General features: G+C 40.4%; 2 protein-coding genes across 2 annotated transcripts; one reads left to right on the top strand and one right to left on the bottom strand.

Annotated features, from left to right (window-relative positions):
• Positions 1 to 3182: 3182 nt before the first annotated feature.
• LOC139642332 (GDNF family receptor alpha-1-like) lies at positions 3183 to 5319 on the bottom strand (the record flags this gene model as incomplete). The annotated part of the gene is made up of 3 exons (XM_071517129.1): positions 5280 to 5319; positions 4283 to 4588; positions 3183 to 3263 (listed from the first exon to the last, which is right to left on the bottom strand). Coding segments are annotated over exons 1-3 (427 nt in total), but the record flags the coding sequence as incomplete, so codon positions are not given.
• Positions 5320 to 8519: 3200 nt separating this feature from the next.
• On the top strand, positions 8520 to 23325 carry ccdc172 (coiled-coil domain containing 172). The gene is made up of 9 exons (XM_071517128.1): positions 8520 to 8598; positions 8909 to 8994; positions 10816 to 10932; positions 12085 to 12250; positions 14093 to 14194; positions 14968 to 15070; positions 20246 to 20337; positions 23101 to 23133; positions 23312 to 23325. The coding sequence occupies exons 1-9, from the start codon at positions 8520 to 8522 to the stop codon at positions 23323 to 23325; spliced, it is 792 nt and encodes a 263-aa protein (XP_071373229.1).
• Positions 23326 to 72089: the final 48764 nt, after the last annotated feature.

Here is a 72089-nt window from a genome sequence, read left to right on the forward strand (position 1 = left end):
GAGATCTGAAAATAATTAGCTAAAAACCCACCACCATCACTGTGTGTGTTGTGTGTGTGTGTGCGTGCACACACACGCGTGCGTCTGACTTTTACATGTCATCTGGCTCCTCACCCGTTTGTCCAATGTCATCCTACCCTACACTGTAAAGAATACCTTCTCTGTGTGTGACAGCACAGCTGGTTAGTCGGTGAGCTAGAATATTGTTTTTTTTTTCAGATTCAATTAGATTTCAAATTTAATCTATTTCTTATGTCAATGTTTTGTATGTCTTGTATGCAATGTTAAGTGTTTAATTACTGTTTTTGTTCATATTCTTTAGCACATCATAGGCACAGTACATACTAAATTAAGGTGAACAAAACAAGTAATTTGCTGTGATGAGCGATGCAGATGGGACTTGAGGAGGAGAGGGAAAATCATCTGGTAGATGTACACAGTAACCTTTGGAACTACATTCTTCTGCAAATTTGATTTTTCTGTTTTTTTTTCACACATGAGCTCTCATAACTTCCTCTCTTGATGGAACAGTACTCATTTTTCTTTTTTTTTTTTTAAACTTTGATGAAACATTTGCACAACAAAGTGTGCAAATCAGCAAAGAAAGTGCACCAATACAGTTGTACATGTACTTGTGTGCATGTGTGCCTGGGAGTTTATTGTCCATCAGGCCAGCATGATATGTAATAACACCCTGCATGCCACTCTAATGAAATCAGACATCGACAGGTGTCAGTGGGAACAGGTGTTCATGGGACAGTGGACTATATGTGTGTGTGTGTGTGTGTGTGTGCGTGTGTGTGTGTGTGCAATATACGCGTGGGTGTCCCTAGAAAATAGTGGCTTCAGCCAATGGTATGGGGCCGATTAAGGAATTACAGAGTCATTATGGCTGCCTATTGTTCCTATAGCCTGGGATCACTGAGCCTTACTGCCTTACTAAGACAAACATGAGACATATTCACAGAGCCTCCTGGAATAGGGATGCTGACCACAGACCAATGACTCAGACCGCTACCAGTGGTTTTCAAATTGGTGTCTGAGAACCTGGGCAGTCTATAGCAAAAATGAAATTGTTTAATCTACTAGTTTGTGCAATAAGATAAAATTAGATATTGTAACAGATGGAATAGATTGTATGCAATATTGTAATGGAGAACATTGGTATATCAACCTGTTGCATTATCTTTGAATATTTTGTTTATTTTAGTTCATCAACACACAAGTTTATAGTAAGATAAATGTTTTGAGAGGAAATGTGCAGGTGATGTAAGAAACCTAAGGAAACTTATACAAGGACCTCCTCTGGAAAAACAATGGAAATCATGTTTTTAAAATGAGAATTTGTGAGTCCTTGGTATAAAGAGGTTTGATCGCCCCCATTCCTAGATCGGTACATTCCTAGATCTCTTCCTGTTTAGAATGCTGCACGAGAACTGAAAAGTACAAGGTTGTTTGAGCAATCAAAAAACAAGCCCTAAGCTCCCATCGCTTCTGCCTCAGTCTTTCTCCCCTCACCTTGCCCCTTAATTCCCACAGAATGTGCAGAGAACGCTGAGTGATCTTATGCCTTCTGTTTCTGTCCTCCCAGTCCTTTTAGACTCACCCCACTATTCATTCGTTCACCCTCACCTCTGCAGCCTCTCTCTCTGTCACCCCTCCATCCCATCGCTTCCTGCTCCATGATTCTCCTTTAGTAATGAGCCGTTACTCTCCTTCCCCCTCTCCATCCCCTCGCAGTATCCTCTCACCCCGTCTTATCCCTGCCTGTCACCCATTCACCTTACCCGCTCCTTCCGAACATCTCACTCCTCATCCCTCCTCTCTCACCCTTGCACACACACACACACACACACACACACAGACACACACACTCAATGACAGATCCAGGCTGATCTGGCATTCCGTTGCTGAGAGAGAGAGATATATATGCGAAGCCGTCAATCAACATAAAGAGGTTTTCAGATGGCAACTAAGGAGCACCTTCCTTCACTGAGCTTCACACCGTAAATCTCTCACTGTCCTCACTCCTGGAGTCTATAGCTCAGGCTGGGGGAAGTGTCGAGAGTTGTTACATGCCTGTGGTGTGAACTATGATCCTGCGCTGCACATGCTTCAGCACTGATGGCTTGCGGGTGTCTAGTCCTCGCGCATTAAGGGCCAATGACATATACTGTGATGTCGAGGGTTACAGAATAGGCCTTAAAGAAACACACTGGCTCTCAGCTGCTGCTTCTTTCCCAAATTTTACCCTGGCCATGATGTCAGGACCCAATCCAACTTGTTATTTGTCCACATCCCCCGCAGAACATCTCACAGCCCACATTACGATCCCAGCCTATCATATGAGAAACACTGGTTTATGGCAATTCAGTCTATTGTGAGACAGAATTGCTGATGAGATAGAAAAGGCACCTCTCTATAGATGGGGTCGAAATATCAGTCTTTGTTCTTTTAAGATGTGGGGGCAGAGCATGTTTCTTTGATTGGACATGGCATTCATCACCTTCAATGTAATAATGAAAAACTCAGCAGTTACATGAATGTGCCACATTCATACGTCAGGCCCGCAAATACCACAACATTCTCACTGTGGGACCAAGAGAAGCTGTGCAGTTGTGAATAAGGGAATAACATCGCCATCTAGAGGCCGCTGTCACCATTGCCCTCACACACAGTGGAACAGAAAATGCCCCTGTCATCCTCTCCCACGTTCTCACCGTTACTCACAGGCCTGCTCACTCTCACTCATAGTCAATTTCAACAGGCCTTCGGCAAATGGATTCAAACTGAGCTGTCCACTACCGAAACTGCCCACAACCAGAGCTAAATGACACCAACAGCAACAAAGGCCTCTCTCCATTTGAATGAGTCATTTGTCCACTGCTTGACTAGACTCCACTCCACACACAGTGTGAGCTCAGAACTATAGCTCCCCATGCAAGGTCACTTCCAGCTGGCATGCAATATTGTCGGGGTGAGAACGAGGGGAGAGAGAGAGGAGTGTATGAGGGAGGATAAATACTTGACACACAGATAACCTTCATTGAGAGCATGCACAGCTTGGAGTTATATAAGAGCTTAACCATACCTCGACAGGGACAGGTGACCAACGAAACAATGAACAAAAACAAACTTTGTGTCGGAGTGAAAGCCTCCACAGAGCAGGCATTTGTCCTTACCTATGATGGGAGCCAGGCGGAAAATGTCCGACAGACGGCTGTTCACAGGCTCGTAGGGAGAGTCCTCCAAGAAGTCATTACCTATGAGGAATATTACCAGTTATTGAAACAAAATAGGTAGGTAGATAGATAGATAGATAGATAGATAGACAGATATTAGTAGGGGCCACAAACAAACTTATTGAATCATTGCTGACCCCCCCGTGTTTTGTTTATCATCCTATTCCCCTCACATTGGCCAGCATGTGACATGGGTTATTTGGGTCAGTCGATATCCATGGTGGCACAAAGCCACACGCTTGATTAGGCAGGTTGGTCAGCTGTGTTGCGCAACTGGAAGCCGACTCGCTGGAAATGGGCTGGATGCGGTTTAGGGACTAAAAGGCCCCCTGCTATGATCAACACTTTAAGATGCCACTGCCGGCGCTGAGGGGCTTCACGCCCCATTACCTTCAAGCGAAGTGATTTAGGAGGTCAAAAACTCTCCGCTCCACAGGACCATTGCTGAGAACAGTTTTGGGGTCAAATTTGAATGAAGATTGCATGTTGCTTGTTGATCGTGCATGATCGCATTGCACTGTTAATAGTTAGAGAGCTGCGTGCTACTTGTGCTACTTTCTGAGTTTTTGAGTAAGTGCGTGTGTGTGGTAGCAGGAATGGGGAGGGTCATAGAGATGGGAGGGTGGGGAGGGTCACAGAGCTGGGAGGGTGGGGAGGGGTTTGAGGACTGACAGTGCCCCCTCCATACAGCAATGGGAGGAGCCGGGGCAACTAATCATCACACTTTCACCTCAATACAGAATAGATCAAAAACACCTACAGTATAGGCAACTTCCATTTTGCATTAGCTATGGCTCTAGGGTGCTTCGCTACAGCAGCCCTTCCCAAAGTGGGGTCTGGAGACTCCCAGGGGTCTTTGGGGGGGGTTTAGGGGGTCTCCATCAAAAAAAGCAGTTTAATTGTGCATAATACAGTTATGCAATTCTAGATTAACAACAAAAATCTATGGGGGTTCTATGGGGGTCCTTCACAAGACAAAGTTCATGCACTCTGACACTAACACACTTTAAAAAAAAAAACGCACATAGGCCCAAACCAACCTTGTAATGTCTGATAGATCCCCCAGTAAATGCGCAGACAGTTCTTCTCCTTCTTCATGCCCCTTTTACACCGGCAGTTGTACAGGGGACTCTGTTTGAGCGCGTCCATGGCACTCCGGCACTCATCCTTGGCCTCCAGGCCAGCCACCATGCTGAAGTTGCTCTCCTTGCCCCCTGCCACGCACTGCCTCATGGTCCGGTACTTGGTGCTGCACGCCTGCTCCTTCAGGCACTGTTCACTGGCCTTCACACAGTCCAGCCGGTTGGACCCGGCAAGCAGGTTCTCCTCGGCGTAAGACAACACATCTGGGAATGACACGGTGATAGTACTATAATACCAAAATACAAATACTAATAATAACCCACTACTAGCCTACTACTACCACCACTACCACTACTACTACTACTAATAATAATAATAATGATAATAATAATGACAATAATGATAATTATGTTCTTCAGTCATTTATTTGTTCACAGTAAATATTCAAAGCTTAAGCAGTTTGCAAGCTGCCTTTGGGGATTAAAATATTAGGGATCAGAGAGGTCTTATCCAGTGACAACAACATGAAAAACATGCCTTGGTCGCCACAAAAGGATCGATGCTTTCCATATAACCAGTTTTTAAAAGCAAGATTTTTACACTTTTCACTTTTACTGGTTTGTGCTCCATGCAGCTGCCGAAAAGTTCACGGTGGTTTCAGCAGCCTATGAAAACATGCAGCGAAGCTGTTTGACTTAAATGTAAAAATATTCCTTTTATTTGCCTCCGCATTAACTATTGTTTGATTGCAGCGAGAGGTCCTGATTGACTTTTCCTCTTTGGAGCAGTTTGAGTATCCCGTCTCTCAGTGAGCGACCACTGCCGCTGTTTCACGGACCCCTTATGAATAGAGCTTACAGTTTAGCCACCAAATTATTACATTATGAGCACCTATAGAGTTATCAAATGATCATGCAAGCAGCTGTGGATGGCATTATACCATGTGAAACTTACCTAAAAGAGGCAGAACGACATAGAGAGCTGCGAGGATCATTGTCTTTCTATCCATGTGAAATATAAACCCTTGTTGGAACGAAATTTGCGATTCAAAAGCGACTTAACAGTAGTTTAATTCCCAGGGTACCTCCACTGTATTGAAATCCATTGAAAAGACCGGGGCACTGTGCGCTCCGCTGTACAGAAGAGATCCAGCCCGCCTCATGCGAGAAATATTCCACCTCCAAAAGTGTCCAACCCCAGTTCTGCCACAATCTGTCTGGCTATACAATCAAGTAGCCTTTATCGAAAGTGGGGTTTTCTTGCCCTTGTGGGGGGTCTTATCACAGCGAGGAGACAAAGACGAGGGTTCAGAGCAGCGGTGGGAGCGAAACGGGCGAGTGTCCTCCAACTCCAGCCAGTGGGATGCTTGCGTCTGTGCGTCTGAGCGCATGCAGCCAACTAGAGCTCCACTGCTGTCTGGCAGCCTGTCTAGCGCATTCAGCAAGGGGAGAGTCCCAGCTATTCCCTCGCACGAAAAAGTACAGTAATCCTATAATAAATTTAGATGCAGATGTACAGATGTCACAGCAAACTGTAAACCCCTTATTATAGAAATAGCCTATGTATTGACAGCAAAGGAGATTTTTAAAAAAAATACCATATAGCACGATAAGGTCACTATCGACTCACTATTGAGTACCGCAGACACACAAGTCCCTATAGGAATATTGCATGAATATTATAGTGATGATAATAATTTCGAAAGGTCACCATTGAGCCCAACCACAGACACACTACAAGCCTCTATATGTATAGCCTATTATATGAATATTATAGTGATTTGTTTCGTGATGGGCAGCTTTCCAGCTCGCATCCTCGCCCCAGGAAAAAGTAACTTGATCAGTTTTCAACTAGGCCTATATTAAAATCCATTACGATGTGCTTGGTAGTTGTGGATTGATAACCATGTGAGAGCAGAGGGCATATGGTTGCATTTAAGATGTTATGAAATCAATCCAGCCCCCTCACCCCTTGATGTGTGTGGGCTGGGTTTAAATTTCAGCGTAACTGGGAGAGGGCAACGAGCTTGAGCATGAGGCCAATAACGTGTGCATTTTTGCCATTACATGCATGATACTGAATGAAAAGCCTATAAGCTGACAGTTGGCATTTTGTAAGATTTTGATCCCCATTTAACACGAGTCGAGTCGACCCTCATATGATAATAAGTGAATATATTTCAGCCTACAAAGTCACACACCACGCGCAATCCTTTCAATTAAATTCCATGCTTGTGTGTGGCTCCTCCCAGTTTTGCTGATAACATGTTAATTCCATTTTCCAATTGCAAAAAGTGATATGCAACAGTCGCTGCCAACTATGAAGAGAGAAGATGATACATTTGAGTGTGTCTGTGTGTGTGTGTGTGTGTGTGTGTGGCAGTGGGGGGTGTGGGGAGGGGGTCGTCATTTAAGGGGCCACGGAATAACATTTTGATAGAATATAAATTATAGCATCTTTTTGGCATTTGGGAACCGGCTGCGCTGCGCTCTTGTAATTCCTGCCTTTAAAGTCCACAGTGCAGAGAGGAGTCAGCTGTGGACACGAGTGACTATCGCCATCTGTTGGTGATATGGAAGTAGAGGGCCAGCACCGTTGACTGTATATGAAACCATTTTAATACTTCCATGTAATTTCACAGTCTATTTCATGTTAAAATTCAAAATAAGCCGAGCATCACGTTTTCGAGACCTCTCTCTGATCAATTAATTGGCAAATGAATAAAAATTCAACAAACGTAAATATGATTGTAGGTCTAATAACAGGAAGATATACATCAAGCCATTGATCGCCTATGGTCTATTCAGTGGCTAATCCACTTGGCTAAATACATGGGACCAGATATGTCAATGAGCCGCTCTCTGCATTAAAACCATTGACTGTGGGCTGAATCAATCAAGAATGTTGGCCTCGACCACAGTAAATCAACCCTACATTAGAGAGAGAGAGAGAGAGAGAGAGAGAGAGAGAGAGAGAGAGAGAGAGAGAGAGAGAGAGAGAGCAGATTCATTCAGAGATGGGAGGAAATAGCTTTGAACCTCAATGGATAATCCCTTATTGAAAAGGAAGCCACGATTAGGTGAGATCAATCCAGTCAGTGTGGGACAGTCACTCTTCAAAATGGCTCTCATTTTAGTTAAATATATATTTTAGGCTACTGGCCAATGTCCACGACTGTCTTTATAGAGAACATGTCTGGAGAATAGAGGGAAAGGGGACATAAAAGAGGGATAGGCACAGGCTACTAAGCTAATTGTCTGCTTACAATTTGATGACTTTGCTTTTCTAAAATCTCCAAAGGGATCGTTGCCAGACAGGGGAAGGGTTGCCGCATCAGTCAGGTGATTTATGAAAAGCCTCAATCAATATGTAATATTAATTTTGCAAATGAATGTCAGAATGATGTAGTCCTCAGGTCGTATAAACGAGCAAACGTTTCACACTTTAATGTGCTCCATGGCATCGAATCAAAAGCATTCTTCCCCCAGCGGCGCTCGGGAAAATTGGTCAAAGTCAACAATTATGTGACAAATATACGCGACGGCGCTCTGTGCACTGGATTACGGTTATTGATTGCTGATTGTGCCTACAAGGTTCAACACTTGGGGTAGAAGCAATGATGAATGACAGTGTCCATAGAATGTCCACAGAGAGTTAGTAGGCTACATCATATATTTATCTTAATCAGTTGCGTCCAGTGCGGAATAGTTGGGCCTGAGCAATGAACCACAACAGGCCCAGTTATGTTTGAATAGCTAAATTAAGAGCCAATGTTGGCACTATGCTAAACAGAGCGATTAGCTGTTCTAACAGCAGTTTAAAACATTGTGGCAAGCGGCTATAGCTGTTTTCTGTTTTTTTTTTTCTTCTAAAAGTTCTTTGTAATAGAAAACGTTTTATTTTTCTACTACAAAGGATGCAAATTATTTTTTTGTAAGATAATAAGATGCCTACCGGTATCAGTGGTGATTTTCGGCTAGTGCATTAGCCATTTTTAGGCTAACTGATAATGGTGCGTTCAGAGTGCGTTAGCTGTCAGAGGTGTGCTTCGAATCATGACTCGGCCAATCAAAACTGAGGACCAGAACTGATCGTTCTAAACACCAACTGCCTTTCTTTAGTTTAGCTAGACTAAATATCCTGTAGCCTACTTACGTTGATTCTGAGTTTCTGAAAGCTCAACACCAATAAAATATGAGTTTGGACACTCTGTTTCAACAAATTCTCCTAACTGAACAGCACCTATCCGAGCAGACAAAGAAATTTAAAGAAGGTAAGTTTGCTAGCTAACAACCAAGGGTACCTTAGTTAAGCTAACGTTAGGTAGCACAGGGTAACAACATCAAGTAAGTTAGCTAGCAAGATTAGCAGTGCAGACAATGACGATAATGTAACGTTACCCTTCATCTTTATTCACTCAGTTATACCATATTTTAACTCCTACATTTTCTAGTTTATTCCAGCTAGTTAAACTGTCTCTCCTTGGAGCTATATTGGCATGATAAAAACACGGAGTTTCGCCCTGTTGTTATGTGTATGAGATGTCTCTATTGTAGGTTATTATTCAATGATCTTCATTTCAGTCAAAGTAGCCATCATCAGATGCCATGAGAAGATAAAGACCACCACTGAACAGTATGAAAAGGCGAATGAGGAACTTAATGAAAAGGTGCGGTCAACAACAAATGTCACTATAGCTTCTTCAAGGGTCACGTTACAATTGGATTTTCTCTTTTATTTGTTAGTAATATGTCAATTATGAATACAGTTTATGAATGGGAGAACAAATAACAGAGATGGCCTATGCAATTAGAAAATTGGAGTAGCCCAGTTGTATTCATAATTGTTAACAGGATATGTGACCTTTGATATGCTTATTAGGGCAAGCTGCTTTTGAATGACATTTCAATTTCAGTGTTTGTCTGACACAAAGTGATGCCCAAAAAATGTATTTGCAGTAGTTGAGTATTCCTCCTGAAAGCAATGTTGTCAGTGGTGGGTGGATAAATATATTATTTTACATCAAATGGCATTGCTTAAGCAAACATGGGAGCTTTATTTAATTGTTTTGTCTTATGTGATACTGTACAACATTTACTGTGTTATAAAAGTAAATAATGATATCGCTTTACCTTGAGGCAACAGTCAAGTATGAGCGGCATTGATACATGGGGTGAAGTACTGCATATTGGCATATTGACGAGGTGATCTGCTTTATGATTAAACCGCTTAATCTCTCCCATCCGCTTCATCAACAGTATAGAGGATCGATTGCAAGTGCCACTGTAAAATCATTGGTTAATTTCCACCGGATAACATTAGTGTTATTGTAGGAAACCTCTTAGCATGTGTGAGGTATAATGTCAAAGACAGGCTCATTAACCTTTAAAAAATATTGCTAAGCTCTTCTTGTGCTTGTCAAAATGAACATCAGATCAGGAAAGAAAATTACGAGGTCAAATTAGAAAGACTGCTGATCACAATACAATATCTGTATTACAGTAACTGCCTGAAAACACAAGGCAGGGATAGCTTTTCAGACTTTATACAACAACATTTTGAAATATTTTTGTCATGCTCCTATGCAATGCATTTTAGTTGATCTTTGTTCTACAAAGAGTTTTGGAAATCACTTCTACATTATAATCATCCAACAAGCCATTGCTTTAAAAATGTGAACATTAAACGTTAAAACACATAAAGGGTATGTAACCTATAATGAAAGCATTTGTGCATGTTTTAAAGTCTTATCTTCTACCTGAAATGTCCTATGAACTTAACTATTCACAGAGTGTTTTCAGCACGCATATTCTTTTTTAAACACTGTAATTATCTTAAGACGACTCTCGTAAACTCTAATACTACTCAGCTTTCTGAAACTTACGGTTCCTCCTCCGCCACTATATAAGAAACAATAAACTCACTTCTTCCTTAACAGCTTGAGTCACAGACAGACAATTGTACTAAATGTCATGCCTGAGGCAACTTTCAAAAGCCTCCCCCATGAATTTACCATCCCATATGATTTGGCAGTTTTCTTTCTTTTCTGGTGTATAATTACCTAGGATAAAAAGACAAGGACTGAACAAGAAAAGTTTCACTGGAATGAGTGTACACACGTTGCACAAGCAATTCAGGCAACCAGGTTTTTAAAAGCAGGCCGAGAAATGGGCAATTTCAAGTGACTTAATTCCCCATTTAGGTTTGCCAACTGTTTTGAAGACGACCTAGCAATGCACATTTATAAGCCAAACTTTGTCTTTTATATGATCCCAGTGCAAGTATGAGTGTCTTCTTCATGTCTGTCAGTATACAGTAATTTTGCCTGCTGCTTGTCCTACAGCTATCTCTTTTTCCCTCCTCTGGGATAAGTAACACATCCCTCACATGTAACATATCAGTAATATATCTCCCTTTCTGTACATCTACTGTATATGTTGGTGTGTCTGTCTTACTGTCCACCCATCCATTCCTGCATCTTTCCATGCAGGCCCAGCAGTTGTCTGATTTGAGGCTGCAGCATGATCTGATGAAGAAATGTGAAGACCAGATGTTGAAACAAATACAGGAGCTGTTCTGCCAGCAGAGCCACCTCAAGGAACATCTAGTAGGTCGAAGTCTCATATCATATTGGTTGGGCTTAATATGGATATGTCGTCAGGTTCTGTATTCTATATACTAATGACCCTTTTTATTCTCATACACAAATCTGTTCTGGTATAATTTGTGTTGTTGTATTACATTTTAATACTGTTTTGTGTTCTGCTTGCCCCCCGTCTCTCTTTTTAAATTCCCTCTCCCCTTTGCTCCCCTCTCTGCTTTTGTTTGTTTTGTTTTACTGCCTGTTGTTAATGGTAATGTTGTAAATGGTTGTAAATGGTTTGTTGTTTAATGTTGTCTGTCTGTTATGTCTTAATGTTTACCGTTTGTATGTCTGAGTTTTTATTTTACCCCCCCCTCCCCCCTCTATATCTATAGAGAGCAGGGGTCTTAAACCATGTTCCCTGGAGGGCCAGGAGTATGAAGGTTTTAGTTCCAATCAAACACTACAGCAGGTGACTTCACTGATTAGTTCCCCCTCTCTGGTTGAAAGTGTACTAATCAGTGAAATCACCTGGTGTAGTGTTTGGCCATGTGTGCAAGTCTAGAATGCACTGCAACAAACTAAATAAATATTGACACACAGAAGTGAGAAGTCCTACCAATTTATTTTTGATCAAAGGGATTACTTGCCAAAACGTGTTTGTATTTGTTTTAGCTGATCCCGGTAAAGCACTCTTGCTGTAACATAATTTATGAGTATGGACCCTACCATCCCATGACCATCCCATGACCACAGAGCATGCAATTCTGATCAATGAATATAAACACTCAGAATGACTCAATTTGTCACAATTCTTTCAAAGCTAAAGCAATATTCTGCTTTGGTGGGACGTTTTCACTTTTAGCTCAGACACATCTATAAGAGTTCAGGAGCAGTCAACCTCCAACATTAGTAGCCTCTCTTGTTTGCAACATTCGGGCGTTTTCCCCAGCCCTCATATTGATAATTGCAAACAGGCAAAATTACTTTGTGAGGATCTAAACTTATTGACTATTGAACCCTAGACACATACACACAACACTGGGTTTACTATGCCTTGTTTCTCTGCTGTATGTGATTGATTTTTAGGCTTGTTTATCAAAATGAAAGTGAGTGGCAGTCCTTGCCTTTGAGATTTTTTTGGAACATTTCCTATAGCCTGTTTATTCATTCCAGGATAAGCTAAAGAGGGAATCTAAAGAAGAAGAGGAAAAGTTCCTACAAGAGATCATGAGGTTCAACAGTGACTTCAGTCTTCGTGGGAACAGAGAGACAGCGTTTGAGAGCCAGACACACACTGAGATACTGGACCTGGAGAAAGAGGTGGAATCATTATACAAAGGTGATTAAAAAAAAAGTTTACACATCAAAGATCAAGAACAGGCAAATTGGTTGCTATGTGATAAAGCAAGTAGGTTACATAAAGCAGAAGTAGCTCTTATTGCTCATTTCAGATCTATCATTTGAATGATAGAACCAGAATGAGCAAGTACAGAATCAAATGTCGTCTTTTGTAGTATAAAGACCAACACAAAATACACTTTTCTCAAAGAAAATTGCATGCCTGGGTGTGTAGTATGGTAGGAACATCGTAGTAGATGAATTATAGTGCTGTCATGTTCATGTGAGAGCATAGCATTGACATGGTGTAGAAGTGTTCAGTATAATTTGAGGAAAGATACAGTTTGATATTACAGAATGTGCGGGAGTAGGATGTCTAGGAAAACTGACATCAAAGAGAACCAGATTCATTATTAAATGGAGTAAAATTGGGTAGTACTATAATTCACTACTTAATTACTGTATGGATAGCAAAATACAATAAGATGGAAGGCTTTGCAAGATTGATCTAGTATTGAGTAAGAGATCAGTTTACAGTATCAGGAAAGTCCAAAAGGTGTTAGGTAAGCTGTAAGTCACAGAAACGTCTGTGAGTCTCAACAGTCTCAGTTTTCTGTCTCATGGAATTCTTGTCCCATGCGGCAAACCATCTGGTACCCAAGTAAGCTAAAAAAAATCATAACAATGGTGCACATAGGCACAGGTCTGGCACAACGTATCACAAATTATTAAATTGAGCATGGGATGAGTCGGAAAGCTGTGTGTGCAGGTGTGTGTGAGTGTGTGTGCATGTGTGTCTGTCAATTACATGGGTATTATGTAAGTTGGCTAGTGATGTACTGATGTTGGTTGACTTGGTATTAAGCTTTCAGAGGCATTTATGTATTATGCATGGGATGAAAAAGAAAGAAAGAAAAAGGAAGAAAAAGCTCTAATATTAATGTAAGAATTATTCAGTAATAAATACAAAGGAGGTCTGAAACTCTTCATTTTAGTCTGACATTTAAGTTCTGTGCTGCTCACGCTTGAGCACACCTGGCCTCCATTGTACTAATGAGACTCAAGTTCTGAACAATCATGTCTGTGGTAAAATAATTAGTAATAAAAGTAAAATATCGTAAAAGTTCGAAAGAGTGTTGAAGACAGACCATCAGCAAAGTTTAATTAGTCAATTGAAATGGAGTTTTTAGCCTGCAGTATGAGGATGTAGTTAAATGAATGGGAATAGGAATAGTTACAAGTATGGGAAGAAAAAAATAAGTAGTGGAAATATGAGAAAGCACAGTTATAATTGTCTAGGAAATTCTACAATGCATACTGTGTACGTAGTCAATTTTAACCCGCATTTTGGTGTGGGCCAAATATTAAGTAGTGATTATTTTTACAGAAACTGCAGTTGCGATGGTTTATGGCGATGCAATATACTGTAATTTTTAAAGCCTAGCAAGTTTTAATTCTGCATTACACTTTGATGTGGTTTGAACCATTTTCAGTAGTTGTACAAGATTGAGGGAATAGCTCCCATTGGACTTGCCAGTGACCAATCTCCTCACATTATATAGTATTTCTGGACTCGGGGGAACTTCATTCACTGATTGCTTGTACTAAAAAAATATAATTTTAAAAATGCCCACATTGCAGCCTTTGCAATATAGATAATGTGTTCTTTCATTGTGCAGTGTCAATATAAATTCAATATATAGCTCATCCCTACTGGTAATTATCTTCAGTAAGTAAGCTAAGCTACCTCCTTTCCTCCTCCTCCTCCTCCTCCTCCTCCTCCTCCTCCTCCTCCTCCTTCTTCTTCTCCTTCTCCTTCTCTTTTTTGTCCCTCTACAATCAGAGATGGAGCTCATGAGCCAGAGGAATAGTCGTATGAACTCCATGCAAGAGGAGAAGAGAGCTCTCCAGCTAGAACTACAAGGCCTAGATAACGTCAGGAGAGGTAAATACCAAAAGTAAATTTTTAGTCAGAGGAATGTGGTGCTGTCCATGGTGCTGAAAGAGCACATACAAGACTGCTACAACATTCACACCATCAGTTCACTGTAGACTAAATATTGTGGTGACAACCCTCCAGTGCCAACAAAAATCTTTTTTTTTTTTTTTCTTTTTTTTTTTGGATGTATGTAGTCGAATAATAATGCAAAATTGCCACCACAGCTTGAATTTGATAGTGGTAATAACCTACAGTGGGCCGTTTGTCTGCTTTACAAGCCCCTTTTAGAGAGAGAAGCCGGCAAAAAGGCATTATTGGAAATGCAGCATCACTAGCTCCAAACCCATTCACACTGCCATTAGCAAGCCATTACTTTAGCTTGTACCCTTTCACACACAGTAGTAATGCAAGACGCACAACCGTTTGTTTACACTGATCGCTGCAGGTCCACGGCCAGTGTGAACAGTGTGAACCATTAACATACGAAGCCAATACTGTGTGAACAAGAATCTAGAAGGTAGCTGTTAAGAGGGGAGAGTGTTTCTATTTCACTTTCCCCACATAGATTGTCTTAGCTGGTCCAGAATTCCAACCGGTGACATCCGAGCCCGCCTCTCTATCTTCCAAGGGCCGCCTATTGGTTCTACTGTATAATCCACACTGTGTCCCATCTCCTTTTTTTCTGTCAGCCACCCCAGTGAATGTATTTGCAAAGTACAATGTGTCTGTATTGTTTCAAGGAATTTATTTTGTGGTTGATTTGCTATTCTTGACTACAGGCCTGGATCGCCAGTTGAGTGAGGCTGAAGCAATGACAGAATCTCTGAGAGCGGAGAGTCTGATTGTCAGTCAGAAACCTCTCACTGACAGCACCTGTCTAAGGTGAGCATCATCAACTGTCCGGGGAGGGCTATAAATTTGGGCACACAGACACAGTATACCTGATTTAGTTGCAATTATGTAATATATGATGGAATCATAATAATAGTGCAAACATGTATTTTATATAAGCCACTTCGTTAAAAGCAAAGGCTGCAAGAAAACAAAAAAAAGCAAGTAAAACACAAAGGAAAAAAAACTCAACCAATAAGGGTAAAAGCAGCGCTAAGCGCTTTAGCAGTTCACAGAAAATGCCTTTCTGTAGAGAAATGTTTGTTGGCCTGTTTTAATATGCATTGCAATGTCTGCAGTTAGGCAGTCTTACACAAATTGAGAACACAGGGTTGAGAAGTCTCACACCATAGTTCTCTGAGGCTTCCTCAGAGCATCCTGATATTTTCAATATAACTGGCAGAGCAGCTGTGATGTTTAATTAGTTGGAGAAATGTTGGTGGTGTGTGTTCACCCTAAGCCTCTTTTGAAGGCTGTCACTGCACTCACCTCACCAGGTCTGTCTAGTTTTCTGTAATATAACTGATAAAATGCATCTCAGTAGGTTGTCTTAGTAGCTGGGTTGACTCTTGTATTGCTGAATGCACTGAGAAAGGGATAGAGAAACGGAAATTGCAGCATGTTGGCACAGACAACAGGGATTGCACTGTAACAACACAAAACTACACACTATTCTGCAAGCCCATTAGACAGTAGGTGTTATTTACGTACGGTATAATTCAATCATACTGTGAGAAGTGCTGAATAGACCAGCAAGCCCACCACCCTTCTGTTTGTCTCTCTCCCTCCTTCCTGGCTGGAGTCCGGATGTAGAAGTGTAAATAACAGAACATTAAGGCCATTTGGTTTAATTAAGGCTTTGATCTGTAGCGTATTTCATTCAGTCAACAAGTAGAAAAAAAAAAAAAAAAAAGCCTAATGTGATTGATGCAGGGAAGCTTGTATGGGAAGATGAATGAGGGGTGGAGAGTTACACATTCACTCTGAATGCTTATGCAACTGCTCACCAGCAAATAAACACAGAAATCATACATCACTTGGAGTTTTGACTGCAAAAATTATAACTTTTGCATGTGGTGTCTCTGTTTCCTTGATAAACTTGAGTAAACAGTGGAACATAATCATCCAATCCATCAATGGACTGTAATGAATGTAATTCACCTCTGCAGCACAAATGTTGGCATCAACCACACAAACACGCAAATAATACTCTAAGAGCGATGAGCTAGCAAGCATTATACTCGGAAGCCTTATTATCCTTAATGTTGCCTACGGTAAGCAATCAGTCAAAATTAACCAACAGTAGGTGTATGCTTCCATAGCTAGCTGTCTACATAATACATACACAACTATCTCAAACACATTGTAAGAGTTGCCTGCATCAATATTATTTATTTGATGTTGCAGCTTGTGTAATGCATTGTCATTATCTCTTGGAGTAATGAGTACGATGCAGCCAACGTGGAACACAATGTCTATGTCCCGAAATGGATCAGTGCACTGATTTAAAACAGTGCTAATATTTATGCAGAGAACCACCCAAACAAGAAAGTCTGTCTTTGTGGTAAATAGCTTACTGATGATCATTTTCTGAGCTGTAGAGAACACAACCGTGTAAAGATGTCCAAGGCACACTGAAATAGTGAATAAGTTCAGGAGCCTTTCTTTGTGGCATGGTTAGGCAAAGATAAAAACACTACCGATGCGTTTCAGCCCATAGGGAGCCTTTATTTGGGTACCCTGTTCCTGTAAGCTATCATTAAACTACTTACTACAAAGACCAACTTCCTTATTTGACTCTCTGCATGACTGTTGCCCATTCCAAAGAGTATCCAATTGTGTGTTTTGCACTTGGCCCATAAACAACCCAGGTAGTGCTCCTTCATTCATTTTTACTTCAGTGATAATACTTTATCTGGGCTAACTCAAAGCTGTACATTTAAACTGGACAGTTAAAGGGTAACTTCAACCATTTTAGCAAATGTATTATTCTTCTGAAGGATATACAACATGACTGATGAGAAACTGCCACCTGCTCGTGCTTGCGCATTCATTGAGAACGCGCAACAAAACCACTAGACAACATCACCACGGTATAAAGCAATTGCCTTCCAATGGGAGAATGGAGTAGCCTATAGAATTGTAATGAAATTTGCGATCTGAATAAATGTGTCACAATCAAGAAAACAATGCCTTTCCTTTCTGATGAGTTTATTCATAGCTTACGTGAGCGCTGTCAAAGGAGAAGGATAAATTCCTTCCAGATCCATGGTGGGTTTTACCGCACATGCCTGGCTTGCATTGTATTTGTTTCCATCAAGACAGAACACAGTACTACTGTGTTAGTAGTACTAGTCAGTAGATCTAGTGACAGGAATGTTTAAACATATTATTGTCACAGATCATGCTAATGTGAATTCTGATTTAAGGGCCTCTTGAGGGCACATACTGCTGTTTTGCCAAAGATTTTGAGATTTTTCATATGTGAACAACAGCAAGCACTTGTTGAGACCTCTTGTATATGTGTCTATTGAATTAGAATATGAATCAGAGAGTTGAGGAGCTCCTTTTTTTGAAACATCGGTGGTGGATGAGTGTTACCCCACCTTGTTGCAGCATGTTTTTTTTTCCACAAAGAGACTTCCTTTATTTAATTAAAGACTGGAGATCAATAGCGTTCCAGGAAGGAAGGGTCACTGTTATTGCTGATGCTTCTAGTTTGGATAATGCCCCCTACTCTACTGTAGTTATACTATATGAAGTACATAACAAACCCCCCAAACCTATGTCCAAATGAAGATGTAATGTTTTGTTTCTGTTTTATTTTTTGAATCACTTTTTCAACATCTTTTTTTATTTATTTTGCTTTCAAACAACATTCAGCATTCAGTATTAAGCATTCCAATTAAAAGCTGTTATCTCCAAAACGTATTAGAATGACATGCAAAATAGCCATATGCCTTTTAACTGTTTGTGTATTTTGATCAGCCTCCTTCTCTATTTCCTCCTCACTCCACTCCTTGTCACAGCTTGTCTACAGTTTCTCTCTGTCTTTTACGTCCCCTGTACTTTCTACCCTTTGTCTCTTTCTAATGCCCCCCCCACCCCCCCTTGCGTTGCCTTAAATCATGCGTGTGGTAAGCATGTCCTGTTCATCCGTCAGCCTCGTTTCACATAGGTCCTTCATTACCCCCAGGCTGATTAGCCTCGGGAAGTGCTGAGGATGTGGCTTTGGAAGAGAGAGCGAGAGAGAAAGGCCCCTCTCACTCATTCTTATGATCATCCATCCTGAACTGAAACCATCAATCCTGTCTTCAATCACTGGGAGCCTCCCTTTAAAACGCATATTTAACTGTCTGCTTATTGATTGTTGGAAATTGAAAGCATGTCAATTTGAATGAGTGCTGTGGTCTTTTAAAAAGTGTTCAGTGTGCAAAACACAGGGTGGCTAGTGGTGCGGGTGATTCACTGTCACACCACAGCGCTGTACGTGAAATAAGTTACAACACCACAAAAATAATAAGTTGCTTGAGATCTCAGCGCATGACAATTTAGCAATCCTTTTTTGTATCTGTAATTTTTTGAGCTACCTAAAATAAAATAAACAATCAAAACTAGTTGGCAGTTAGAGGCTTTTCTGAGACTGATGGACTAACAATCTTCAAAGATGCCATGTGTAGGATTTTCTTCATTGTTGCTGCTAAATCAGTGGGTCATATGATGATATCATTGCACTGCAGAAAACACTGATCTCCATGACACCTGTTTTTTGAAATAGCCAGTCCACAGTGTTAGTCTTGCTGCTAGAAACATCATGCTGCTGTGTTTGAAAAGCAGTATATTTGTCCCCAAAATTACGATTTATAAGTTTCACAGACGAGTGTAAAGTTAAGAAACACTGCCATTGGTTTTCAGACTGTGAAAATGCAATTCTAGCTTGGTTGCTTTATTGTTTCATTAACTTCCAATAAAAGAAAGAAAGAGTCAGCTTGTCTTGGATTCACGTGTAGCTCTGTATAGATCTTTCAAACACCTACCATAACACTTTAATCATAGCCCAGGCATATATTTGACTCAACAACAAAAATGTCCATGCTTTTATTGGAGACAGGTATTAAACTGAGACACAAAGCAGAACAATGTATACTGTCTAAACAAACTTATAAAAAATATAGCATTTTCTATCTTCACAAGTCAAAAAGTCACAAAGTCACATATCTCCTATGGTATGGTAAGAGACTGACTTTGACTAAAGACAGCAGTAATTGGATGTTTTAATCTAGAGCAAAGGGACAGTAATTTATCTACATCACTCCGCTATGGTGCATGCTTTGGCTAATATATCACCTGCATTTTTCTAAACATATTTTAGAGCTGTCCCATCTACATACATGTATTCACTGTTAAATCATTCAAAGTAAAGTTTTTTTTGGTTTATTTTTAAAAAAGTGATTGTTACAGCTTTATTAGAAGGATGTCCACAGCCAAATGGATCATTTAAATGGACTCCTTGCACCTTCACTTTAATCTGGGACACTTTTAATATTTACTATTTGCTTTTTATGAAGTCACTGTGTGTTGTTGATGTGCTTAATGTATATTTTATTGTTTGTGGTCATTATGTGCAGATCAAATTCCCCTCGGGGCAATAAAGGTTCTCAATCATTCATGTTTTTTTCATTCAGCGTTAATTCTTCTGGAGGATATACTAAAATGTTTTTGGGGTATCTTTGTAATCCCCCGTCTCAATACAGTAGTAGTATTTTGCTAGCAACAATAGCTTTACAAAAGCGATGGGCCATTTCAAACCATAGCAGTTTTCTCTCTGGCTTTCAGCATGAACAGGAAGTGTGACAAAGTTTGATTTTAGTTCAGTTAAGTTGCTCAGTTTAGTTTGATTTAGTTTAATTTAGTTTAGTTGCACAGTTATAAAACACAAAAGCAAGGTTACAAAAACAGCGATAGAACACAATGATACAAACACAGAAAGAGGAGAAACAAAACTAATTTGTGCAGGTGAGATAAAAAAAAAAACTCAAGTGGTTTAAACTCAACTTAATATATAGGTCCAAAAATGCTGAAGCTTCTCTTTACAGTAAGCTGGCCCTTTCATAACTTTGCAATTACATTTTCATGTGATTGATGTAGGTTTCATTTGTTTCCCAGACTGAAGAAGGAGCTTGAGATGCATAAAGAAGGAGAGCTAGAGCTTCTGCGAGAGGCCCTCAGCTCAGAGATACAGTTCCTACAGTCAGTAAGTAGCTATGTTATCAACAGGTTTTCATTCAGAAATATTTTACTTTTGAGACAGTGTTTCATCAGTAGGCCAGAACCACATAATTTTTTTTTTAGTTATTTGCCCGTTTAACCAGCACTGAAAAATAATACCTTTCAATTACAGTATATGAGATATGATGAAACTTTTAGTCATTCCAGATTGTGGTCTTACTTAGAATGGTAAGAAATCCAAATTTCATTTCTGTTCCACCTCATACTCTAGTGTGTTCTATATAGGCTTTCATATAATAATGTTTTATGTTGTCTTTGTTTGTAGAAACTGGACAACAGCCAGGACAACCAGCAGCATTAGGCAAGTTTTTCACTTCTGTTCTTTTTTTTCATCATCATACCAACCATCATTGAGAAATTTATGTTGGTATAGAGAGAGAGAGAGAAACTACAAACCAAGTGCTTTGTGATGCTTGTCCAAAATACATGTTACAAATACAGGTGTTAGCCTAGTCTGTTCTTTATATTTACTTTGAATGGTTACATTAAAAAGAGAGCAAATTCCATTGTATATTATTTATTTATTTTTTAAATGAAACATTTGTTGGGGATGTTAGAGGTTTTCATCTAAAATATTACCTTTGACATTTCATTTATTCACACAAGACTAACAAATATAAGGACATACACACATACAGACAGTGACAACCACACACAAACACTGTGCATTGTCTATATGTTTGAGTTACTTTTTGTTCACTGTGTGGTTGTTTTAGGGGGCGGGGAATCAACTGTGTGTGTGTGCGCGCACAAGTGAGTGTGTGTGATCTCAGGCATTGCTAGTGAAGTATCCAAAGAAAGTGATTTTATACTGACATCTAGTGTACAATTGGTGACATTGCTATATCACACTGTGATAACGTTGTATAAAACAATGTAAACATTGTATAAACATCATATTATAGATGTGGATGTGCAAAATGTCAGTGTGTTGCATTCAATTATGCTGTGGTTGCTGCAGCTGAATAATCAGTTAATCTGTTATGTATTTTCATTGCATATATATAACTTCACATTTGATAAAATATTTACAATAATAATAATACAAATTTTAAAATAAATAGATACAAGTATCCCTACACTTCTTTTCATTGTTGTAGCAGCAAGTCTTCCTTTCTTTTGGCATCAGAAATGCATCTTAACTCCCATTCCCTGCTTCACCCAACCTTAAGCCTGCCAGTAAGGGATGCTTCAGGTTCCAAGAAGCTATATGGATCACATAATCACGCTTATTCTGGTAAAATCCATAAACGTCATAGCTGTCATAGACGTCAGCTGTCATGAAGGAAAGTAAAAGGAAACAACTGTTTAAAATGTGTCCTCGGCCCATGCTGTTTGTCTACTGCCACCTAATGGGAAATGTGTGACATCACAACTCACCACTAGTAATCCCTCAGTCCAAAGGCTAGACAGTCATTTCCATAATTGATGATTAGAGGGTCTGTGGTCGTACAGGATAATTCTGTGGGTCATTTTCTCTCTGATTAGAGTGTCTACTAATAGAATGATTTGGAATGTCAATAGCTAATGAGTTCCTGCAATCTCATTTGACTCTTTGACTTTGACCTCAGTGAGCTACCTCTGGATATGTTGTCAGAAACAGAGTGGGATGGACAGAGCACTCCATTTGGCTAAGTGACTAACCTCATCTGAACTGCTGCTGTCATGCATACCTAGCCATTAAGCATCTGAAAGAGTGAGTGATTCGTACTGTAAGATCACTGTAAAGTAAGATTGGAGAATATAACATTCTATTCACCTTATTATAGTAGCAGCCACTGCATCTATCCTGCATTAGTTCTACAGATTTGTTTTTTTCTTGAACGCTATACAGTAGAACCAAGCATACTGTAAAACAAAACACTAATGTCTGTCAACCACCCAGTTACCAGTCTATTTCTTGTAACTGAAAAGAGAGCAAATCTTGATTTTACCAAGCAGCTCCTCTTGGGAAGGAGCTAAAGTGCAATCATGTAGTAAAAAGTGTGACTACAGTGGCTGGAATTGTACATAATGTGAAACTGGGCAAAGGTAAACATTGCTTCCTTGAATTTCAAGACATGTCATGACAGACTGAATAATATAATGCCATACACAGTTACACTGCTAATTAATACATTTTACTTTCATGGCATGAAATTGTGTTGCTGTGAGACTGCTGCATGTACTGACACACTTGCCAATTTACACAATACACAGATGTCAACAAAGGAAAATATTCAATTAACATGAGAAGAAGGAACAGCAATCAGTGAGAAGGAACAACCACTTTTAATTTTGAAGCAAATGTCTTTGAATTGATTCCACTTCCTTACGGTTTTTAACCACTTGCAAATTTTAATTTCTCACTGCTTCAAGCATACCAAAACAACCATGACATCCTTGGTCTACGCATCTTTCTCCCCTTCATTGTGGTCATCCGCATACAAGACAGGTATACTCTGGATTTCCGTCTATGCCTTGTTTTTTTAGCTCAGTGATAAAATTGTGAATGGTGCTGTTCTGTAGATCGCTGCTGCTCTTGGTTCTCAGGCAGTCCTGGTCTTTTGGAAAATAGGCCGTCTGTGCTCCTGAAACTTGAATAGGTGATTCTGGGAAAGGAGAGAGAGAGGGAGTCAAGTTCAACTCCACGTCCATTTTAAACCGCCTACCATACCTACCATAACAATATAAAGTGAGATGCTTTTTACAGATAGTTTAAGGTCCTGTCCGAATAAAAAGTAAGATCACAGAACAAAAATACACTCAAAGAGGGAGAGATTGTTGTAAAGTAGCTCCTGTTTTTGAACTTAGCAATCATACAGATACAGCAAACTGTTGTTGAATGGAACTGTAGACCAATTGACAAAATAGAGCCTTACTACTGCAGACTGCCAGCGTGGTTCCTCCTATGTACTGGGAACGCCATGTATATCCTGTGCTCTCACTACATTCATCATACAGACGACTCCTCCTGAGGAAACCAAAATCATATCCCTGTGAAAGGAAACACACAGATAAACGACTCATCAATCATCAGGTTATCTGTTTTCAGACAGAACTGTAAAGAAAAGCTGCTTGTACGTAGCGAAAACCCGTTTTCATTAAAATATGTAATTTTTTGCGAGTCGTATACATCACGTACATCATTGCACATAGGTTTGCAGTAGCGCTTGCTATTGATGGTGGCACACACCAGCCCTCCATCGCTGTGCACTGCTGCTGCAGAACAAGTCTTGGGCTCTGCCCCTTGGCATGCTGTTGGTAATAAATGAGAATCATTAAACATTTAACCTGCAAACATCCATTTAGTGTACAGTGTATATTTTCCATTGGGCCTATTGTCCCTGATGGGAAATTTGGCTTGTGGCAACACTCGATGCATCCATGACAATATGCATAGAAATAAGCAAACAACAACAAGCATAACACAGAAACCAAAATACAGAAACACTGTCAGCTGCTGTTAGATTTGCATCTCAGTGGTCAGGATCAGAAAACACATCAGGCATCTGTACATCCTCCACCCCCCCTCCCATCACCACCACCATCTCTGGCTCATCCTCCTACCTGTCAGCTGGTGTTTGTGCAGAGTGTCACCGACAGTCCTCATGGAGTACAGCAGTGCAGCTGTCTGGTCTGTGCTCCACTGAGACAGCAGGGCCTCGCCACACTCTGCTGCCTCCTGTTGGGCAACATCAGACACAACACTTCAATCTGTGCACTTGTCATCTCCTCACCTCTCCCTCTCTGAGAATGTGACGTGGAAAGCAAATTACAGAAATTTAAACACCTCCATCAGGAGTTGGTTCAAAGATAGATGATCCATTCTGGAGGAGGGTTTTTGTAAACAGAGTGTGAGCTGCTGTACATGCAAGACAGACACCCATACTTTACCTTGAGCTCAGTTGAGAGACGCTCAAAGTGCTGAGTGTGTGAGGTGGTGCAGTTCTCAGTCGTAGTTTCATCCTGAGCTGCGGAGGGGAACACGACTGCAAGCAAACAAACAGGCATATCCATGGTTATATACAGCTATATATCTTTCCATGCATTTTTTGTACAGGGTTCAGCCACATACTCTCAGTCTATTATAATACAATTACCTGCTAGTGAGCACAAATAAATCAATGTTCCTCTTATTGCCATGGCTGTTGAATTCTAATTTCTCTCCGCTAGAACTGAAGCCTGAAAGCTGTGACAGGTGGATTTATTGACTCAACTCTGGGGAGTGGGCAAAGTTTACAGCATTGGCCAATATTGTTGTGTGGAGCCAAGATTTGCAAGACATAGCTGGAATGCATTTCACAAACTTCCCTAATGTGTTGTAACATGAACTTTGAGTCAGCAGAGGAGGGACAGCATAATATGTTTGGTGTACAATTGAGTCATAATATTTGTTTTAATCATGAGTTGTCTATTTGGATCCTTGCAACTGACAGATACAGTTTACACAGCAGTTGTTTTTGTTCAGTTATTGTAATTTTTTAGGTCCAGATTCCCCATAACTAATTTCATAATGGATTCACAATATATAGCCTGCTGTATGTACCTCCACCGCACTGATGGGGGAGCTGACACTACACGCTAACTGCTGTAATTAGCCATTGTAGTGTTCTTCTGCACACTGGATGTCACTACTACTGCTCAGTTGTGAATCCATTATGGAGTCCAATCTCAGTAGGAAATGCACACAAACACACACACACACACACTTGCATGCACACATACACACCAACACACACACATGACCTCCCCACCAACCATCAGACACACTCGGTGACTCAGTGTCAGTCACTAAGTTGTGCCACGAAGGATGACTGTGTAAATAATTCACTGTGGATGTTATTCATTATGGATGTCTGCCGATCTGGGAGCAAATGAATTATTGAAGCTTTTAGGAAGAGCGATTGAGCTCATTAACACAGCGAATTGCCTTTTTATGTTTGATTTGAGGAACAAAGATTAGCCCTCGAAATGGACCTCGCAGGCTGTCATTATCTTCTTAGCAAGATGTCCTTTCACATGCTTGAATTCTTTGGGACGCTTTTTTTTTATTTTCATTTCATTTGATAAATGAATGTGTTGTCTGGAATTCTATTAACATAAGCCATACTACTATGGTCATGCTACTCATACTAATATCTATTAATCCTTTACATTGCATCGTGCTCATGTTCACAATTAGAGGATAAGTAGACAGTGAGAAAATATATGAGGTGTTAGTTGATTTGTTATCCAGAAACTACTAAAACTGAAAGGAAAAAGGAGATTGGACATTATTTTTCCCTTAAGTAGCCAAGACAGTGTTGTACTGTGACCAAATGTGTAATAAATATTCAGTCAAGGAAAAGAGATTCACAAGCCTATTGTATGCAAATATGTAATCAGCTCCGTCAAATTTATTTATTAGGTCTTATTACTAGTGCAATTACAGAAAAAGCTGTACTCTAAAGCGTTATTTATCATACTTGTCTGTTGTGGTCTTGGTGTTTTGATGGAAGGTGAAGTAGGTTGATATTATTCTTGTGTGATAATCGGATAAGATCTCTATATTCAGTTTTATCGTCCTTGTGCTGAGCAGGCATTGAAAGAGTACCAGGATATCTCCTCAACCTCAACTTTGCCGAAATCGTACTTAATTAGAGGAATAATTACTGGTGTAAAAATCTCAAGCAAAAGTCAAATGTAGCTCATTACCTTCGCGAAGGAGGTCATGTTTTTGTCCCGTTATGTTTTTTTGTCTGTCTGTCTGCAGGATATCTCAAACACTTATGTTTCCACTAAATTTGGCTGACATAGGCCTTGGGCCAAGGAACAATTGATTAGATTTTGGTGGTGATCTGGATCTGGGATTTCTGCCATTAAACAATTATCTTTTTTTAGCCATGACTATGAAACTAGTAGAGATACAGACTGTCAAATCCTAAGGGTTTCTGTGCTGGGTCAATAAATCAATCTAAATTATAGGAATGATATCTTTTGGTATAAGAGCAAGTTGGAGAATTGTTCAGCGTTTGTGGAAATTTGCACTCTGAGTGCCCTCTAAATCTAAGCTGTACACAGAGTACAGTTACTCAGTTACATAAAAGAACTGTCACCTATGATCTTTCCTGTGCAATGCAAAAAGTATTCAAACTGTAGGCTAAAAAACACACACACAAAAAAAGTGCAGAAGCAAAAAAAAGCATGAATCAACACAATGATGTAGTGGTGATTTCTGTACAGACCATCCCTTTTCTTCTACTCACCATTTCCCTCCCTCACCAACTATTTTTTCCTTGCCCATTTTTACCCACCTATTCACTTTCCCTCTCTAATCAACCATGGTAAACAAAATAAAAGACAACCAATCATATCCATCCACACACATGTCAGCCAATGGGGTAACTACAAAGATGGGTTGGGTATATGGTCATGTGGCTTCAGGCCTATCGTAGTCCCAGACTGACAGAGAGGCAAGGGGAGTGTCCAATAAGGGGCATGGGTGGTACCATATTGGGTCATAAACTGGAGAAGTGCAACTAAGGGGTTTTATATACAAATGAGTGCCAGAGCAATCATGTATCAAGATTTGTCCTTAAGTATGCTGATGACTGTGATCGTGAGTCTTCTGCAGGGTGTGGAGCAAGATCATGGCCCAGTCCTTGATGAATTTGTTAACTGGTGTGACCAGTCTTTCCTCCAAATAAATGTGGCCGAGACCAAAGAAATGTTTATTGATTTTCGGAGGAGGCCCCTTCCCCCTGCCCCTGCACCGTGTGTGATTAAGGGTGAGCCAGTGTTAGCAGTGCAGCAATATAAGTATTTGGGCACTGTCCTAGACGAGAAGCTTAAATTTGATGCAAATACAGATGCCATATGTAAAAAGGCAAATCGACGGTTGTTCTTTCTAAGGAAGTTGCGAAGCTTTAATGTGGACATGACACTGATGAAAATGTTCTATTCTTCTTTTATTGAGTCGGTCCTTTCTTTTTCTATGATTTGCTGGTTTGGCAGTCTTAGTCTTAAAAATAGGAACAAACTGGAAAAAATTGTCAAGCTGTGCTGTAAGATTACTGGTGCTACCCTTATTGACCTTCAGCACCTGTATGAAGTGAGGGCCATCTTAAAGGCACAGACTGTTGTTTTGGACCCTCAACATCCTTTACATGTTGAGTTTCAGATGCTTCCGTCAGGGCGGAGGTTTAGTCTCCCCAAAGGTAGCACTAATAGATACAGATTGTCCTTTGTTCCATCTGCTATTGGTTTTTTAAACAAACTATAATTCCGGATGTCATTGCGTCTTTCTTTTTTTCCATGATTCATGGTGACAGTGTAGGAGATATGGATCTTGTGCTGTGTTGTGTTTGATGTATTGTATGTATTGTATTGTATTGTGTTGGATTACTGTCTGCAAAGCAAATTGCCCCTCGGGGACATTAAAGTTTTTGAATCTGAATCTGAATCTGAATCTGAAGGGGTGGTATTTGAGTTTGTACAGATTTTTTTAACCTTTTTTAATTGTTTCTGCTACCCTATTTAAATGTTGTTTGTAATGTGTTTCATGATGACCCTGATGAAGGCCAGAAGCCGAAACGCGTTGGTCTAACAATAAAGTTGTTCTATATAGCCTACTACAAGTGTTGCTGGAGTTTTGACCTTTTTAGACCTTTTTCCTTTCTCCATGCACATTGGAAGTAGGTGAAGTTGTGCCAGAAACCCCTACTCTGCTTCTACACCTCTCTAATCAACCCCCTCCGTCTTTCCCTCAATCACCTAAAAAAGCTCAACTGCGAGTCTGTAGTAGCCCATGTAAAATGCAGGTTGAAGACAAACATGCCAGACAAAAATATGGTGTGTAGGCTAATTGGCATGGTAACATGGTTTTATGGAAATTGCAGTCAGTTGAAGCATGAATCTGTCCTCCCACAACTGCATTATCAACTTCTATTATTGTTTCTGTATAAATGCACTGTTTTATATTGCACATTTTTACAGACTATGTTGAGTGTTATAAAAATACCATTCTGAAATTCATATCATTATTTGATCTGTGATAAAAAAAAAAAAAAAAAAATATATATATATATATATATATATATATATATACATATCTATATAAGAAAAGAGAAAAACTGAAAATGCCTATCCCTGTTATTCAGTAACGTTTTTTTGGCTATTAGCTATCCAAGTTGCTATCAAGGCTAATGAACTAATGTAGATAGATGTCGAGACAAAGGCAAACCAGTAATACAATAGCTGGGTGGATGGCTTTTTGGCTTATTTTAACTAAGCCACTATCATGGGTACATTTTAACAGCTAACTTTTAATGTTAGTTTATTTTTTCCTCCAGATGCTTGCACAGGTTTGATGCAGATGCCATTTATAAAGAGTGAAGAATGAAGTGCTTATGGACATAAAATTTATACTCTGTAATGGCTGCGATTTAAAATGTAGCAATGTATAATACTTCAGTCAAAACACAGGCCTACTTCAGTGAGGAAAAACAACTTCAGAATACACAGAGAAAAGTACAGGTACACAAAACGCTGCTCAATCACAGTAATGACGGGGATTGTAATTAGTTACTTCCACCTCTGGTGCTGTGATCTTAACCGGTGCTGATACCTGACAAAGGACAGTCAAAGAGTGGTGTAAAATCAAATAAGACCATGATGAGTTGACATTTACATCCAGGCCTATCATTAAACTCTGACGGGCTGAATAGCAGGCATGCTGCAGATATATCAAGGACGGAACTCATTTGCATACCAAGACTTACACAGCGAACATGCACACACACACACACACGTGCACAATACAGACATGCACACTCACTAGTCACATGGCAACCCACATGCATACTCACGCATACTTACATACACACACAAACACACACGTAAGCCCTCTGTGACTGCCCGGTATAATAGTGATGATGAATGCCGTGTATGATAGCAACATGCTCTCTTCTCTGTCTAACCTTTCTCAAATACCTGTGACATTCTCCCTGTGGCGCCGCTTGTCTACCTTCTTCACAGGCATTGTGCTGAATTACCCAGCCGTGGAAAAAGGCTACTCTGTTGTCAAATGATTCACACGGATGAGCCGCGGATAGCTAAGCAGAGCTAATTGGTATTCAGGAAGATGCCACGCTACCTGTTTCAAAGACTTTTCTGTTTGGGAGGATTGCTGTGCCTCCAGGGGAAGTTTGAACGCTATAGCAGCTGATGAATGGCTAATAATGTCTATTAGCTCATTTTAATTACTCCTTTGCTTTTATCATGAGGCTGATTTATTTTCTTAACGCACAAAAGCCGCAGCGGCTGCAGATCATTTTTAAAGGTACAGCACACAGGCCTGTCTAAGACATATCTGGGAGGTTAACGGCCAATTCCCTGTGTTAACAAGAGTTTAACACTGATATTTAACTCTGAGCACATATAGATACAACTTGCTCGATAATATAGACCACACGCTATATGATGTGTCTACCTTGTCGTTTGAAAAAGGCTTTTCCTTAAAATGTAAGTGTGTGCAAGGGAGAGACAAGAGGATAGGACACAGTTGAAAGTGGGCTTGATAACTCCAGCTGTGTGCTATCGACCATCTGAAGCTCAGCAGGAGGCTCTCAGAGAAGCTCAAGCTTTTCTTCCCTCCATCTTTTTTTTTCCTCCTCTCCCGTCTGTGTTCACTAATTAACAAACTATTAGAGAGAGAGACTTTTTTTTTTGTCTGCTGGAGGGAAAAGAACATTCTGTGCACCAAAAAGAGTGTGAACAAAATGGTTGACTGACAACTCTATTCTCATCACTCATCTCCCTCTCTCTCTCTCTCTTTCTCCATTGTTTTGTGTACCTAAATTATTAGACCATCAGAGAGAGAGACACCACTTAGGGGAAAAGTGCAGAGGAAAGAACATTTTCAGTAAAAGACCATCTTCATTTTCCTAGCTTTCTAATTGGATCCCTCGGAGTGAGCCGGTGCACCGGGCTCACACAGCCACTTAGTCATTCAGTCAGTCAAATGCAGAGTGCTCAACACCTACAGAAAAAGAAGAGAATATGCTCTTACAAAAGCAGCAGCCTAGAAAAACACACCAGATGGAGGAAACTATTAATTTATCAAATATTTATAAGATGTAAATCTGAATAAAAATGTTGCTGTTGTCCCTGAACACCTGCCTGCGTGCCGCCTGTGTCTCCGCCTGCTTACCGAGCTCTTGTTTACCGCCTGTCTTCTTACATACTTTCCACCTTCCTGACCACCTGCATGCCTGCTAGCTTGCCGTCTGCTTTGTCTGCTTTGCTGCTCACCGCCTTTACAGTTTGTCGGCTTGCTTTCTTATGACCTGCTTACCGCCTTTTCCACTGAACACGGCTGCCTTTCTGTTTGTATCCCTTGTTGCCAGCCAATTATTTGCCTCCTTCCCTGCTTGTTGTCTGTCTGCCTGCTTACTGACTGTCTTCTTCCTACCTGCTTACCACCAGTCTGCCTGCCTGTACTGCTGCCCATCTGTGCGCTTGTTTATTGACTATGAACTTGTTTGTCTGCCTACTTGCTGCCTGTTTGCCTACCATCTGACCACGCCCTCCTCCATCCTTGATGGCTGTGTAAATAGCGGCTTGTTGATCATCCACCGGTCCTTACTGACTGCTTACCGGCTGTCCTATGAGCCTTTTTGCTGAAGGTTTCCTGGAAGTATAGCAGATTAAAGAGAGCCTGCTGTATTATTCAGAGGGAATCTGTGTCAAAGGCAGGGATACGCTCTGCAGCTTCACGACAGAGGGACGCACACAGAGAGCAAGAGTTCATTGTTCATGTCTTTAAAGGGTTAGCATTGCTGCCAATTTTTGACAGGAGAACAGAAGGCTGGTGCCAATTTTTCAAGAACAAAAACACCAGCATGAAAGCTTTCTGAATGGCACTAGAGGCGGCTTTGTCAGCGATCGATAGTGTTTTCTGAAACTCCCACACCTTTCCGTTTAATACCTTGTTTGCTGTGCAAGGAAAAATCAACCTCAAAATCATCTTGACTTATGCTCATGTGTTGTGACGAATCTGTTGTTTGTTGTCTCACACACACACGCACACACACACACACACACACTCAGGTTTTAGAAGTCAAAAAGCTGTGATGCAGCAGTAGCCTGCCTTGACACAAATGTACTAAAGAAAAAAACAAAAACAAATAAACAACAACAAAGGCTATAAAAAAATGTCTCTCTCATTATTAGTTTGATACTAATTTGTTTTTGGTTCGCACTGGTTGGAAAGACTGTCATGTTTGATGTTGTGTGCTTAGAGCGTTTTGAAACTGGCTGGTGTACTCGACTCTTGGGAATTCAGCTTGTGGGAAACAAGTGCTTTGTACTGCTGGGGCTTCCTGGTCACTGGATTTTATGTTTCCAGAGTTTAAGGATTCTTCTTTCAGAAGCTGATTACAAATGAAAATTGGCCAAGTTGTGTCCTGCTGGGGATGGTTGGCACTCTCCTCTGAAGTGTCCGTAGGATCTGTAGTCTATAGGATCTCAACTGGAAGTTTGTTCCTTTTTTAAAATTGAGCTAATATCATGATTCATTTTTCTGCCCCACGATACGTATTGTCACTTTTTTGCATTGCGATATATTGAATTTCGATATATTGTCCCATCCTTAGGAAATGGCATTCAGCGACATGACACATTAAGTCTGTGTATTTGTGCAAAAAAAAAAAACAATGAAAAACCGAAACCTGTCGACCTTTTCTCTCAATGGTCTCTGTTTCTCTCTCTGTTTTTCTCTTTTGCTCGCTTCCTCAGTCATTCACTCTTTCTCAGAGAGATTGATGCTGCTAATGTGCACTAGCACGGTAAAAGGCTTTTCAGATTAGTGTTTCAAAAGCAGCTTAGAATTCTTCCCATTCCCAGCAGTGGGACCCTCCCTTGTAGGGCACTTGGCTCTGAAAACCTTTTGGTTAATGCTGAAAGACAACAAACAACAAAATGTGAAAGTTGTGTGAAGACAACTTTGGAGTCAGAGTTGCAATTTTGAGTTTGTGATGAGATATCCGGTGTAACCACGCTGCGGTGGCATATGTGTGTGTGTGCTTGATGTGTGTGTGTGTGTGGGTGTGAATGTGCGTGCACATGTGTGTGTATATATCTTTAGATTTCCATATGAGTTAGTGTGCACGTCCCACTGTGTGTGTGAGTTATTGGTTTAATTTTAGCCTTTATGCGACTGTAAATGAATGCCATTTGAATAAACCTACAGAGGCTCATAAAAGTGCCGGCGCTGAGATAGTGCATCTAGTTAAGTTCTTTCTCACATTAGAAGGAGAGTGAGCTGATCGGCAGTGACAGAGATGAGGTCTGAACAGACTCTTCATCCTACTGCTCTCCATCAGTTGTGATATCTTTTAAGTGAGGTTTGGCATTCCACCAATCAATGATATATTATTAGGTTGTTTGTTTTTTGGGTGACATTACAGTCAAAACAGACATGAGACAGCAGAAAGAGAAGCATTGCAGTATTGTATTGGCCAGATTCAAACCCATAAAGTCACACAAGCACAACGTGGGTGGAGGCCCAGTCAAGCACACTCATCCACGCTACCATGAGACCCTTGCAAATTTATTCGTAACTCATTTGATTTCTCATTCAGACTGGAGTGAAAAAAGATGATTGGGGGATTCATTCCAAAGCACTATATGTATCTATTTTGGAAAGAATTTTCTGCAGTATTTCACAAACACAGATGATCATATCCTCAAAAACGTAACCGTTTTGTAAGGAGATTTCTTAAAATGACTCAACAATAAACCATAATGCCTTTTACTTTCAGTAAGCGTCAGTTTTTCTTTTCAATGGAATAAAACTGTTCAGATGTTGATGGGAGAAAACAGAAAAAAGCAAGAGGTTGATATGGGATTTGCGCCTATGTGTGTAGTCTTGTAATGGTGGGACTAGAATCTTCCTTCATCAGATTCTACTTCAACCAGTAGGGATTAAGTACATGCAAGCCCAAAACAATCATAACTTTTTCATTGCATGAGGGAAATGCTAATATGGTCACAAGAGTTTCTATATAGAAATTGGGACACAAGTGTTTACATTGAGATTAGCATCAACATTAAATTTGCATGTGTTAGCATATTACATAAATAAATAACATGAAAGTGTTTGTTGTGCAGATTTACTTCGCCCACGTGCTTCCCATGTTCCATTAACACCAGACAGTTGTTATCCACTAATAATAAAAACATCATACTCCCACAATGATAAATGAATTAGATTTTAAGCTTTTTTATCTAAGCCGCAGTCACAATTTACCAAAAGATTTCAATACAATATCAGAATTTTGTTTTAAAGATTGTGTATTAAACTACAAAGTGGAATATTCTTTCACATTAATAAAACAATTTGATAAATTGGCAGTACAATTCTCCTCTAGTGTCATTATCCAGCAACTTTCCTGCTCCAAACTCACTTGTAACCTCTGAAACCAATCAGGAAAGATGTTGGGGTGTCTCTCCTGTGAATTGGCTTGACATAACAGAACATGTCAGTGTGTTTGGAGGGAAGTGCTGCAGTGGGAGCGGTTAGAGGGATCTGGAGAGGGAGGGAGAGATTGGGGGGGTATTCATGCGTGACCCGCAGACCCAAGTCAAGTCAAGTCAAGTCAAGTCAAAGTTTATTTGTATAGCACATTTAAAACAACCACAGTTGAGTGCTGTGCTGAACAGGCTTACAATACCAAAATAAACAAATATAAAAGTAAATAACACATAAGAATAAAATAAAACAATAAACATTATCATAATAAAATAATTGCAGCACAATAGAAGATGAGGTCAAGGTGTCAAGCTCAACTCGAATTAAAAGCCAACGAGAAGAGGTGGGTCTTAAGCAGCGACTTAAAGGTTTCTAGGGTCTGAGCAGTTCTTATATGAAGAGGTAAACTGTTCCAGAGATTAGGGGCAGCCACCGCAAAGGCTCGGTCGCCTCTGTTTTTGTGCCTGGATCTCGGAACATCCAAGAGCATCTGGTTGGTCGACCTCAGTGCTCTAACTGGAGTATGATGATGCAAAAGTTCTGCTAGATAAGGCCCATTTAAAACCTTAAAAACAAGCAATAAAATCTTAAAATCAATCCTGAAACAGACAGGAAGCTAGTGGAGGGAGGCCAATACTGGTGTTATGTGATCACGCTTTCTTTTTCCAGTTAGAAGACGAGCGGCTGCATTTTGTACTAACTGCAGACGACAAAGAGACGACTGAGCTACACCCACATACAAAGGATTACAATAGTCTAACCTAGAGGTAATAAAAGCATGAATAACTCTCTTGAAATCCTTGGGAGAGAGATAGGCCTTTACCTTGGCTAAAAGTCTTAACTGAAAAAAGCTAGTTTTGACAACTGAACTAATCTGTTTATCAAATTTGAAGGAGCTGTCAAAAATCACACCAAGATTCTTAAAAGATTGTGGTTTTGCGTCACTACTTAAGTTCACATGGAGTTAAATTGTATAGTAGTTATTCTAACTTCTTTAAATGACTTCTAAATATATAAAAAAGCCTTTCAACCCCACAACCCTTTCATTTTTCCTTCTCAATGATTTCATCGAGTGACTCTTGGGTCATCGGCTATTTTTACCCTATTGCCCTCAAAGTTTCCCGTCCCATAGTGGAGCGCATTAGCATATGAGTCAGAGTACCAGAGGGGAACACATGCTCCAGCGTTTAGTCTCGATAAGAATGTGCAGAGCAGCGAAAGACCACTGAATTACATGTCAGAAATTATTTACCTCAAAACCTGCTAAGTGTGTGTATGTGTCTGTGTGTGTGTGTGTGTGTGTGTGTGTGGGTGGGTGGGTGGGGGTGGGTGGGGGTTGTCTGTGTGTGCGTGTGTGTATGTTTAACACCACAGGACCTTAGCAGATGCTTCACTAAACACGTCTCAGAGTGCTGTTCCTTCCTTCATTATTTTTAAATGTCACTGTTGTCTCTGCGTTTTTCTATACGCCTCCTGTCCGCTACAAATGCCACAGCCTCAGCACAGTGTTAGAGAAGTCTGCAAAGTGCCTGTTTTTTTATTATGTTATTCCTTTCATTCTTTGATTCCGACACCCACACTAATTTACTGTGAATCATTATTGATTAATTGATGCTTCAAAATTGGAGCATGGAAGGCAAATAACGAGCGCTCCCCCTCAGAAACTCCTGTTGAGGTGCCTTTAGGCAAGGCACTTAACCCCCAGCTGCTCCAGTGGAGCTGCTCAGAGGCAAGCAGTGGAAGACTGGTTTTACTGAGCAGCTCGCAGCTGTGTGACCATGTGAATGTGAAGCAGGGTGTTTGCTAAAAAGAGCCTTCATGCACAGTCAACCTCCCTGTGTAAATAAAGGTGAAATATAAATAAACAATAACCAATGACAAAAGAATATCTAATAAAACCCTTGGAAAGTGCACTTAAGATTATTTTGACTGGTGTATTTTGGCAAGAACATTTTTGGACAGTCTTAGTGTGTTGTGGTTCCACACAAACACACACACACACACACACACACACGCACACACAGTCACAGGTATCTCCTGCCAAGAACTCGTGTGGATTGTGCACAGTGATCTGTTTGTATGCTAAAGGATATTTTTTGTATCGGTTATTAAAAGCTCAGCAGGGGGAATCTGTCAAACGAGTAAATCGCAGCAGCATGTGAGCTCAAACACAGATGATTGCGCTGTCTGAAGCTTTGTAACTAATTGATAGTTTGTCTGCAAACAGTGGCGGCTCGTATCCAGTGTGCAGTGTACACAGTGGCACAACCAAATCCTATCATGGAAATGTGACCCTTGCTCTGGTTAGAACCGGGGTATTTTCAAAATGCCAACAAGCACAGCTATTGCTCAGGTACGTGAGAGAGCGCTAAGAGTTACTCAACTGTCTATCCTGTATATATTTTGAATCTTAAGTAGGCTATTGTCTGTTAGAAATTGAATTTATGCATGCATTTTGAGAATAGCCTGTTCCTCACCAGACAGAATATGAAAAGCTACTTTGATGAGTCAGAATCAGGAGAAGTGGGGAGAAAGTTGGTTTTGTTATACGATAGAGCACTCTAATCGTATAAATTAAACTCCTAAGAGACGATTACATAAGATAGATTCAAAATATACATAAGGTAGACAGTTGAGTAACTCTTAGCTATCGTAATAATGATCTAATAATGATTTAAAAGGCATTTTGAGAAAGGCCCTACATTTTTTGATATCATTTGGCTGTCACTGGCTATGCATTTAAATTATTTACCAACCAATGAGATTAGGTTTTGAGCAGAATGTGATTTGTGAGGGTAAGTAGAATGTGTCAGGCAAAACAGAAAAGTAACTTGTCTTTGGGGCAGTTTTAAGACTATTTTTTATGTCTTTTCTGCTTTATTGGATGCCTTACAGAAATGGTGACAGGAAAGATGAGCCTGAGAAGCATGATGACATGAGTCATAAATCAAGAGTTGGCGTCAAACTCACTGTCTTGCTAGTTTATGGCACTGGATGTATCACTGTAGGCTGCTGTGCCATTTGGGATGAGTTTAGTACCTCAAGGGGTTCATGTTCATGTATGAATGTATGTTTGTGAAGGAGTCTTTTTCCCAGTGGACTTATTTCACACGAGACAGAATGTAGAAAGAATTCTTGAAAATGACATTTGTCTCTCCAGACTGAGGTGCTGAGACAGGACCAATTTGGGTCTTATTCAAGAGCAATACCAATTTAGCAGGACAGTGTTCTTATACAAGAGCCATGTCAAAATAGTGGGCAGGTGTTTCAAAATTGTTATGATAATACTGATAGCAGCACTTTTTAACTACTTATTAGGCAGAAAGAGCAGAAGATAGTAGAGGGAATACATCATTTACATTTGGTCTCAGGCCAATTGTGGTTACAAGACCACTCTGCAGACCAAGAGCTGGACTTGAGCACTACAGCCCCATTTGTTTAAAAATATAACTAAAACAGTCTTGGCACTTAAATGCCTCGGCCCATGCATGAGAGGCAGGAATCAGATAGCTAGTGTGAAGCTTGATGATATGTATTTGACCTGTGCTCTGTCTCACTTGAATCCCCTTACTTATTTTATTTCAATCAGGAGAGACTAATTTCAAGGATGAATGACAGTTTTTTTTATTGCATGACTGAATTTACAGAAGAGTCTAGAATTTACACAGAAGGCTTTGGTGATTAGGTCTCATTATGAAATTATCATATGATTAGCATATGATACATTTCCTGCTAATGAAGTCTAGACACTGGTGATGGTGAGAGGATTGCAGATATAGATTTCTTTCTGCAGGTGACTGATGGAGCCTCAATCCTGGAGTTGGAATCTCTCTCTTGAAGAGATGGGTGGCCTCGACACAGGAGATGGTGGGTTGGAGGTGGGGTATGTAAACGCAGCACTGAAATGAGAGCCGAAAAGGCACACAAGCAGGGAACATGTTTAAAATTCCAGCGGTAGCATAATGATTGGTTCCTGGAATGTGTGGAAAGATCTGAAATGTGAATAGAAAAAGCAGCAAATGACAGCGTGGGAAAAAAGTTGACAGTGTCTGAAAATTCTATCTTCAAAACTAGAGAGAGAGTGTGCGTAAGAAAAATAGTCTTCCTGATTGAACTTTTACTATAGCTTCATTACCTCTGCAGGAGGAACTTTCATAAGTTCAAGCTGATTATGAATATAGACAATATACACACTGTGCACTGCAGCACTATATGGTGATGGGGATATTGGCATGCATAGCTCATGACAGATAGCATATGACCCGCCCATTATATAATAAAGTAGCTTAATTATCACCTGAGCCACTGAAGAAACCATGGAAATCAACAGTAAAAACACTACATGCGACATGCATCTTGGCATATACCACCTATTATATTCAGATTTCTAATAATCAGGATATACGCTCCTGGCTATTGTGAATGGGATACACTGTTTGTGTGCGCTAACTATTAAAAACAAAATATTTTAGTATCCCAAATAATGCAGAAATAATGTCCATGCAAATGCACTCAGTGTCATCTGCTGGTATGATGTACAAGGACCCAAATCAGTATCATGAGCCTGCTTTGGATTTGCCTTTGCTACTGTTGACAGTGTGTGCAGGCATAGTATTTGGTCCTAAATGGTGTCTGGCACTAATGATTGCTTGACCTAGAGAATGTGTCAATCGAAATTGTGGTTTGTGCAGTGAGACTCACCAGTCCCTTATTAGGTTGTCACTGTTCAGTGATGCAGCAAGTTCTGATGGGCGCTGGTAAACTAGGTGATTTTCTGCTTTGACAAGTCTCTTTTACTTCTAAAAGCATGAGCTGGCCATTCATTTTATCCATCATCTAGTGCATAGCTATTCAATGTGTGGACTGGTTTTGCTGTGCAATTCTGTTAACAGGCCACTCCTCGATGTTTGTGGCAGCATAGCTCCATAGCTCCGGCAGATCTCTTTCATGTAATGCAGGTGAATTTTAACTTATGCTTTTAAAACAGAAAATAAACTACATTGTGTATTTTTTAACCCAGAATATAAATCTCTGTTTGGTTCATTTGTTATGGAAAACCTGTTTCGGAACTAAATCATAGGGCTGGGCAATATATCGATATTATATCGATATCGTGATATGAGACTAGATATTGTCTTAGATTTTGGATATCGTAATATCGTGATATGGCATAAGTGTTGTCTTTTCCTGGTTTTAAAGGCTGCATTACAGTAAAGTGATGTAATTTTCTGAACTTTCCAGACTGTTCTAGCTGTTCTATTATTTGCCTTTACCCACTTAGTCATTATATCCACATTACTGATGATTATTTATCGAAATCATTTTGTGAAAGCACCAATAGTCATCCCTACAATATTGTCGCAAAATCGATATTGCGGTGTTTGGTCAAATATATTGTGATATTTGATTTTGTCCATATCGCCCAGCCCTAGTAAATCATATATAAATTGTTTTACAGACATAAGGATATTTATGTAAACAGGGTAGTCATGGCTGTAGCCATTTTGATTTGTCACATTTTTGATTGTTTTATATTTTAAGCTGAGAAAATAATAAAAGTTTTTCTTTTTAACTGGAACATGATTGGCATTGAATCTTATCATTGTATCATGTTGCAGATCCAGTGGTTAGTCTCCTATTGGTCCCCCAGTGTACCATCTGTCCAGTCAGACAGACAGATGGCCAGACGGCCTAACATATTTACTGGCCCCGGGGCCCCAGAGACAGACAGACAGAGAGACAAACTGGAGGCTCTCTACATCAGCCTCCTCCAATCAGTGTGTTCGCACACACACACACAAACACACACAGACGTACGCACACAAAATGGAATTTGATTCTCTGCCCACCAGAGAGATGCATCTCTCCAAAAGGGTCTTATTGCAAGGAAATGATAACACCAAAAAACAGAAAGGCAGAATGAGTGAGTGACCCTGGATCAGAAGATTGGAGGAAGAAGATAAAGAGAGTTGTTGAGAATGAGTCAGACAGAAACTCAGATCACAGCTGGAACTGTGTGCATATCATATGTGTGTGAATGCACACATGCATGTGTGTGATTGTATGCATTTTTGTGTTTTCTTGATCAATGATGAGATTAATTTGAAAAAGACAGCACTAGGCAGACATCTGGCACCTCCAAGTTTTGATCTATGATTGGGAGGGAGCGCCTACGGAAAATCAGCATACCATTTTGGTAAGCTCTATGACATCCTTCTTTGTTTTTTCGTACCAAACAGGAAGGGAAAGTGTCAACTTATACAATCTGTTGGTCGCATTCAAAGAAAAGAAAATCATTCATCCATTCATTTTCCCATAGGGATTTTTTAATTTTTTTAATAGTTGATTATAAATTAGTAACAGCTTGAACATTAATACATCAGACATTTTTCAGGCTCGAATGTAACTTATAATATACAGGTCCATTTTGCTTCAGTGTCAACAAACAATTCAGACATAAACAAACCATTTACAGCTTTATGCAAAATGCATTTACACTATTAACTTGTCACATAGTATCAGTTCAGTTGCTTGAGTTGAGATTTATAAATTGTATTTAATCCAATAAATCAAAATATAAACAAAGCAATTAGTAGGGCAAAAGCATCTTAACATTAGATTAGACTTTTTATTGATCTCCATAGAGACATTTGTCCATATGTCCATTTGGACCATAAAAGGTTTGACATCTTAAAAAGTTTAACGTGGGGAATTTTGCTCAAATTCCAGACTGGGACTAAGACCAATAACTCTCTATCGTTTGTTTAGTCAGAAGATGCACATGTGCCTGTGTGCATTGCAACTGTTCTCACTGAGTTGGGTTTTAGAAGTCAACAATCTCCTGCTACGATACCAGTGTGAAGTCTAAGCACTTAACACCCAGACAGTTCCTGCAGAGCACCGCCTCTTTCTAGGTTCCAATGACAGTACAGTAAAGTGAATCTTGGCATTAGTGATTTAGGAATGAGACTGGAATATGTGAGGCACAAAAAGTAGAATATGTCTGAAAGCTGATCCAAATTATTAGCTTTGCTCGATAATATATGAAATTCAATGTCAAAAATGACAACAGCAACAACAAAAAAACACTTAATTGCTATATTGGTAGGTTTTTTGTCTTTATATATGAGAGAAAGTCCCTCAGCTACACTATCTTAGAATCATCCAATGTCTGCTTAAACTGCTCTCCTTACAATACCCCAGACACAATACCTCACCATGTGCGACCTCTCCTTAGTCTGCTTTAGCTTCTTTTACAGCTTCTGAGCTCCAATTCTACTTATCTCCCAAGTCATTTTCCTTTCAGTGATTTTGTAATCAGCTCCTCATCACGACTGTCTCCATCCCAGTCTTAATAGGTTTCCCTGTGGCTAATATCAGCTCCTTGTCTCTGTACGCCATTAGCCTCCTTAATGAAAGCATGACCCCTATCTGAGGCCTTGCCGCTGTCTCCCTCTCGGCCCATCCAAAGCTCCAGACATCACAACACTGAGGTGATGGAAAATGTCACTTCTCGTCCTTATTCAATTTGATGTTAGCTGTTATGGCTCCTTGGAGGCTCACACAGAGCTAATGCAGGAAATAGTGAAGGAAGCAGGAAGCATTAGGTTGTTTTGGTGTTTTGTTTCTTCGAGCTTGTGCTCATGATAAAATCCTAGCCTTTCTTCCAAATGGTGGGATTTTACAAGCTCAACAAAACAACTGCTGGAGCCTACAAGTTTGGATTGTGATTGAATCTCAGCTGCTGTTGCTCCACTGCAGTTTGTCTCCACAAACGTTCAGACACATACACACTCTCAGCCCTCTAATATGTAAGCAGGCTATGATGGTAATTTCATTATGTAAAGTTTAATACATGCAGGGAGGCACTAAACAGTATTTATTTCAATGTTTGCAAAACATTCTTGTGACCATGGAACCATGGAGAGAAGGGAAGGACTGGTAAACAAAGTATTACATAGTAATTATTCAGTAATAATTTTACAACTTGCAACATTAATATAGTACTGTTATCTTGTTATCACCAGAAATTACTGGCATTTCATTGTGAAATTTCACATGATAATTAGAAATAGTTACTCAGTATTACCAGAAATGACCAGTTCCTGATAATTCCTATGTAATTACACAGTTATCAGTTATTACCTTGTAATTTTGTGTACAGCAATGTAAAGTGCTACCAAACATGTTTCATTCAAAACACACACACACACATACACACACACACACACACACACACACACACACACACACGCAAACACACAGTTCAAAGTGGACAGTGGCTACCTGTCTAGATTGCTTGTGTCACTTGTGCTGTGCAAGTTTTTGGCAAGCCCCTATGCAGTAGAGGGCATATGACAGGAAGGTCAATGACAAAATCTGGTTGTATATTGATGAGTATCCTCCCCCCCACTCACCTCCCTTAACAACTAGCTGTCCTTGAATAAGGCACTTAACACCAAATCGCCCAAATGGATCTGCTCAGTGAGTTGATCTCCATCGGTAGAAGACTGGCTGCACTGGACAGTGCCCTGATGTGTGTAATTGTATGAATATGAAGCAAAGTGGTGCTTAAGAAGAGTACGCACGTTCAGCAAAACCCTTTGGTGGATAAATAAATGTTCAGCACCTTCCCTTCCCCGGCTGAAAAGTTATTCAGTGATGATAATGAAAACTAGATGCCTCTGGGTAGAATTATCCTAAGCAGGCCTGGGTCAAATAGTATCTGAAAATAATTTTTAGCACTCAGATTGTGTTTACCATTCTGCCCTCAGGTTCATTACTGGTGATAGTTACGATACTCATCACTGTATCCTATATGATAAGGTTGGTTGGTTTTCTCTGGCTGAGAGACGTAATAACCACTGGTATTTGTTTATCTATAAAGCCCTTGTTGGAAAACTGCCATCTTATATCACTATCACTATCTATGTTGAATTGGAACTTTGGTCCACATTGAACTCGCTCCAAGGACTGGCTGGAGCTTCAGGTACATCGTGCCAGGACTGATCTTGGAAGGTCTGTTATAGTGTTTTGCAATGTCACTGAAAAATCTAAACATTTTGGACATTTTAGGAACATACTTAATAACTGTCCTATATCTGCCTGTAATTGTTGAAACTGATTATCTTTGTTTTGTTCATTTATTCTATGGTGTAGTCTCAGCATTATCATAAATGAGGGTCACCCTCAATGATTCCTTTAAGAAAGTAGAGGAGTACCGGATGTGTACCAATTGTGTGAGACAATTCAGATAGAGTGAGGTGAGTTGTCAATCACAAAAAAAGGATGCTAAATTGACTATCATTCTTTCCCCTCTGGTTCCCTAAGTAGACTAAAGCAATCTATAGCATTTGTAAAGACAATTTCACCCTGGTCTGACCCTGAGTGTGTGGTTTGTTGTCTGTGTAGCTGTGATACTCAGGGCTTCCCTCTCTGGTGGGAGCACTCTGTAAGGTTGCATCGTACTGGAGCATAAAGGCAGGACCGGAAAAGGAAGGGACAGGACAATGATGAAGGCTGACACTGGCACAGCATGTGGTCTCTCTCTGTCTCATGTAGACACACACACACACACACATACACACACACACACACACACACACAGAATTGCATATGCTCTCTCTTCCGCTCTCTTTCTCCCCCCTTGCCACCTACCCACATCAAACACACACATACACACACACTCCTTAACACATTCAATACTGTTTATTAAAGAAACCTTAAGCCAAACATATAGGCCACATCTTCACAATATTGGTATATCCTCTTTTTGTTTATCCCTGCACAGCTTAGCTACACAAGCTGTTTGTTTGTGAATATTAGTTGTGTGTAATGCCCACAGAAAAAGTTTGTAGGTAAATTATGGATTGGCAAAATCCTCTCCTCCTATTTCCTCCCTTCCACCTTTATTCTCTCCTTCCATCCTTCCCTCCTCTTCCCTTCTGTCTTATGCACTTTATTGCACTCCCTCCCCACCTCTTTCCCTTTCCTTTGCCTTCAGTTCCCCTCCTCCCTCTTCCCTCCTTTCCTCTGCGGGTGCTGATACAGTGCACTAATCACCAGCTCGATAAATCAATGGCCCAGCCAATAACCATTACTCCAAATTAGAGCTGCTTGCTCCTGTGAGGGAAAGCAGCTGACACCTTCATAAAGGCAGCTTTCATTAGCGGCTATCGACGAGCCAACCCAGCACACAACCTGCTGGACAACACACACAGCAGGAGGGAGAAACAGCGCGGGTGGGGTTGGGGGGGGGGGGGAGTGAGGGAGGGGAGTGAAAAAGGGGAGAAAGAGACAGACTGCTAGAGAAAGAAAACCCAAAGTCCTTCCCGGTAAATAAATCTTGGCTGCAGATAAATTCCCTCTGCCAGAACCTCCAGAATTTATCCTCTTTTAACGGATGGCGATGAGCTCACTGCGTCTGTGAGAGCCAGAATTATTGTACGTGCGTGTGTCTGCGTTTGAGTGCGTTTTGGGAGCGGAAGGGTTTCAGAGAATGCATAAAATGGCAGCCTCACTCTCTCTCTCTCTCTCCCTCTCTGTCTCTTTCCCTCTCCCTCACTCCGTCGGAGGCAGAGAACTGGTGCATCAATGTGGGTCACATGTAAATCAGCGCGGCGGGTCGGGCTGGCTTTGCTTCCCTGGTGGGGTACCCTAGCTGAGACATCATGCATCATCTCAGCTTGCTTATTGTAAGGCAGCCGCTCACACTGTTGGTTTATAGATCACTTATGTAAGCGCTGTCTTTTTTTTCCCGCCTGATGTTGGCGTTCACAGAATGACCCACAGATGGCAGTATGGTCTAGGCAGTTTTCGCTGAAACTGCTGGTCATCGTCATGTGTCCTGCTCCTTGAGACGAAAACAGGTGGACACACACACACACACACACAGACATACACACACACACACACACACACACGTTAAATTATACACAGACAGGGATAGACAGAAACACACACTCATTAGAACAGACCTAGGCTCAAACACATTGTTAGCAGACACATGCACACGTATACTCATGCCCCCACACACAAACACACACACACACACACACACTCATATCTCCCCCCCATTGCCTCTGCTTTCTCCTCAAACAGTTGCAGCTAATCCCCTAAAAACCCATGGAGAAGTAGCAGTACAGTCCTTAAAAGAGCTTCAATTTTTAAAACACCCTTAATCCAGCTGGAATAAAACACAACTGGATATTTTTCATATTATTTTATTTCGCATTAATGAAATACATGATTGTAAAAAAATGTTTAATACAGAATAGCATAAGGCTTTGCATTAGTTCAGCAGTGTGCACCGCAGTGCTTATCAGGCAGTCCAAGACACACAAATCACTCATTCTCAAATACTGAGAATAAGAAGGTGGTCTATTTAAACTGACCTGCTTCACACTCATTCCTTTTGTAAACATGCTGCTGCTGGTAGGTTTTGATGAAGCTTCCCTCCACCAACATAGCCTCTATCTGTATTGATTCTACTCCATTATCTTGAGATGCTCTCTAGTGTGTATGTCATGTTAGCATGTTTTGTGTTTTATCGACAGCACCATATCATCAGGAGAATGTGTGTCTGCTTCGTTCTGATGCATGTACACCTGTGAGGGGTTATTGTTGCTCCCTGCCAGATCTTTAGCATACTTGCTTGGATTTGTGTGGGGAGCACCTGAAGAGCACAGCCTTTAATACCATATATAACTTTATGACCATTTATTGCAATAAATGGTTTAAACCTCATGACGACACAGTTTTATGACAGATTTATTGGTCATCGTTTAGACCTACCTCCCACTCTGTAAAACGGCCAATTAGGGCAATCTGAGTGTAAGATTGGTGATATTCAGCCATACAGTTTATGTTTGCAGGTACTGATTTATGCAGCTTTGAGTGTAGTATAGTGAGTCTGATTGTAGTTAACTCAGGGATCTACTGAAAAGGGTACAAACAGTCACCGAAACATAAAAGCACGCACAGCTGTCTCCAAATCTGTGCCTTATGCCATGCAAATCAGATAAGCACAAAAATTCAGCAAATCCACACCTTAGTTTTAGTTTGTGATCAGGTAAATAGGTGTTAAATCTATAAAAAACAATAAATACATCAAATACCCTAAAGAAATCCACAAATACAGGCCTGCAAACACAGCATTAACACAGGCAGATATGGTTATGTGATGTTTTAATATGAATGTAATGCATGCATTATTGTATTACTTGAAGTTCCCTATGCTTTTTAATCAATTTATTAAAAAAAAAAACATAAGCAATTCACTCACTGGTTAGAAAAGGGCACACCCTGTATTCCTTGCTTTAATTTTTTGGAGCTGTGCAGTCATGACATTATATTGCTAAAGCTTTCCTCCATTGCTGGAGGCCGACTTGTATTTATCTAAGTGCAGCCATGTGAAACAAATACCCCAAACACCATGCTTCATTTGGACCCTTCTCTTCACACAGACACACTTGTACCAAACTGATAAAAAACACTTTTCAAAACAGGTCCTAAAGACTCACCCATGAGTCACATTAACATAGCCTTTTGTCAACAAAACCATGTAGTACCCACACCTATTGTTTTTTAAAATACAACTCATACTATAATGGTAATCATCATTTCACTGCCTTGGGATTTTAGCCTTTGTTTATTAAGAAGTTGCATACTAAGGATTGAGAAATTCCAGCCATTCAGATGAATTCACTGAGTATGATAAAATAGGGGCACAGAAACCAAAGTTTTATGGCTTTTCAATGTTACCACTGTTTGATTGACATTTGGACCTTTCTGGGCAGGTGGTGTATGGAAAATATAATCAATTATACAGCATATGCAAAAACACATTTCCAGCTAACCATTGCTTTTAGTTAGATTGGATCTTACAGCATTGGTTAATATATTTTGGCATGAATCATTTATCTGATAAATCATCTTCTCTAGACTCTACTAAACAAGACTGTTCAGAATGCCAATTTTCTGATTCATCTAATGGTGTGCTTGTAGGCCTGCATTTCTGGATTGCATGAAAAATTATTTGAATTCTCATATCCTACAAGTCAACTCCATCATCTACCTAATCCCCTAAATTTGATTAATCTAAAATCTTAAAAAATATCTTAACTAGCATGGTTTTATCTCACATATCACCCAATCTGATAAGTGATTTCAATTGCTTTCAGATAAGGCAAAAGGTCTGAACAAAGTACTTAACCTTTTTTCCACTATCAACTATCCCATTATGACAAAAGTGTAAAATATAAAAAGAACATGGCTGTGTTTTGTTCTATCTTGAGTAGGGGTGCTAATACATTTTTGGATCCTGCTGCTGTACTAAAATGATTGCTGAATATAGCAATATTTTCCATTTATAATGCTGCTGCAGGCTTTTATTTTTCCATTGGCCTTGCCCGGTTAGTGCCCAACTGAAAGATCAATTTGAGCACCCAGAGGTGCAGCTATGGGGTAAACCCTCCAGGAACTCCGGTGAAATCCTATCGCTTAACTGAAGATCTCTCCCTGCTGGCTTCCTCTAAGTGCCTCCATCTCCTCTGCCTCTCCCTCCATTTCTCCACACAAGCAACTGATGGATGTTTCTGCGGGAATCCTTGTATACATTTTACAACACCTCCTTCAATTTGAATTTCAATGAAAGCGAGCCCCTCCTGTTAAATGTATTTGGGCACAGAGTGCCAGCAGTATCAGTGTCACAGCATTTATTCCTAATAAGAGAGAATAATGAATCACTGAAGCTTCTCAGGAGAGATAGGTCTGCACACAAAACAAATATGCATGCGTGTCTGTAAATAAGCTCCACAGTAGCCTTTGTAATGCTCTAGATAGTGTATCTACATACAGATACCAATTGCCAAACAAGACTAATATGCCTTCATTCCCAAAGTGGGACAGTGAGATAGAGATGGAGAAGCAAGGAAGCTGAGGAAGGACAACCTTCTGTAATGGATCAGGGATCTCACCGTCTCTCTCCCTCTTTCTTTTCCTCTCTCCTCTCTCTCTTGATCTCTCCTCCTCTGCCTCTCTTTTTCCTCTGATCAATGCGGTGCCATTCATTTATCTTGATTTGAGCAGCTAAATTGTAATGTTAAACATAACTCAAGTCTCTGTAATGGAGAGGACGACCCAGTTCCCCATTGATTGGCAATCTACCAGTACCTTCAGCTCATCACGTCTTCTCACCAACTGGCTCCACTGTCCCTCGCCTGTCTCACAGCTAATTTTATTGATGGTGCCATCTTACACACGACAGGAGAGTGAGTCGGTTCGATTTTCAGCAGCAATTTTGTGTAATTTTTACGCCTTTCTCCCCTTCTCACAGGGCTCTCAAAAGTTAGCAGTTAGTATATCATAATTAAAGGGAAATTGTTGATAGTCAAAAGTGGATTGAAAAAGGCAATTAAAATCACTGTCAGATGAACTACCTGAACCTAACTCACTCAATATAAATGCCAGGAACTCTTTATTGTGAAGAGCAACTCCAAACGAACTGTGTTATCAAAAGAGGCCATTCATTTCATAATGCTTTTCTTTTTCTCTCTATAGGTGGCCACTCTAGGTGAGTAATTTCTGCTAAAATATATGAGGATGCATGGAAAGAAAGGGAGGAAGTGGGGGATAAAGGAAGGGTGGATGAAGGAGGACAGAGGGATAGGAGATAGCGCCTGCAGAGAGAAGGCATTACATGTCTATTTTTGTAGTTCAATTTTCCATCCTACCAGCACTGACATGTTTCTCTCTGACTCCACTGCTTAGCTCTGTTGGAGACAGACATGCACACCAATAAGGGGGAAATCAGAACACGCTTTTTAGTTTTGGGGGCATCCAGTGTCAAAATTACACAGTGTGTTTAGGATCTTGTTTAGGATCTTGTCTTCTGTCACACAGAAAGTGAGAGAAATATGTTTCCCCAACGAGAAAGGATGGAGACATAACTAGAAATAGCTTCTTGTAGGTTGTGGAGGTCAGGTGGTGGATGGGCGTATACACTACACTTCAACTACCAACTACCTGGGTTCAATTCTCATGCCAAGAAGATTTCAACAGTGATTGATGTTTGCATTTTTAGCTCAAGTTTTTCTTATTTAACAATGACCAAAACCTTACACTAACCTTAACCAAATTGCCTCACTTTAACCACACTTTTACTTGTCTAAACCTAACCCTAAACCTGCCCCAAACCCTTAACCAAAGTTGTTTTAGGTGAGTAACCTTAACCCTAACCTTAACTGATGTTGTTTCACTTTCTGAAAGTTAACCGTTACCGTTACCGTCACCTGACAAACAGGTGAAAATGGTGTGTCCAATTTGTGCTGTTGTCCCATAGTCCAGTTCATGGTGGAGGAACATAATATTCAAATAATCTGTGTCCAAAACATGTAATCTGCAGAGTTTGTGCTCATTTCACAAAATTTTAAGAGACTGTGTTGGGTCAGTGGCATATTAGAGCCAGTCAAGCTTGTTTATAGTTGGAGCCTCATTATGCTTGGTAATGTCAAAGGTGAGACACAGACAGTAGGCGTTCTCAGTGTTTCTGAGACCAACAAAGACAGACTAGGTGTGGTCAGCACATCATTGCCTTTTGCCAGCTGGTAGGAATGACAGTTTATTCTTTATTCACACGGTGTAACTGAAAGGTAATATGCCTTGTTCTGGTGTTAGTGGGCGAAGCACACAGTAATTAGGCAGTTGCATTTGAGTAGCCAATCCAGTAACATGACAGGGTGTTTTAAAAATCCAAGGAGAAATTTGAGACGTGACAAGTACATTTTTCACAGTTGATTTTTTTCTAACTGGCTTGGGAACGCTTGAATGAATGCTTGCTAAAAAAAAAAAAAAAAAGCAGAACCTAACATTGACATAAGACCAAAAATTTAACAGCACAGCAGCAGCAGAAAATGAGGCAGTGGGAACTTACATCTTATTCTAGATCCTAAATTCAATCAGGAGGGACACACTGAAAAATCAAGATCATGTTGCCAACTGGACTATGGCAGAACTGGACAGAAGAAATGCATGATATTCCTAATCTAAATTAACATTGTGTCTCCTGTCTTTTCAATTTATGCACTCAACATGATATTTGTAATAGCCTGTACTTCAGGACATTTCTTCATAACATCTGGCCAATAGTAAATTAATAAATACTGTATGCTAAATCAAAGCATGGGAATATTAGAACATTACTTATGTTACAAATTTGAAGCAACATTTCAATTAGGTTGCAATGAAATGCACAGTCACATGCAGTTTTTTTTTTTTTTTTGTCTGAATGTAGGCTCACACACGCACGCACACACACACACACACACACACACACACACACACACACACACACACACACACACACACACACACCAGCAGATCACAGCTCACACCTCTCTCTTCCTGCAGCCTCTCTTTTCTGCTCTCTGTTGCCATGCCAAACCAATAAATTCCATGATTTTGAATTCACAGTAGGTTTGGCATATCATTAGAAAAGTAGTAGCTGTGCAACAAGGCTCTACAGTATCAATTCACTTCATAATGTATAATATATCCAATTGCAGATGCAAGATAGACTGTTTCCTTTGCTGTCTTGATTTGAAACTACATCACTAGGAACACTGAAAGGTGTCTAAATTAAAGCCTAAACCTGAAGGCTGTATACCTGCTCCTCAAATGGCCCATGAGAGTTTTATGTGAACTTTTTTAAATTCATAAGGACTGTGTGATCTGCCATTTCAGCATTAAATCAGAGAGAGTGGGTTGCATAGGTATGTAACAAGGAAATGTGATGTATCTGGCCCGCAGGCCTTGTGTTTAACACACATGCTGTAAGCCAGCAATTTTCCTGGTGCAATCTATTTTAACTAATGCAGTGCATTAGATTTGGACTGATTACCTCTGAAGGTCATGATGTGCTTTTCTGTTTGCATCCCTAGAACTTTGACTTGCTAAAAGCCCTGAAATATGAAATACGGTACACTAAGCACATCATGACGAGTAAAGCTTTATTCATTTATTCAAATTATATTCCTGCTTTTGGAATAACTTGAAGTTTAATGTAAACACCATTTAAAAGTCATCGGCTGGTGTGTGTCCTTGATGTTCCCAGCTGCAACAGACACAGGAGGCCGCACACTGAGGGTTTGCTTCTATGGGCTGGCAATGTGGACATGCAGTACAGACGAGGTAGTATTATTTAAGGGTGAATGCTCGGTGGTGGCAGGATGGCCTGGTGACATGGAAGACCCTCCCAGAACTGTCAGGTCACAGTCGGTACTAATTTGTGTTAGCGTGTCCTTGAGCATGACACTGAACTCCCTTGCTTCTGGCTGACTGCTCTGACTCTCCAGTGAAATGTACTCTGTCTTGGAGGGATGTGCAAAGGGAAAAAATCTTAATTACGGTGTGTGTAAAATGGCAATAAGTTGCTTTAAATTCCACAGAAAAATAAGATATCTGACAGCTAAGCAGCCTAGCTGTTTAGCAGTATGCATCCTGTTTAGCGGTATTAATCCTCCAGCAGAAGGGCAGCCTTCCTATTCACTACACCACCCTGCTGCCCATTAGAAGCATCCCCCTGAGAAAATTACTGCAAGTCATGATATCTTTACCGCTGCTGACAAATATCAATGTCAATGTCATGGATTCATTGGAGCTGGTCCTTACAAAGATAGATGGGATTAGAAGTAGGACACTGAGAAGGGTGGGGATGTGGGGTTGTCTGACTGCAGGCATATTGCAGACTTATTAAGCATTTTAATCAAATTTTCAATTACTGTTTCCTTGGATACAGTACATGCTGAGGGATTCCTTCCGACCTAGCCTTGCTGTCAGCCAAATGATTGTCTGGTGAGCTGCCGACTGGACAGTAGAGCCAAAAAGCCCCAGGATATGAGGCTAAGTCCCTATTCTCTCCCTTTCTCTCTCTCTCTCTCTTCATCCACAGTAATCCTCAAGAGCCCTGGATGATAATGGGTAATGGACCCCCAGAATGCTTACTGATAGTACCCCCTCCCTCCCCCTCACACACACACACACACACACACACACACACACTGAAACGAGTGTCTATGCTGAGGGCGCAAGTTCCTGTGTCTCAGTTAACACGCTGTGTCCCTAGACCCTGTCCCTGTGAGGGCTGAAGCCACAGCGATTAGCTGGCTAACAGGATTACCCTGCCTCCATCTCTCCATCCTTCCATTCCATCCATCCTTTATTCTCCTTCCCTCCTTTGGCACAGGCCTTGCCACAGGTATTGGGGAAAAGTGAGGCCAGAAATATTAAGTCGTTTAAAAGGCAAAAGTTCATGAACAACTGTCATTGCCAAAAAGTCAAGATTGACTTGGTGAGCCAGTTATCTGACTCATGGGCTTCAGTGTTATTCAAGCACTTTATAAAAATGTTACGGCAGTTTTCACAATCTTTTCAAACAGAGGAGAGAGAAGCATGACAGCATGATCTAGGGTTCAAAAGCTTTCTGGCTGAATAAGCAGTCCATTTCATTAGGAAAACCCTGGAGAACCTACCTAAGCACTTTGAAAAGACAAAACTATTATCCACTGCACCTACTCTATGAAAACATCCAGATTTATTCTGTTTTTCTCTCCCCACTTTGCTCCAGTGGAGGAGTGGAGGGGAGAGGGAGGTTAGTAGATAGATGAAAGGCAGTGCTGTGCAGCTGTGCTGACCCAAACCAGTGGTCAATATCCTAACATAGAGAAATCAAATTCCCCCCTATGTCCAGTAGCCCTGGGCTATTGCATTTCAGTGTGCTTGGATCTCGAACCTTGGCAGTGGCATGTGCAACTCCTTTTGACTGATGCCCACAAGCAACAATCCACGGAGCTGGAGTTCAATTGTTCTCATCCACAATAGCTGCCAATACTCAAATTGCTCTCTATCAGATATCAGGTTCACAGGTTCATAACCTGTTGAAATACACAGTTTTCCCACATTTCCCTCTCTCTCTTTGTGCTTATCTTCACTGTCAGCTGGCAGTGGCTTCTTGGCTACTTCGTCAACTTCAGTTCCATCCATTGCTTCAACAGAATTAAAAATGATCTACCTTGCAATTCCTTGTGTATTTGCAACAATTTGCAGAGACCTATTTTTTTGTCTAAGTTTTCTGCCATTGTGGTAATGATGTTGACCGATGTTGATACTCCTTTTGTGATTGCTTCACAAAATTAGATCATAGGATTCAATTTATTTTCAAAACCCAGAGGTCAGTTTCACCATTGTCGTCAAGGTGAAAAAACAGAACCAGAAAGTGAGCTCAAGTCAGCTTCAAATGTTGGTATTCCTGCCTCCTCCAGTGCAAGCTACTTCCTCTGTCAACAAGTAAGCCACCACACAGAACCATACCAAAAAACTATGAAATATCTATGCAGGCAAAACCTGAAGACTCAAGACAGTGTTTCAGACACACCTTTGAAATGCATTCAAGTGAATGGCAGCCCCAACTTAAGCACAACCAAATACTGACAATAAAATACTAAAACAGTAAAACGTTTCATGTAAGGAGACAGATGATCAGGCTGAGATGGGAAAAAATATAACAGCAGTTTGCTACTTTAAGAAGTTCTTCAAAGATTGCTGGATGGTCCCCTGCAGCTCAATGGATAGAGCAAGGTATTACTATGAAGTGGATGTCTGCAAACTAACTCTCATGATTTGCCTTTTTCTGTGTGTAAGGACTCAACTGCTGTATTATATTATATATTTTAATAAGCAGCTTTTATTATTAGCTCTTGTTCTGCTTTTTTCTACCTCACCTGTACAAACCCATGTTAATGAATCCATGAGGAACAGTCACTGTCTTTCCCAGTATGTGTTTGTGTGTCCTCTCTATGACACATAATGGTCGAGGTCATACGGATGGATAAACATCCTGGAAGTTTACTTGCATCGGAATGTGACTTGGCCAACAAGAACAAATGGGAATCCCCAAGATTCATTGCAAAAAATCATGTTTAAACAGTGCAACAGTCGGTAGTGCAGATCCAGTTATGCCAGATGGGAAAATGAACAGCCGTGTGTCTTAATTGATAGCGTTTCTAACATCAAGCACACAGCTGCAAGGATGTTTCTCTGTTCTGACGTTGATGAGAAGTTTGTTCTCTCCAAAACAAATTAGGATGTTCTGCACAAGGACCTTGGCATTCTTGGATATGTTATACACCTTCAGTCTTTTACCTTTACTCTATTTACATTAAAGGAGGTACAAAAAGCCAAACCCCCCAAAAAGGCAGCTGGTCCAAATCACCTAGAGCCAGGTTTTCTGAAATTGGCAACCCGTGCCATAGCTGAACCCTTATCACTGTAATCTGACCCTAGAATTGAACAAAATCCAAAGATTTGTTACACTGCTAATGTTCTTCCACGCTGATAATTACAGGCCTGTTTGTAAACAATCTGTCCTGGCCAAAGCACTGAAATCTAATTACTGAGCAGATCAATCAAATAAGTCATCAAAGATTGAAGTGTTATTCTATCAATTTACCAATCAGGCTGCGTGAAGAAACAGCGCAATAAAACCAGCTGTTTCAAATGAAGGCCTTAAGTAATATTTCTGTCTAATAAGCTTTTTGACACTGCTGATCGTACTTACTAAATATTACTTAGTGTAGGGCACTCAGCACAAGCTGTGTTGTGGTTTATAAACTATCTGATGAGTCCAGTGCCTACAATTTCATGGTCTTACTGTCTCAATTTGATCTGTCTTTTATTTTTTTTAATCTATTAATAATCCAGGCCAAAATGTTTCAAATGCAAATCTTCATCTCTTTGATGTGGTTGTTTAATATTGTACTACACACTTTGTTGAAGCCCTTGAGAACCTCCAGACTGCTTGTGACACAGCATGGTCTACATAATGCCAATTGAAACTTGTGCTGAGTGGTAAAAAAAAACAAGACTTATGTTTACAACGCTGAAAAATAGGCAAAATCGTCCAACAACTGCTAATAGGAAAGTCAAAATGATTGAGAATTTTGTTCAATATTATGAGTATTTAGGAATAATTGATGACTGCCTCTCCATCAGGCCACCTGTTTAGCACTTTGTGAAGAAACTGAAGCTGAAATTGGAGTGTTAGTTTAGGAACAAGTGATGGTTTCCCTTTGTGGAGTAGTCACCACCACTTTAATGCCAGTAGCCTATTGATCATGGTGATTGTGGTAATCTGGGGTGGGGTTGAGCATTGGTCATGTTGCATGGAAATTGGGAAATAAAGACAGATTATTTGTGGAATTATACCCACCATCCATGTTCCTGTGTCTAAGACCTGTGGAGTATTGTAGCGATGTTTTACATTCACATGCTTCATTGATTTAGTGTGTAATGTTTGTGCTAGTGCAACTTTGAATTTGGAATTGCAGAGGTTAAGGCTTAAGGTTTGGTACAGACTGTACCGTAAAGCTTACACTCATCATTTTCCCTTGTATGATTGGGTTGATTGACCTGCCCTTGTTCACTCATATACTCTTATTCATTGGTACTCTTTCCAAGGCCATTCTGGGTCTGCTTTCTCATTATTTGTGCTATTACATCTATAGAAAACTGTGAATTACAGGCCATGGTCCCAGGAATTGATTTTGCTATCTGTCCCTAGGAAAAGCTTCGTTCATGTGCTCTCCCTACGCTTGGAGTTCAATGTAACATGTAAACAGTTTTCTTTATGAGTTTAAAATGATTATAGAGGCACATTCAGACACATTCAGCCTCCCTTATCATCCATGCTTTGTGTAGCCAAGCTCTGCTCTATTGAGGCTTGGCCACTGATCCTACTGGACTGCTACTGGACTACCGATTGTACGTTCATATATGGAATTTTGACTTTTTTGATGATATGATACTGCTTTTTTGACCAGGTCTCACTCGAAAAATATATTTTTAATATCACTGTGACTGCCTGACTACGAAACACTACCATACTGGTTAGTGTTTTGATTCCAAATGGGGCCAAATTTACTGAAAATGTGTGCACTCACAATATACTCTGGATAAAAAAGTACTCTGGATAAAAGCATCCACCAAATTGGCATTCTGTATTCCCTTTTAAAGCTGTGAAGAACCAAGTGAGTGAGAAGTGATGGAAAGAGTCGTGCAGCACTCTGAGACAGAGAAATTATTGAGCCTAAAGTCTCAATCTTTAACAGCCCTGTACCTCCCACACTACTATGTAGGAGGGAGTAACTCAGTGGATATCTATGGTTATATGATGACAAATTCACTAACAACCCACACTCATGTTGCAGTATTGACAATATTGGCAGCACCTACGGCGGTGATTGATGAGTTCAAGCTGAGCCAATCTATAGAATTGATATGATGCACCAACAAGGATTTTTTACACCACCCAGATCAGTTAGCATGAAATAACGATGTGCTATCTGATCTGTACTGGGACAGAACATATTGAGGAAAGTATTAGCTTCATAGATCCCAGCTCCATAGATAATAAGCATGACATTTCCTTGACAGCAATTAGTGTTTGCTTCATGTCATAGCCGAGCAGAGATTAATCCTTCAATTAATCCTTCAGTTCTACTATCAGCAACAAACAAATCATTTGATTCCAAATAAAATTAGTATAAATATTACAAAGTATAATTGAACAGGTATACTGCCAAATTTAAAGTGGGATGTTGTTGTAAAATAATCGCTGTTTGCCAAGCCAGCTGTGACATGAGCAACAGCGTACAGCCCTATGGCGTTTGGAGGCTACAGTCTACTTCCTAATAATAATGAACCATAAAGTATCATGCAACATTTCAATCAGAAAGGGCTTCTTCTCATGAAATTACTGAAAATCTTCTTGAGATTGGTGTAAACTGGCATAGCATTATCAGTTGAATAGGTGCTAAACATTTCATTGTGGTTGATTCTCTTCTTTAAAAAAAAGTCTACTGATTCATTTGATTAGAAACTACAAGCAATCATTTAAATAATTCCATGGCATTCAGCTTTTTTGCCAATACAGCAATTTAGCATCATTATAACAATCAGTGTTTAAATTGTATGGGACAGTTCACAAGCTCTGCCACTTCAGGTTTGCTAGCTCATCACCCTGAGTAGGAGACCTGTATTCTTAAAAGAGTTATTACTCACATTATTTAAGAGGCTATAGAGCAGTGTGAAGAGAAGTGTGAGGGGGCCCAGATTGAAATTTTGCTTATGCCATAGTACTGTAATGTGACATGAAACATACATACATTTCCAGTAGCATGAGCTCACCGCTGAGTGTGACCCACATAGCCTTTGGCCGCCCCTCAAAGTGAAAGATCTTAGTCGGCCCAGGCCGAGACCAAGGGCTGTGGTAGATCTGATCACCCAGAGCATAGATTCCCCTCTACCTCCCCTGTCTGTACAGCAGCTGCTGGTTGTTAAGTACAACTTGTGCTGGTCAGCATATGTCAGTGGGCCGAGGCCCTGGTGGCCTGAACGTGCTGAGTGCATACTAATACAGTTTTACCACAGGGAACTTACACAGCACACTAGCTAGCTGTCTCAGGGGCTTTATAATCTTAGTTAAGATCACTTTGCAGTAGACTTTGTAAACATATGTTACTGGACCATCTGATTCCTATTTTTAATTCACACAGTCTCACTGGGCCAGTTAGCCTACACACTTAACAAGTCGTAGTATGTCACTGACTACATTCTGGATGGAGCAGCGGGTTAACACACACACAATTCACTTGGCATGTCAAGAGTTTAAGTCCAGCTCACACTGTGCGTCACACACCAGTTTGCCTTTTAAAGCTACTCCAATGTAAAAATGTTAAATGTAGCCTTTGGGGGAGCAATGAAAACAAAGACAATATTTATAGAGAAAGAGAGAGAGAGCGGTTCCTCCTGATCCATGGCGGCCTAATTTAGCAGATTAACAGAGAGACAAACAAAAGGCTCTAAATCCTTCATCAGACTGTGGGAAGCCCACTTTGTCAGTCATTAGGACGGAATTAATAGGGATCGCCGTACGCACTTGGCTGTCCTGCTCTTAGGCCATGCATATCATCCCCATTAATGCTAGTCTGAAACATAACACGTCTAACATGCCAGAACAAAACACAGGACAAGAATTTAAGTCTAAAGACATGCACTACTCTTTGGTATTATTTGGCTATAAAGTCAGGGAAACGTTTTGTGGTACTATTAGACATAAACCCTTTTCAGGGTTTTTCCTGAGGGAACATTTTTAAAAGAGAATTTAAAACGGCTCAGAAATTGCAATTAAACATTTTTAAGAGGGGCGCAACAGGTGATTGTGATGCAATAAAGTCATCCACCCATAGAGGGCGCATGTCGTTCTGTCAGTAGAGCGACATGCGCCCTAGACGAAGCCCTTCTAGGAGAGGAAGCTGGTTGGAGTGAGCCAAAGTGAACCGTTTGTAGAAGAAGCTGGGTTATGGATAACAAAAAGTATACAATTTAAGACTTATTTTCTCCTTTTAAGAAACAACCAGTGGTGAAAAACAGCCAAATGCCAAGGTACTGTTGGAAGTGTCCAGGTAATGTTTGTAGCGTTACAAGCAGGGATCTTTCTAGCCAGTAGACTGTCAGTCTGGTCAAAAAAAGATTTGTGCATGTCTGATTTATCATAGAATAATGACATCTGATTCAATCTAAAACAGGTATTAATCATAACAATAAAAAATTGGGCTAGCCCAGTCCTAACATAGGTCTGAGGAAATTGCAATCATCTTTTGCAGAATCAAAGTAAAAGGTCCCAGACACGTATAAACAAACTTGTTGGAAACAAATTAAATGATGAATTCACTTATGTGTCCATTCTGCTCATCTTAGATATGGAAATATGAATAAAATTGGATTTAAAAAGCTAAAAAAAAAACACCTCATCTAGGATAGTGTTATGTTAGTCTTTGTCAAAGACTGGTGTCTATAAAACTGTAAAAGCATAAAATTGGAATAGAATGACAAAACCACCTAACCTCTTATTGAGCCAGGAAAAACCCTGCTTTTTTAGAAACTTTTCAGTACTATCAAGGACAATTTTCCAAAATGTGGTCTATCAAGCTACTAATGAATGCTTCCATAGTGGCAAAATCCTGTCATTATAATTGCATAAAATTCAAGGTTGATCGTGGAGTTATCGTTTGAATACATATGAAAACATTATAACATCTTAATAAAATGTTATTCATTAATTTTTGATAATCATTTTTGATAATACTTCATTCGGCACTGATGTAGCTGAAAGCATAAACGCAGCCAAAGGTGTGTGTGTGTACGTGTTTGTGTTTGTGATTAAAGAGAGTGTTTAATGATTCAAGAAGGCTGCAGAGCAGAAGCCAGACGTCTTTGATGTGCTGAAGGCTGCTTTCACACAACTGAGTGGAAATGCCGCTGTTGGTAGAGCTCCATTTGTCTTTCAGTAAAGCAAACTTCCACTCAGAGTTTGAGGTGGTTCTCCTATGATCGTCCAAAAAAACAGACAATTAGGTGAATGGGTGCATATAGACTTGGAAACACGCACACTTGTCAAGAAATTGAGACATAACACATAGTTACTGACTTGCACAGAAACTTGCACACCCTTTTACACACACACACACACACACACACACACACACACACACACACACACACACACACAAATACACACACAACCTGTGGGACTGGTTGGAATGAGATGGCTGCCTCTGTCATATCAGCTTGACCCTGGCTTCACCAGGGCTGCTAGTGTCACAGCTACAAACTTGTGTGTGTAGGTGTATATGTGTGTGTGTGTGTGTGGGTGTGTGTGTGTGTGTGTGTTTGTGTGTGTTGTCAGGGTTAATCTAGCGTGCGTTGACATTCTGATAAATCTCCAGGCGGCATTCGCTCTGCCCTTTCACAGCTGCTGACTATGGTAATGGAGAGTGGAGATACAGGGTCTACTGGGTCTCTCTCTCTCTCTCTCTCTCTCTCTCTCTCTCTCTCTCTCTCTCTCTCTCACTCGCACAAACACACACACACATGCACAGAATTGTCCCTCTCTCTCTCTGGACTGGAGAGGTTCTACACTACTGATGAGTTGAAATGAAGTCAATACAGACTGCAATCCTACTGCCACCCCCACCCTCCACCCAGTCAACTAATCTGCACATATGGACCTGCCATGAGCAATTGGGGGAGGCAGGCTGGAGATGAGTTTGGTTTAAATGCCTGGACCATAGGGCTAAAAGATACTGTGTCATGTGATGTCAGTGTGCAGGATTTACTGAGTTTGAGTATGATGGAAGGTTTTGATTCATGGACCAAAGATTACCTGGAGCACCTTGTTTTGAAATCCATTTTGGATGCCCCTCTCTCTTAAGCAATTAATTGCAGCCTCTGCGATTTGGAAATTGCAGAAGTTCGTAGGTTTTAGTTCGAGGTTGGAAGTTTTATTAATTGCTCAGCTTTGCAGTGATAAGAAACATTGGTGAATGGGAAGTGTGTTAGCATTGTGCTCTGCTCATAAGTATCAGGGATTTGCCCTTGAACAAGGAGCTTAACCCCCAAACTGCTACAGGGGAGATGCTCATTCACCAGCAGCACGAGACTGCGGCGGCTCTCGGTGACTTACAGATGTGAACATGTTTGACACCATGTCCTCCCACAGCACCTCCATCAGGTCGCTGCTGCAAAACAGAAATCAGCTTAGTCTGCTTAAATAAGAGCTAAAAATACTTCAAATTAGAAGTGCCTCTCGTGGCTGTCTGTAGTGCTTCACAAACATCAAAGGCAGCACTCCTTTCATCATCATTTACACCTCTCCAAATGTCAAACAAAACACCTTCCTCTTCTGTTCTTCCATTCTCTTTATTGTTAACTCTCTAGTTCAAAAATGTCTTTTTTGTGTCGAAAACAGTTTGATTTCACTGTGCAGTGATGTGTATTATGAACAATAGATGAGATAGCCTAATCATTGCCATCAATCATAAAGTGGAATTTTATTCTGTGAATGAAAACTTGTTCTTAATTGAACAGTTGTCAGGACGCACCTGTGCACACGCTGCAGACATGAGCTGTCAAACAATAATCTAATATTAACAGCTTCATAAATTGGCATCCATATTACACACACAACAAATATTGCAATTAAGAGCACCAATGAATTGATTACACACAACAATTCAAAGTACCCTGAAACAAGTGGTAGATGCAGCAATTCAAAACCTCCAGGTAATGAGTGTGTACAGCAATTCAAAGCCCTAAAACAAGGAGTTGAAAGTGTGAGGCAAAGGCTCGCTGTACATAGCTAATGTGTTGGTGCTTGGCGGAAGAAATCAATGTAAAGGCTTTATGCATGATCTCCCTTAATGTCCATCATCACCTCTCTCTTTCTAAATATTCCTCGCCTCCCCTCCCCTCTCCTCCACCCCCACTCCCCCCAACACACACACACATTACCAGAGCAAATGACCCCAAAACGCAAGAGAAAATGCCTACTTGGATTTAACCTTAATGTATATAGATGACCCTTCCCTAGCAAATGGAGGAGGGAATTGTACCCAGCGGCAAATCAACATCCACTGTAGCCTGATGTGTCAATAATGGAAAGTAGTTTTGGCAAGGGGAATTAGTCACTCTGTGTCCTCTACTGGGAGAAGAGAAGAGAGGGGAAGAAGAGGGGAGAGGAGGTGAGGAAAAGAAGGGAAGACGAAGGGAAAATAGGGGAAGGAAAGAGGAATTGAGAGGAGAGGAGGTGAGGTGAGAGTAGATAAGAGAAATGAGGTGAGAGCCGATAATGAGAGGAGGGCAAAGGAGAGGAGTGGAGGGTAGAAGAGAAAAGAGGAGAGGGAGGAGGGGAGGATGTGGAAAGGAGGGGAGAAGAAAGGGTAAGAAGAAGTAGTTGGAGGACAGCAGCAAAGTGGAGAAAAGGGACAGATAGAGGGGTGAAGAATAATGAGAAAGAAAAAGGAGAGGACATTATGAGACAAAAGATGGATTGAAGAGGGGGAAATGATTGGAGGAGGAGTGGAAAAAGGCAGAGGAGGAGAGGGAAGAAAAGACATAGGAAGAGTAGAGATGAAGAGAATTGTCTGCATATTGCAATGAAAGAAGAAAACATTCAGAGCTGTCTGAGTTTTTGAAGGTTCAAGGTTATTTAAGATGTTATGTAAGATGTAACTTTGGTTGATATCATAAGCCACAAATTTCTCAAGATTGCAAATATCCTGCAAATGAATGTGTGAAGCAATGTGAGAGGGAGTGTGGCTCTGTGGGAGTAATACCTGTGTAGCAAAGGAAATGAAAGAATATATCTGCATTTATGCGTCATTTATGCATTCTGCATCCATATGTTGTATTTACTCATCTCCTCTGCATATGCTTTTAATGAACTTACTGACCCACAGTCAACCTTGACATAAACTCCTTTTCATATAGAAACGTGGCTTGTGAAAAACATAATGTGTTCCCTGTATGTACAGTATATGTATGTGAGTGTGTGTACACTACCTGGCATTAGTGGATTATTTCTGAGTTGCATTCCACCCATAAAATAAGAAAGTGCTCTGCATTTTTTAAACACATGTAAATTACTTTGTAATATTGTTGGTGTTAATGCGTTGAGCACTATAATTTGTGACTATTTTGCTATTCTGGGTAAAACACAAGTGAATACTAATCGTATGTAAAGCCATGTAGTACAATTAAAGGCACATTGGTCTCTCACATCCAATAGTCAGGATAATGGCAGTCACTGACTTTATGAAATGCTAGTAGGCTAATGGCACATCCAGCTACAACAAAAACATCCTATCTACACAGTGCTGGACCTACATAGTAAACTTAGCTTTGCTGAGAATTTAAATTAATGGATAATGGCTTCAATCCTAGAATGAATGCTAGCCTGGATATTAAATCTCTCTGCCTCTTTCTCTGTCTCCTGTTTCCATAAATCACTTTAATATATTAGTTTACAAGTGTAATTGTATTTCTAAAGCCTGTGTCAAGCCACATTCTAAATTGCTCTAGCATCATAGGAAAAGACTGGAATACATTTTCTGCAGTGCAGCCCACGGCTACCATACCTTACCAAAAGCCACTTGTGGAGAGGAATGTATGTGGAGTATTCACTGAACGAGAGAGAGAGAGAGAGAGAGAGAGAGAGAGTTTCATGCAGGATAAAACCTCTTATTTTATTCTACTGTCGTTTTCATGCCTTTGATTTTGATTGACAGTGAGTTGCAGAACGCCCGTCCTTCTCAAGGTCTGTTTCTCTGTAAGGAGTGTGTATCTGTGTGTGTGTATCTGCGAGGCTATGCATTGTTGTGTGTGTGTGTGTGTGTATGCATGTGTGTATACCTGTTCGCATGCATACACGTGCTCATATAAGCACATTTATATATGCTTGTCATTCTATCCGTACATTTGCACTAACTCACATGTGTCTATCTATTCACATGCTTGTTTGCCATAAATGTAAGACCCATGTGCTTCTCACACAGGTGCCAGAGAAGCCTCATCAACTGTATCACTCATCCATGAGTTAATCATCACTACATGGCAATTCTAATCACACCTTATGCCTGCCATTACTGGGAAATGGACAATCACCAGTCTTGCCATTGCCCAAGGAGCTATAAAACGGAGAACGAATGGCTATTTTTCACCCCATCTGAACTATTCCACTCTTCCATTTCCTTGGCCTCTCACCCTCCTCCCTTCCTCCCCCTCGATTATTCTGCACTTTTCTTTGCCTCTCTGACTCATCTTTCTTTAAAACTCCCTCCCTTCTTTCCCACCTACTCTATCATTATGCTTAATCAAAAGACCCCAACACTTTGGTATATGAAACACTTTCAACATATCTGCTGTTTGGAAACAACCTCGGCATACACCATGAGGACATACTTGGTTGGTCTGCACTTTCTCCTCTATTCATCGCTGACTGTGAGTGTGTGCACACATGTGTGTCTGTGTTTGTTTGCATACACACTTGGGAGGTTAGGTCCCTGAATAATGCTGGCTCGCTCTCACCTTGATCTGAAATCACATTCATTCAATGGATACTGAAGCAGCTGCCGAAGGTGTACTGCGCGTGTGTGTGTGTGTGTGTGTATGTTTGAGCACAGGCACTTTTCTTTTGATTGTATATCAGTGCATGTGTGTATCTGTGCCTATTACAGTTCTTTCTGGGGGCTCTTGTGTTTGTCAATGTGTGAGGGTGGGTAGATGTACTGTGAATAGGCAGTGAGAGGTCTAGCTCTGTAATCAGACTTGCACACATAACGACACAGACACACACACACACACATAGATATGAGAGAGACAGAAAGAGACAGAGTGAAAGACTGACGGAGTGAGAGCTGTGCTTTCAGCTGTGCTTGTTGTTTACCATGGAGCTAAATGAAACTGGGTGGCAGGAGGGTGAGAGGCTTCACTGCTCTAAGAGCCAGCGCCATTCGTCTGCATTAGGACCACTTATTATAAAGGCAGCAATTTATTTTCTCAGGCCCTTGTTTCTGTGAGGGTGAATACGCAAGAGAGAAAGGGGGGGATAGAGGAAAGGGGGGAAAGAAAAGGATTCAAGGGAAAGAGAGAATTGATTTTGCAGGATGAATAGAGCTAATGCAGTGTAATATTTATCTCCACTAGATTAACGAGCCACTGGGTGGTGAAAAAAGGAAGCTTAATTGAACATCTCCAGCATCCCTCTTTCTCTGTCTGTCGTCTGCTATCCTTCTGCCCTTTTCTCCCTTTTCTCTCTTTTCATCCCTCCCTCCTACCAGGACTCTCGCAGAACAGATGAAATGGGGAGCAGTCATTCATCGATGGGAGAGAGACAAAGAAAGAGAGAGAGAGAGAAATAAAGAGAAGATAAATAATGTTGGTTGAGGGATTTGGCATTTTTATTAAGATTGGCACAATATTGCACAGATTTGCATTTGGAGCATTTTTCTACCAACTCCAGTGAAGACATACACACACAGAATCACACGCACACACACTACACATCGAGAGACACACACGCACACACAAATTGTCAGAAACACACACAAAACATTGGCAGACGTGCACATGAGCACGTGCACGTGCGCACACAAACCCTCGCACCATAAAGAGTGGCTCTAATGAGCCAGCGTGAGGCAGCAAAACACTCCAGCAGCCTTTCATCCTGGCCATCAAACCCCTGTGTGTGAAGGGCTCCACTGTTGTTAATAAACTGCTTTGTGCAGCCTGAGACTCACGGCATCCTCCTACACACACATGCCAGAGCTCACTCAGTGGTAACATGCATGATAAGGGCACACACCTACACACACACACGCATGCATGCACACACACATTATGCAAATCTGAATGCACATGGGATTGTGAGGATCACTGAATAATAATTTATATGATAAACATGTGCAACCATACCGCTAATTATGTACAGTACAAAAGCATGCAAGTAGGCAAACTACATGCATGTGGTTGCACCTAGGCTAATTCAAGCTTACACAGAAAAATAAAGGTGCGAACTGGAACTGAAAATGCTTCTTCGGAGTGATGCCATAGAAGAACCATTTCTGATTCCACAAAGAACCTTTCAGTTATTCTTATTGGATGGTGGGTGGTGGCATAAATGTGGAAAATAACCAAACCCCTCCATAGTATATATTGTGCAATTGTAAATGAGGCTATACAAGGGCAGATAAACAATAACACAGTACAGGTGTCTAAGCAAAGGAGAGCAGAAATGGTTCTTTAAAGAACATTGGTCTGAAAGGTTCTTTGTGGAACCAGAAATGGTTCTGCTATGGCATCACCACAGAAGAATAACCATTTTCGGTTCCAGTTCACACCTATATTTTTCTATGTGTAGGTGCACAACAAACACACACGTACACACACACACACACACACACACACACACACACACACACTCATTTGCTTGATGATGTGAAATTAATGATTAAAGTTACTATGCAACCATGCAGACCATGTGTATCTATAAATAGTGTTAATAATTCTTTGTCAAGCTCATACTAATGAAGAGAGTGAATCATCCCTCCAGTCAGGTGTCAACCAGAAAGATTGTCTGTATACTTAATGTAGTCGAACAATACAGTACCTATCATCCATCTTAGTTGTAGTAGTGCTTCATCAGACCTTAATGCAGTGGCTGGAGGCAGCAGAAGCCCTGCAGACACCATGCTGCGGTGTGTGTGTGTGTGTCTGTGTGTTCTTTTATCATCAGTATGTGTTGGAGGGATGCTGGAGGGAACCAGTTACATAGCCTCCAGCAGAAGTCACACACATGCGAACACACACACACGCACAAGCACAGCATGGCAACATGGTCCTGCGTCTTAATAAGCTGTGCCCAGGCCCCCCTCAGGGCCCTAATAGAACATTTCCACAGGGGTCCTATTTGCACTATACACACTTGCCTATTGATTGGTGATATAGCACACCTTAGCTATGTCAATCTGGGCAACAGGCGCCGGATAAATGTAAAGGAAGATGAACATTTCCTCACAATGGTTGGTTATTTTCCCATAGGCTTTGCATTATGTAACCAATGCAGTAAGTTCTGTCTTTACTACAAACGTATTGTAACTGTAATAATCATACAACCAAACCAGGAGTTTTTTACACTACCACTCAAAAGTTTGGACAGACACATTTTTCTTTTTTTTCTTTTTTTTTTTTTTTTTTTTACTATTTGTCACGTTTTAGAATAATAGTAAAGACATCAAAACTATAAAATAGCGGTGGAAGTGGAATTGTGCAGTGACCAAAAGAGTGTTAAGTAGCCATCCTTTGTCTTGATGGAAAGGCAAAGGCTTTGGAAAGAAATTCATACATATGCATCAACTTCACTATTTATATTGTATATATTGTCTAAAAAAAACAAATTTCAAGCATTTAAGCATAAGACTTTAGATCAAACTGACTTTGAGATAATAAAAACATAGTACATTCAATCAGGTGTGTCCAAACTTTTGACTGGTAGTTTATATTCCACACATGGGTTCAAAATAGAACTGTTAAACTGTTAGATGGTCAAGACAGGGCCATGAAACAGAAAACAGAATGCTCCGAGGGGACGAAAATGAATCCATACAAAGTGCACGCTGTGTTGACTGTGGGGCTATTGGTGAGCAGTGAGATGTTGAATTCATCTTACTACCTTATTGTATTCTGCCGACAGTATTTTAAGCTTTAGGTAATATTATACTGATGCAATTTTGGTGTCCGCCGCCAAAACCCCCATTAAGATTGTCCACAAAGGCATAAAATAATGCAAAGTTTTCCTAAGGAAGAATCTCTTTCTCTTTTTCCCTCCTCCTCTTCCTTGCTGTGAGGATGATGATGACATTAGGACAGGGCAGGGGGGCTGCAGGGTATGTTTTTCTTTGCCGTTGTCCCTTTAGTACATGAAAGACTCGACTTGCATCACTCTTTCGTCTCTCTCCTCCCACTCTCTCTCACCCTTCCCGCTGGATATACTTTGATCAGGCGTAATGAGCGTTTCAGTCATGAGCAAAATGTTCAGAGTTGGCTGCATTCCCTTTAAGAGGTCTTTGTTCTGTCTCCTGTATAAACAATGATGTTGTTGTAATTACCCCATGTCACGCTGCTCAGGACCTTTTGAAGTATAAGGCCATATAACATGGTCTCAATGCTTAGCACCGATAGGTGTGAATTTGATTGAATTTATGAGGGAGTGATCTTAGAACACATAATGTCAAAGCAAAGTCTTTTAAAGCATTAAATGTGGCATATTGTGGCTAACCAGCCCTAATGGACCCACGATGATTTTTCACATTTTTAAGGAAGAATCTCAATCAAATTACAAAATTATGCACCTTGCACATACATATGAGAAAAAAAATTAGGAAGCTGCAGCTTGTTGAATGTTGTGATGTAGTCTTGAGAAATTGCCTTTCAAATTTTGAGAAAGTTCTAGAAAGCTACAAAGTTTGAAAGATAAATAGATATAAAGTTACCCCATACTGAATGTTTGGTAAACAAAAATACTAAAAATACTAAAATACTAATAATTAAATAAAGAAAATAGGAGTTGTACAGCTTTAGGAGTTGACTAACACCTAAAAATTCCTGCCCAAAATGAAAGGTTTATAACTTTGGAAATGTACACAGCATGTAGATATATTTGTTTTGTTTTGTTTTTTTAAATTGGATACTTTGTCTGAATGTGTTTTGGTATAGCGCAGTCCAAAATGCACAACATAAACTAACAAAAAGGCTTTTTTTTTATTGTGGCAGTTTTCAAAGTAAAGAAAACACAGTGAATACTATTTATTTTAATACCTGACATATCTCCAGTAACATGTCAGGTTTATACAAAATGCCCTGTTTGTATATGTCTCCAATTGTCTTAACTCTGGGCAGAACATGCATTCAAAATGAAGTTATGGTTGACTTCTTTTACTTCTACTTCAAATGAATTCAAGCCTGTCACATCCTGCATGTCTACAAGCCTGTTAGCTTTCAATCTGTCTGTCCTTTTCTCTTACTCCCTCATCTTTCTTTGTTTGCATGAAAAAGTATACGAAGAGGTCTATTCCAAAATGCTACATATCCACCATTACCTGAAGTTCATTAGTCACGAAGACTGATGGCATGAGAACTGAAAAGAGTGGATCCATATTCAATACTCGCTTTTCTCTCACTTCAATCAAGCTTTGGCATTTCTGTGATCTCAGCTCTTTCTTTAGAAAAAGAAAAGAGCTTTTAGCCTTTGGAGCGGTGCTTTCTCTCGCTCAGGTTCACAGGAGAGAGGGCAGATACTATTTACTTGAGTTTTTCTGTCGGAAATAGATAAGAGTAAAGGGAAACTAAATTCACCATCAAATATGAAGGGTTATCTGCTGTGAGGAAAGAGTGAGAAGGTCAGCGCTAATGTGTCTCTCTGTGTGCTTTGTTGTTGGGCTTAGCGATACAGGAGGAGGGAAAGTTGAGGGAGAGAGTGTACTTTCCAAATTGAAATCTCCAAAATAGAAGGCTAATGGAAGGTCTCTAAAGGCCATTCAAAACAAACAGTTTAAACCAATTATTCTGCCGTCATATAATGCCAAGTTTTGTATACTTATCATGCATAAATTCCAAATGTAAGTACTTTTAATACATGTGATCTTGTTTACAGAATAGAGTACAGACTAGCTTCTCCTACCTTCTACCTCTGCCTCTCTTTCTTTCTTTGTTACTTTCTCTCTTTTTCTTTCCTAACACTTATTATTTGGTCAAACATACATACAGTATATATAAGTTGTTTGGTGTATTGGTGCTGAAGATACGTTTAAGGTTGCCATACTATCTCTCGGGGCTAACTATTGTGAATATACTGTATCTCTGTGGTGGAAACCTCATATGATATGAACGATCATCTTAACATTTGAACTTACCAACCTGTACCAGTACAGCGTTGACTGTAAGTGATGGGAAAAGCCGGCATGGCCCTTAAAGCTTAATATTGTTTTCAAAGTCCTCCTTCTGGCTATGAAAGATAAAAGTTTGACTTTGGCAATACAAAGCATGTCACTGACAATACTCTTACTCCTACTTTAAAAAGATTTGACTAAAGTAACCTTACTTCTCCTTGAGTGAAATATTTCAGTATTCCTTCCACCTCTGCTCGGCGAAGAATTTACGGTGTGCTGGATGTTTTTCTGCCTATGAATGTGTGTGTTTCTGTAGGAGCACTAATGTGATTGCCTCCTCTCAGTATGTTCTCAGAGCATGAACCACTCAGTATGTGTGAATAAAGACGTTGGATGCTGCCTCTGTGTTGACTAAGGCATTAGCGATCGCTGTGGGTGCGTTGGCTCAAAACCGAAGAAGAAACACACTATCAAAAGGGAAAAGGAGCCCGCACACCAGTCAGTGAGGGCATCAAGCCATAAAAAAAAGGGCATTAAGAAGCTGAGATAGTAAAAAAAAAGGTTCCTTCACTTTGACATGGCAAAAAATGAAAGGGGAAGACAGAAAATGTAAGCAAACATATCAGGCCAGCATCAGAGCGCTGCCTATCTATCTCAGCTTCTTAATGTCTTTTTCTGTGGCTTGGTGCCCTAACTGGCTGGTTTGCAGGCTCCCTTTCCTCTTTCATGGTGTTTTTGGATCACTCAGTAGCCATCCCCACTCTGTCCACTCTGCTGGTGATAGTAAAGCAACTGCATCTATCTGTCTATGTTGCCTTGAAGGCTATTGACCTCGGCCTTTCTCTGCCCCTCGTCTCTCCTTCCCACCCACCATCCGTCCAGATCCTCATGCTGTCTCCTCTCTCTCCCTCTCCTCCTATCCATCACTCCTGGACGCCAGAGGTATAAACATTCCATGTAGCGCGTGTCCGCAGGGCTACACATCTCCTTTACCGTGGTCCCGGTGCTGCACTGCTCCAGCCTTGACCCCCCACCCCTCAGCCTCTAGCTGTCCTTCAGCAGACCGAGCAGGGGCTGCCAGTAATAGTCGGCCTTCGCGATGCTGGAGCTAGCCGGGAGGGAGTTAGAGGACAGGGATAGCCTGACTGTGATAACTTTGATATGACCTGCTATGCCACCACCTTAGAAAAGCTGCTTGAGTCAAACAGAAGAATTGTATTTGACTTGAAAGGCTCCAAGGCTTTAAGTGCATAAATCTGTCTTGTCAATGATTCAAGGCTGTTGTTAAATAGTAAATTGAGTCATATTACAGCTAACAGCAACAACGTTAACAGTTGATCAGGAATATTTGCCTTCAGTCTAGCAAAAGAGCACCAAAATGCTTCATAAGCAGGATACCATCGCTGTTCTAACCAATTGTCATTCAAGCTTTAGTGAAGCAAAGGTTCCCAAATCTTTTTTGATGACTTAAATAAATTATTCAGTTATCAAACCAGACACAGACATGGCACAGCAGCGAAAGCAGTGTGCCCAGCATATGAACGACCGCTGCTCCAAATAAATAATACAACCTCTCTCTCCTGACTCTCAACATCACAATCATCACAAGTGACCAGCAACACACTACCACACACACACATGCACAACTTAAATATAGTTGTCATGCACATGAAACATCATGCCCCAATCAATAACAGTAATATAAGCTACAGATGGGGCCAATACGGGACAAAAATAGTCAGCCGACACTGCAAACAATCACACAGTCAAAAGAAGAAGCCTGTTTCTGAGACATGAAACACAGCAAGCAGTGAAACTCACCAGATGAGCTAGAGATTTCACTTCTTAATCAATCCATTTAGAATGAAATGTAACATTAAGCTAGCTGCCAGCTCACTAACTTGGAAACGCCTTTGAAAACAAAACTGCTCTTAATGGGTCCCAACTGCTTCACAGTCAATTTCGGTTAAGGTCCTTCTTTCAAATGAGGCTTGTAGTGCTTCCCAAGCATTTGGTTAGGTGCCATGACTGATATCACACTATCGCTAATGATGTGCTTAGCCATGACGTAGTAAATTGTAGTAATGAATTAATGTGTTTTTTTAACTTATGTTTTAAATGTCTTTTGCCAGACATTGGGCTAATTTGAACCACTTTAGTTAGCTACGTTTTCCTTGAAGCGAGGCGCTCTCTGACATTTGGAAGGCCTGCATGAATGATAAACTACTCAAATTGAAAAAAATTATGTTAACTTTTTTTAATGTGGTCTTACACATTTCTGAAAAGATGCAGTAGTACATACTGCCTGGCTAGCTTGTTGAGCTATGAGCATGGGCATAAACTCAAGTGGGGATGTATCCCTACCACTTTTACGATGACCTCAAATTGTCACATATTTAATTCCATGTGTGTTCATGCAAACTAGATTATTCTGCACAACAGAGTTAATTCACTCATATTTCAACTTGTCTAGGAACAAAAAAAAACATTTCTATTGGTCCTCACTTGCTTTGTTCCCGCCTCTGTTTCATACACTTCTGTGATTGGCTGTCTGAGGTTAGCTGCCGCAGCAGAGAGGGAGGTGTGAGCTTAGAATTACAAAGTTTGAACTGATTTAGGGTATTGTCTTCAGTATGAACTAAATGGAGCTTTCACAATGTGTGCTGTAGGGTGAGTTTGTTCCAACATTGGCATCATATGCCGGCCATTATTTATAAGTTGGGAAAACAGGAAGAGCATGAATTATTTTACAAGATTGCCAGCCAGTCTAGCTTGTACAGTTCCAAATCCTGTCTGCCAGGCTAATAGCACAGTTTTGGCTAAATACATTTATTTTCTGATTGAATCTCTTGCAGTTTATCCTTTTAATGTAACATGCAGACGTAATGCAGCTGTG

The sequence above is a fragment of the Centroberyx affinis genome, unplaced genomic scaffold (genome assembly GCF_046629955.1).
Source record: "Centroberyx affinis isolate AG114_WGS23_722 - 3 ecotype Tasmania unplaced genomic scaffold, CSIRO-AGI_Caff_v1 ptg000462l_1, whole genome shotgun sequence".
Lineage (NCBI taxonomy): Eukaryota > Metazoa > Chordata > Actinopteri > Beryciformes > Berycidae > Centroberyx > Centroberyx affinis.

Excerpts from the sequence above, each read along its gene's own strand:
- ccdc172 (XM_071517128.1), top strand. The coding sequence starts at position 8,520 with ATGAGTTTGGACACTCTGTTTCAACAAATTCTCCTAACTGAACAGCAC. Across the intron at positions 12,251-14,092 it reads GGTGGAATCATTATACAAAG|AGATGGAGCTCATGAGCCAG; the intron begins GTGATTAAAAAA and ends CTCTACAATCAG. Across the intron at positions 15,071-20,245 it reads ACTGACAGCACCTGTCTAAG|ACTGAAGAAGGAGCTTGAGA; the intron begins GTGAGCATCATC and ends TTTGTTTCCCAG.